Source organism: Lytechinus pictus, chromosome 12 (genome assembly GCF_037042905.1).
Source record: "Lytechinus pictus isolate F3 Inbred chromosome 12, Lp3.0, whole genome shotgun sequence".
Classification (NCBI taxonomy): domain Eukaryota; kingdom Metazoa; phylum Echinodermata; class Echinoidea; order Temnopleuroida; family Toxopneustidae; genus Lytechinus; species Lytechinus pictus.
The window spans coordinates 4,697,501-4,751,521 of NC_087256.1; the positions used below are offsets into that span (position 1 = coordinate 4,697,501).

General features: G+C 35.7%; 4 protein-coding genes across 7 annotated transcripts in view; 2 read left to right on the forward strand and 2 right to left on the reverse strand.

The window, feature by feature from the left end:
• The first annotated feature begins 1,634 nt into the window (after positions 1-1,634).
• On the forward strand, positions 1,635-9,053 carry LOC129273400 (uncharacterized). The gene is made up of 2 exons (XM_054910428.2): positions 1,635-1,811; positions 7,524-9,053. The coding sequence occupies exons 1-2, from the start codon at positions 1,719-1,721 to the stop codon at positions 7,890-7,892; spliced, it is 462 nt and encodes a 153-aa protein (XP_054766403.2). The 5' UTR covers positions 1,635-1,718; the 3' UTR covers positions 7,893-9,053.
• Positions 9,054-10,861: 1,808 nt separating this feature from the next.
• Positions 10,862-19,979, reverse strand: LOC129273401 (anaphase-promoting complex subunit 10-like). Of its 2 annotated transcripts, XR_010295271.1 has the most exons (4): positions 19,652-19,979; positions 16,198-16,353; positions 14,111-15,751; positions 10,862-13,653 (listed from the first exon to the last, which is right to left on the reverse strand). XR_010295271.1 is itself a non-coding variant. In XM_054910429.2 (3 exons), the coding sequence occupies exons 2-3, from the start codon at positions 16,334-16,336 to the stop codon at positions 15,342-15,344; spliced, it is 549 nt and encodes a 182-aa protein (XP_054766404.1). In that variant the 5' UTR covers positions 16,337-16,353; positions 19,652-19,739; the 3' UTR covers positions 10,862-15,341. The 2 variants fall into 2 exon arrangements, 1 of the variants encoding a protein (XP_054766404.1); XM_054910429.2 differs by having other exon boundaries at positions 10,862-15,751; positions 19,652-19,739.
• A 1,930-nt stretch (positions 19,980-21,909) lies between these two features.
• On the forward strand, positions 21,910-47,714 carry LOC129273402 (fidgetin-like protein 1). 3 transcript variants are annotated; one of them, XR_010295254.1, is made up of 19 exons: positions 21,910-22,095; positions 28,257-28,473; positions 29,177-29,262; positions 29,597-29,650; positions 30,224-30,306; positions 31,010-31,571; positions 31,974-32,095; positions 32,749-32,849; positions 34,218-34,283; positions 35,290-35,428; positions 35,938-36,038; positions 36,459-36,538; positions 36,923-36,993; positions 39,161-39,322; positions 40,277-40,496; positions 43,490-43,590; positions 44,311-44,880; positions 44,981-45,376; positions 47,049-47,714. XR_010295254.1 is itself a non-coding variant. In XM_064107485.1 (17 exons), exons 2-17 carry the CDS (start codon positions 28,307-28,309, stop codon positions 44,434-44,436), a joined length of 2,241 nt encoding a protein of 746 aa, XP_063963555.1. In that variant the 5' UTR covers positions 21,940-22,095; positions 28,257-28,306; the 3' UTR covers positions 44,437-46,379. The 3 variants fall into 3 exon arrangements, 1 of the variants encoding a protein (XP_063963555.1); XR_010295255.1 differs by having other exon boundaries at positions 21,931-22,095; positions 44,981-45,267; positions 46,695-47,714; XM_064107485.1 differs by lacking the exon at positions 47,049-47,714 and having other exon boundaries at positions 21,940-22,095; positions 44,311-46,379.
• Positions 47,715-53,350: 5,636 nt separating this feature from the next.
• The window catches only part of LOC129273219 (potassium channel subfamily K member 18-like), an 8,632-nt gene continuing 7,961 nt past the window's right edge, over positions 53,351-54,021 (reverse strand). The window contains exon 2 of the mRNA XM_064107842.1: positions 53,351-54,021. This exon is cut by the window's right edge and continues 348 nt beyond it. Coding sequence (XP_063963912.1) covers positions 53,438-54,021 — 584 coding nt within the window. The 3' untranslated portion in view covers positions 53,351-53,437.

The window sequence follows — 54,021 nt, forward strand, 5'->3', positions numbered from 1 at the left end:
TGAATCGCGTAATGCAGGCGAGACTGCCAGAGGCGCTCCATGCACTTGTTAATAAAACCAACATGAAATTTAAATCCTTCCAAATATTAAACCTACATAATAATGAAACAAACCAAATCAGCATATATAGGTCTATATTATAATATTGACTTAAAAGTATGATCATGTTTCAAATTTGTCGAATAATAGATTTTTTTCGAATTGGTTAAAAGGTTGTCGCCAATGATAAAAAAGTTAGGGAAGTAAAATCCCTTTTAAAGAGGAAAAAGGGTGATTGATTATAAAGAAAATGGCCATGTGTATATGATGTATACAAGAAGCAAAATGGACCAGCTGATGATAATTATTCTTTAACGTATAATTAAATGGGATGCCATACTCATATCGGCCTACTATGCAGATACGGCGATTTTGTGACGAGAGAGAGAAAAACATGAACCTCCCATTGGTCGCTAGCTGTTTGCTTAAAAAAAATAATTATGGGGGCTTGGGGGCACCAGGGTCCTACATGAGAACAGTAAAGAGGGGAAGACCGAAAGGAAGCTGACTTTTGTACAGGAAAAACTGACAAGAAGAAGAAAAAAAAGAGTTCACTCCTGAATGAATGTGATTTTTGTTTTTTTTATCGATTTCTTTTATTTATTTATTCATTTATTATTTATTTATTTATTTATTCATTATTATTATTTTATGGGGGGGGGTGGTCAAACTTCTCCCAAACGTGACTCATTTGCTAAACTAAGCCTAATATGGTATAATTTCTAAGGGTGGGGGGCACGTACGTCATGCATGGGACCTGCATTTAATGCCCATGATGATATCAGAAAAAGCAAACCTTTTATAAGCATGCTAGCTCAAATTATTCTCACTTTATGCTCCTTATAGGTAGACCTTTTTTTTTTAGCAGACTGATACAGCTTGTCACAAAAATGCCCCTCTCTCAAAAAAAAATTAACAGATCCATTATCTTAACTTATTTTATCTCACTTAATATCAGTGTTTTAGATACACATGCAGGCGATAGGGCCTATTTCGTGACTTGACTGACGCCGGGTCGGGATCGATCGAGGGTTATTTTGATTCAAGATTCTTTTTATTACTATATTATTAATATCTAAAAAATGCACATACAACAAACAAAATAAACATATTATTAAGATTATGTTCGGACGTGCTGCTGAAACTTTGAATTTGTATACCCATTATGGATTTACTTTAAAGAGAGAGAGAGAGGGGGACTATATAAGGATTTTCTTCCTGTCATTCAGGCATAGGCCTACATGACTTTACGAACAGAAAAAAAACAACATTTTTTTCTTCCAAAAAGTGAAAAATAGAGCGGCACATCCCTTGCGAGTATTATCCCCCCTATCCCCCGGTTGCACCCCCGACAGTGATTTAAACATGACCTATGACAACCCCGGATGACAGCCCATGGTCCATCCTATTGACCACCATGTCCGAAAATCACTTAATCTGCAGATGACCCCGGATTTGACAAAGCACTTCTTGATCCATTGTTAAAAGCATAAAAATGCGAGTTTTCTATTGTTTACTGCGCACGCACAGTTTGCGGCCGGATTATCCGATAACTAACGATCCGAAGATCTCGCGTGCTGCGTTTCAAAACAATAACAACCACATTTGCGCATGTGACTCAAAATTGCTTAATTTTCAGAAGATCAGACAAACAGACAATTCCATACTTTATCTCAATCATGTCACGGAGGGCAATTCAAGGATTTGAAGCTTTACGGAACGATAATGGAAGTGGATGGAAACAAGGAGCTAAAGGGAACGAGAAAATGACGGTAAGAAAGAATGAATAAAATAGGTCCGTTTAGAGATTCCTGACAGTGACACTGACCTTGTTTGTGAGCGACACGCTGACTGGTGGGGCCAGCCTGGGCATGGGTGGTAACAATGATGGGCCCGCCTGTCTGAGGATCGATGCCTAATCCGTGGGCAAGCCTAGCCCTAGGACTACATGTAGGTCGTGTGGAGGAGGATGGTTGGGGGTTGTTATTATTATTTTATGTATCCAAACATTGTGAGTCCAATCTGGTTATGGTCAGAGCTACACGTATACCCAGTTGTTGTGTGTCCGGACAGGTTGTGTGTCCGGACGATCAATTTTAGAAAGTCATTTGGAAAAATTTACAAGGAAAGTTTTATCAATTTTTAGTACAAAATGTCAGGAAATATGATAGAGAACAAAATAGAAGCATGATTACAACTATTGATTTCGTATTTGTAGTGTAATCCAATGACAAAAAAGAAGGCTTCAAAAATATAAAGTGTCCGGACACCTGATCCCCCATCCTATTGACTTAATGACTATTTCATAGTTCTATAGTCTAGATTGAGGGGAAGGGGTGTCCGGACACTTAATTAAAGTTATGAAACCTTTTTGTCTTTAGAATTGCACAAGAAAACATAGATCTAACGTTAGATCTAAATTCAATAGGGCCTAGATGTTATTTTTTCAGTTTTGTTCTCTGTAATATTGTCTAAGATTTTGCAAAAAAAAATTGATGGAACTTTGCTTGTTAGCGTTTCAAATGGCTGTTCAAAATTGATTGTCTAGACACACAACCTGTCCAGACACAACAACTGGGTATACAGTCTTTTCAGCCCCTGGTCTAAATCCTGAACCGTTCTCTCTCCCCCGCCCTAATCTCAACTGTATTAGATCTTCTTTCAGATCACTTTTTACTGAAGTTTTAGTGTTGACTCATTTCTTCATATCTTTTCTCTATTTCTATTTTTCTCCTGCTTTAACTTTCATCACCAAGTTTAGAATAATTCTATTTTTTAAAATTATGTCTGAATTCTCACAAGTTTGTTAAAAATTATAAATTTCGTAAATTTTCAGTCCTCTAAATATTCTTGGTGAAGAAATGTGCTTAAATACATAAAAATATTTGGTTTAAGACTTGCTTTATCCAGCCCAAATGTAATTTTTAAAAATGAAACTGAAAATCAAATTGTGCTTTAACAAGGTACAGTACCGATCAAGCTAAAGAGTGTTGTAATCCCCTTTTTAAATCAAAGTGGTTTTGTTATGCTAGATTTTATGATTTTTGCAAATTGACAATTTGTGGAGATTTGCCCACGAGTTAACTCCAACTATATAGATAGTCATTAGAATAATGGTCCAAATTCCTAAACATTGATGACTACATGATAATATGACTCAAAGAAAAAGTTGTATATACTGAACTGCCAAGAAGAACTGTATAAAAGATGAACTGTATGCTGATTCAATTTTTTTTTGGGGGGGAGCACAGGGTTCCTTGGCAAATTTGTTCTGTTCTTCAAAATGAACTTTTATTTCTTTCACATTTTGGTTTTATGGAAGGCAGAAATATCCTTGTCATTAAAAAGGATACTTCTAGAATATTGTTTTCTCTACGCTCAAGATCAATTGATGCAAAAACCTTGTATTTGTGATATGTGTTTATTTTCTATTCACTTTGTACTCACATTTTTTTCTTTTGTACTTCACAGTTTTTACAGATTTTTCACTGTTTTCTGTCTGGAAAAGAATGATTTCAAAGGCAAATAACAATTTCCCTTTTTTCAGGACTCAAAATGACTGATTCAATTTCTAATCCAATCATAATATTCCACTGCTTTGGACAAAAAAGGCAGAGGTTTATATAAACCCAAATCGCCAGGTTCTTGTACTCTTCAAAAAATCTTTGGATTTGTGATTAGGCCTATAAGGGCACCCCAATCTGGATATAATGAAACACTTCTTCAGCCAAAGGGTTGTTGATAAATGGAATAAACTCCCACAGTTGAGGCACAAACTCTCCTGCATTTTAAGATACATTTATCAAAACTTGGTTTTTAAATGGGCTCTAGGAGCCTCCTTAACCCTGCCACACTCATCTGTACACCCTCGTCATGAAGACAGTGAGATGTGACAATCAAAGTAACTTGAAGGAATTAAACTTCAATACCATTAGAAAGTCTGTTCTCTTGTTTCTCCCTGGCAAAGTGTGTGATTTTTATTTGTTGACCTTTTTTAGATAAACTTAATTAATGGCTTCGATTTCATTTCAATGGTTAAGGTAATGTTGATAAACCACTCATTCTTTCAGAAGCAATCTTTCTACTCATTAAAGTAAATCCATCCCTCAACAAATTTATTTTACTTTTGTTGGTCGTTTATATCTAAACACTATTTCGAAATGAAATCGAATCTTACAATGGATGATAAGTTGCTTGCAGCTAAGGCATTGTTACTTCTGGTCTTATCCCTTTCATTTGATTGAGATGGTTGATAAAATTATTAGGTTTATGTAAAACGTTTTTTAAAGGGTATTTGATACTCTAACACACGTCATTGATTCACCTAGTGAAAATCAATAACAGGATGTTGAATAGACTTGCCTCTTGGAACTTTGCATTGAACCCAGCTTAAACCTTGCATCTAAATCTAAGTAACAATAGATGGATTACCAGCATGGATAAAAGATGGTCCATTGTTGCTTTATGAAGTCTTGAGCAAAATCACCTGTTCTGGACAGTTGATGGTTGACTGATAAATGTGTAATGTGTAATAGGATGTGTGGAGACAGAACTATACAGCACGTATCAAAAAAATTTTACACTTAGAAAACATCCTGTAAAATTATAAATTTGTAATATCCTGAAGATTTTTCCATATTTAACACTGGTACAGATCCATTTAACCAAATAACGATATAACTGTCGAAAAATATTTCTGCTTGAGTGAGCATCACTTACTTTTGAAAAGTTAGTGAAAAATGATTTGCGCAGAACTTTGAAATAGTTATGCGAATAAAAGTAGACCTTAATCATGAAGAACACATGGAATTTAGCAAGTAAAATTGATTTGAAGATATCGTTTACCTTTTTAAACCTTTTCTTGCCAAAAACACTTTAAAGAGTGCCATTGCGCCCCGCCCCACCCCCACACACCGAGGCCATTGTGACGATATTTGCTTTACACTGAGCTGTGATTTACATGAAATGGCTTAGACTTGATAATCATTATCAAGCTTGGGGAAAATGTGGAGAAATAAGTATTGAATGAAAAATGAAATGTAAACCCACTTTAAATGATAAAAACTTAGTGAAAATATGCTGGAGATGTCTGATATAAACTTTTGTTTAGATTCAGTTATGTCCTCAGATCCAGCTGGCACAAAAAGGGGAAAGGTTGTGCTTACTAAGTTTTAAAATTTTAATTTGGGTGGCAAAATTGTTACAAAATGCTTGAATGTATCCGTTTTATTTCAATTGACTAAAAGTGCAGGGAAATGTATAAGAAATGTTTCGCAGGGTAAGTTTGATTTCGCCTTTCCCCTTGACACAGCATGAAAACAAGCATTTCTGCGAGCTTTACAAAAATGGACAGTGCTCACTCAAGCGTAACATTCTGTCAAAAGTTTTACTTTCATTGGATAGATGAGACCCAAACTCAAGAATAGATGTGAAAAAATTACCCACATGTTGTATATTCTTTAATTCCCATGGCTTTTTCAAAGTGTAAACTTTTTTTTGATACACACTGTAGAGTACACACAATAGGCCTACTTCTTTTGATTAACAACTAAAATCATTTGCATGTATGCATATCCTACCACTGCCTATATAGTGTGTTTGCATAAAACATGAATACATAATATTTACAACCCAACCGGATTCGCCTATAGAATCAAAGCCAAATGGAAAATAAAGAATAAGTTGATAAAATCACTGCTCAGAGTTTTCAATATATTACATATGTAATGACTGTACATACTTCCTGTACCCTCCTGTTCAGAACATATCTAGTTTTTCTTTTGTGAAGTGCAATGGCTTTTTGTAATCCTTCAACTAAACTAAAAGGCCCGTATTCTGAAGTCAGGTTTTACTTAGACCATGGTGTAACTCTGTGCTAAAATTATGGGAAGCCAAAAGTGTCAAAATTTTTAATACATTGTATTTTTCTTTTGTTTATTGTGCTCTTTCCTGATTCATCGATGGTGAAGACAATCATTTATTTATACTTCCTACACAATTATGAATGATTTGAGAGCCAAATGAGGTGAAATATTAAATCTCTACTTTTAGTGATGTATGTAACAATTGGCTTTCCATACTTAAACCACAACTTTAAACCGGAGTTTAAGTTAAACCTGACTTCAGAATACGGGCCAAAGTCTCTGTCCGTTGCCTTTATGAATATGGATTTGTACTCAGGCTATGCCGTATGAGTAAAAATGGTACTTATTTTTGTTGTTTATATTGAAGGTCAAAGTTCTTGTACTCTTGAAATCACTCATTCTTGCTATACTAAAGAAACATTTGATTAATCAACTTCAAAATACGCTAATGAATACTTAAAGGCCACCGCACACCTTACGACCCGTCTTGTCTGCGACTGGCTTGCGACTGAGTGAGGGGAGATGAATCGCAATGTAGTCCTAAGCCTCGACACCGCACACCTTGCGATCCGACTACCATGTTGTCTGCGACTCACGCATGCGTTTTTTGCTTTTTGCCATAACAACAGAGAAAATGCGCGTTGTTTATCATATACGCGTCTTGCAACTCTGCTGTCTGATAGTTGGATTGAGCTTGCGATCCAGTCATAAGGATTCGACATGGCAAATCCTTACGATTTTCCTTGCGACTTGTCTCTGACCGGTCTGCGACTATCAAGCTGACAAGAGCTGTGACGTCACATCTCCCCTCACTCAGTCGCAAGCCAGTCGCAGACCAGTCGGGTCGTTAGGTGTGTGGTGGCCTTAAAGGAGTGGCCCAGGCCACACCATTTATTTCTTGTTACCATGGTAACCCCTAAAATCGGTTTATTGATTGACTTTTAAGTTTAATGTGTTCATATGGGAGTGATATGATTTTTTTCTTCTAGATTTCTGGATCACATTGCCAGAGGCAAAATGTCAGATAGATTAATCATTTCATAACAAAAGCTCATTCTGATAGGCCATTGTACATGTATTTAGCGATTAGTCACTGATTTTTATGTTACGGGGCCCAGATAAGCAAGTTTTTTTTTAAGTATGAGTATAATATTTAAAATTTTGCATGGATGGAATGATAGATTTGGCCATGGGGAAATTCAACTTTTAGTTCAAAGTCTGTGTTCTACCTGTATTCTGAACACTTGTCTAATGAAACTATGATCTGAAGTTGTTTAATTGTGCCACAAATCTCTAATAACAGTACAGGTTTGTCATCACATTCATTGCTCAATTTTATCAAATCTTTCAGATATTAATAACTGAAATAATTTTCTTCATCATTAAGGCATCTGAGAAATTCACAGTAAATAAGAGAAATCAAATATTCAAGTACAGGTGTACGAGGTGTATCCGATACAGCCATCATAATTATTCCAGCACAGAATTATACTTGCTTTAGTTGAACTGGACTTAAGAATAAAGGCATTTATCTTTTGTAAAAGAATCTGACTGTTAAAGTGGCAGAAAAAACTTCCTTTATATGTCCTATATGACTGTAATCTCTTCCTCTGTTAATAGGTGACCAATAACAACATACCTGACTACCACAGAGCCAGGAAACCAACATCAAGAGGAACCCAGACAGGCCCGACAGAATCCTACACATGGTCATCATCACCACAACGGAAGACCACCTCAAATGCCCTTCAGACGCTGCGTTCTCGAAGCACGTCTCCCAAGGAGATGGCAATGGATACCACCCCATCCGTGCCAGGCTGTATCTGTAACCGGGAGCATACCAGCGTGGCTTGCTGTTCGTGTGGTCTGATGCTAGCAGGAAGGGTCAGGATTCAGTGCCCGTCTCATCCCAACACCATTCATCTCATGGACGTTGAGAGGTGTCCAGAATGTTGCAGCGCTACCCTCACCGAGCTGAGAACCACTTGAGAGAAGTTATGGAATACTCTGGACAGTATGAGGATGAGCCTTCACTGGACTATGGAGGGTTTAACAAAGATTTTACTTATCATCTGAGTTACAAGTAGTACCGTACTAGTATTTTTTTCTTATGTTGCTTGAATAGCATCGTTAAACACTCATAGACCCCACCATTTTGTTTTAGCATCTTGAGATTTTGAAAAGGCTACAGTATGCATCTAAAACCAAGGAGATGCATAATTTGTTTTTGAAAAAAAAAAGAATTTGCACAAGAAAAGTTTTTGTTCTTTTTTTTTTACTGGTGTATGAGCTCATCATATTATGAAGCTCACAAAGGATTATATTATGACATATAATTATAAATTTAGATGAAAAGTAAATTGAAAGTACAGGGTTCCCAGCCAATCAGGAATATCAGGGAATTTTGTTTTCTTGAAAAGCTGGGAACCCTGAAGTAATTAAAAAAAAGAAGTCAGTGTACATGGCACCATTCACCATAATCATACACCATATAAACATTTGGTGCCCTGCCCAGGCACAGATAAGTTCCGTGGTAGTATGAAATCAGCGGTAGATGTGAACATACTTAGTACATCAATAAAATACAACAGGATGGTCTCATTTCAAGGCTTGCTTAGATGTCTCCTCCCATCATAGATTATGCTGGAACTATCGGCCTAAGTTCATGAGATAGGTTTAAACTAGGAAGGGGTACAAAACGATGGACTATGCAGATTATGTATATGATTCCATGCATATATGCTTAGGAGGGTCCAATAATGTTTGCTTTTTGCAAAGCGCTTGCAAAGGGCGCTGAACAAGAGCTAAAATTTCCACAATAATAAACCTGCACAGTCCATGGTTTTGTATTTCCTCCTACATGTAGTTGAATCCTCTTATGCCAATTTGGGCCTTTACATGTATTTTTATGGGTCATCATCCATAGACATGTAGTTCTTGTTCTTGTGATAACCAAAGATGTACGAACTGCATGAAGTGAAAGGTCACAAAGGTTATTCCTGAAAACAAAATTATCGCGAAAACCAAAGAACTGTTTAACTGACCAGTGTCAAACGTGGCTCATAATTGCTTAACATGAAAACAATGATTCAATTAGATTTTTGGTCACATGGTCAAAGGTCACTAAAATCTCTACATACATGTAGATCACAGAAATAACTGTTTCAGGGATCCACTTTAAATTGGCTTGTTTATGGAAACAATGATTTTGGAGAAAAAAAAGGTAATGATCATAGTAAATTTGCCATTTTAGCAACTGGTAACTATGATAACCTTGATTGTGATTGGTTGCGAGGCCATGTTACCATGGTGGTTGCCATAGAGGCAAATATAAAATAGGACCCGCATTACTGTATGTAGATTTTGGAGTCACAAGGACAAACGTCACAGAAGTAATAATTTGAAAATGTTAGGGGTAGCGTAGTATAATTCTGATTTTTCATTGGCAGATCCATAGATAATAATTTTTATAGAATGGCAACCATGCATAAGTAATTACGGATGCATGGCCAGCTATGCATCTGGTAAATTTGTCATGCGTCGGTATTAAATTACATATAGGCACTGCAAATTTACTGGATGCATGGCTAGCCATGCATAGGTAATTACTTATGCATGGTTGTAAAAAAAAGAGAAGATTTTTCGCTGAAAAATTCCACCATTCCATAAAACAAATGATACACAGGTTTGCTCATACATTGGGAGGTTTTTTGAGCATGTGCTAACTGGAAACCAGTCAAAACATTTCCAGTTTCCTTATGCTCACAAAACCTACCGATGCACTCAGATATGTGCATTATTTGTGTATTGATATTTCTATTTTCTTGAGCCCCAGCCCCCACAAATTTTGCGACCATGCTGCTCGCTAACTTTTTACTTGAAAGTCTTGCGCATCTTTTGAAACCAAACTGCAATGCCGGGCTAACGCTTCCAAAATGATGCAACATTTGGTAGGTGCAAGTCGGACCCCAAATTGCTCAAAAATGTTATTTTGTGTACAAAGTCAATGCAAATTGTGTTTTCAATAACAACCATGTAAGATTATTTTTAATTTTGCTGGTTTAAATGGATTTATTTTTGACACATGTATGCTGTTTATGATATCAAAATAGTCCCAATAAAATTCATCAAGAAAAATAAAAGTCAAATGAAGAAATTCACAAAATATAAAAATACATACAAACTTAACTCTGTTTTTGCAATTTTTCTGACTATGCGCTTGCAAATTTTTGCGGCAGTCGCATAATCGGTGGCTGGGGCCTGAAGGGGGGGGGGGGGGTCAAATTGTAAAAAAAAAAGGTCTAAAATAGCAAAGTTGTTTTGACGTGGAAGGTCCAAAGCATCCCAACTGCCGGAGAGGATTTTCTTTACATGGAGTACATTAATGAGTCTTGCCCTACTTATAGTTTTCTTCAATTAGCTTATGAGTTTACAAGTTGTGTGTATTGTATATGGGAAGAAAAATATATTCAGAGAAAGTTTCTTTATAAGTTATAGTATTTTGTGAGGTACATTAATGAAGTCACCTTGATTATCAATTTTGCTTTGATAATAACAGTACATGCTGTATTACATGTATGTCTGTGTATAATGAAATACAGAAAGTGTATGAAAAAAGTAATGCTTTTCTTTTGAACAATTTCAACCATTTGACTAAACATGTGCTTACTGTCCATCTTCAGTTATAGACAGAAGTTGCATATATGTGTTAAAATGCACTTTGCAAAAAAAATTTGCATACTATTCTTTATATTAATAATAACTTAAGGAAAGGAAAATTAATGTAAAGCCAAATTCATTTTGAACAAAATGAATAAAGAAAAAAAGAAGAGAAAGGTACATTGTAGTAAAAAGTCTGTTTTCAGGCAAAAAGGGTTATGTGTAAATGTTATGCTGTCACATTCGCACACCCACACAAAAAGTCTGTGAAATGTAGTATGACAAAAAAGGGTCAAGTATAGTTTTATGCATTTGTTCTTGGAGTTTATTGATTTCCACAGAATTGTACAAATGTGTAAACTCTCCCAAGTATTTACATGCACATGTATCAGGGCAGCTACATTGCAAAGATTAGGCAAAGACAGATGTACTGTACATGCAAAGAAAAAAAAAAGCCAGAGGAAAAGATTGTGCCAAATGACATGAGTACCTCATTTTATGTATAATCAAGTTTTTGTAAAATAAAGGTATTATACACTATTTAAATATTTATTTTGTGTTGGTTTTTATTTCAAGGCGATGTATTGTATGTAGTGCATGTATTGTATGAAGAGAAGATTCACGGTAAAAAGTCAAGAAGATGAAAGGATCATTGAGAGAGAGCATTCAGGCATTATTTACAATGATTTGAAGGGTAACTCCATGCTAAAAATAATCTTAAAAGAGCATGATGGGGGGACCTAAAGCTACGCACTTTGTTGTGCCAATTTTAATATTTGAATAAATTATCTTTCACTAATTTGCAGCAAACATTCTAAAGATCACAAACCAAGAAGTAAATATCACAAAACTCACAAATACGAAAATCCCGCCATGTTTTTCGAACACCTCTTAATTTCGCCGCCCGATGTAGAAGGGTCCTAAAGCTACGCACTCGATTTGTCATGCAAAATTTTTTTATTTCCAGTGCCTCAAATACTTAAATAAGTTCATATTATTATAGGAAAAAATGAAATTAAAGTGAATGCAACTCCAAAATTCCAAAGAGTTGTGGGTTTTCTCTACATTTAGAGATAAACTGCAGCCTCTGTACACAAAAATTTGATTATGAATTGTTCGTCATTCTGCAGTCAGTTTCACATAGAGTGCGCATCTGCCATTGAAAACTGCATACGCGATGAGTGGTGCGTAGCATTAGGACCCCCTACCATAAAATTAAATGAGAACACTAAAAATTGTATCCAAATCTGATAGTAAATAAAAAAGTTTACTGAGTTAAAGTTTAGCAATATTTGCAAAAAAGTTTTAATTGTCATGAATATGCATTAGGTAAGATGATGTCATGTTCCCATTTTCCCTTTTCTTATGTTGTTACATGAAATTATAATTATTTCAAGTTTCATACGTCGGTATGATAATGTCAGTCTTTGTAACAATATAGGTTGCAGCAATGGTTTTCCTATACATTAAATCTGAAGTCAATACAATTTGTTTAATTCTTGGAGGACAAAATTTGATCGAAAAGAATAAGTGGAGAAATGACATCAGCTTGCTCTTGCATATTCATGAAGCCATGCGTAGGATTGTTTCTTTGAAATATGCAAATATTTCTAAAAAGTCAAAACTTTGCCATTCCTTGGCCAATTTCAATCAAATTTCAGTGTGACATTTGCTCTGATTTTTCTTAATCTGTTGAAATCAGATTATTTTCAGCTGGGAGTACCCCTTTAATTTGTCAATTTCTTTAAGGACAAGTCCATCCCAACAAAAAGTTGATTTGAATAAAAAGAGAAAAATCCAACAAGCATAACACTGAAAATTTCATCAAAATCGGATGTAAAATAAGAGTTATGACATTTAAAAGTTACGGCTTAATTTCACAAAACAGTTATAATATATGCACATCCTGGCTGGTATGCAAATGAGACTATGATGTCATCCACTCACTATTTTTGTATTTATTATATGAAATATTCTAATTTTCTCCTCATTGTCAAGTGATACAACGATTAATTCCTCCCTGAACATGTGGAATTAATTAGCATTGTTTAATACTATATGGTTCAGTCAAGTTGGTCCTTATTGTCAAATCTATAAAAAATGAAGTATTGTAGAATTCAAACAATAAAAAACAAAAGAAATAGTGAGTGATGGACATCATCGACTGAGTCACTGTTTTGTGAAAAATAAGCGAAACTTTAAAATGTCATAACTTTCTTATTTTACATCCGATTTTGATGAAATTTTCAGCACTATGCTAGTATTTTCCCGGGGTGGACTTGACCTTAAAAGAGAGAGAGAGAGAGGATGCATAGTGAAGACTGAAGAGTTTGGTGGTAATGGAAAAAAGGACAATGATTACATTCAATGGTTTATATTCACTTGGTTTACCGTCTATTTCTCAGAGGGTGGTATTCTGATAGCAATGGTTTAGTTAAACCTGGGTTAATTTAGACCAGACTTTTATGAAGTGCCAATGGTCAACATATTTACCAATTACAAAATTATCCTTATCCTGCTGAAAAAAGTTATTGAAAATGTCATTTATTAGCGAAATTAGAATATGAAAATACAGAAATATAATGACTTTTAATTAAAATTAATTATAATTGCCATGATTATTGGAAGAAATATTATAAAGCCAGCATTCCATAGGCCTGTGGTTTGAAAATCTAGTTTAAACAAGGGTAAAACCTAGGTTTATCAGAATACCAAAGAGAGTCTAACTTTGGTTCATAAACGGTTCATCGATATAATCACATACATGTAAATTAGATAAAGTGCTGTAGACCAGGTGGAAATTAGAAACAAATGAAGCGCCTCTGGCAGTCTCGCCTGCATTATGCGATTCAATATAGCAGCAGTTCTGACTTTGAAACAACTATTGAATAATTATTCACAAAAAACAATTCATACAATAAAATACTACGTTCATTGACCCTAAATGACATTTGACCTTGATCATGTGACCTAAGACTTGTGCAAGGTGATAAGTGATATTTGATTACCCCTATGTCCACATTTCATAAACTATATCCATAAACTTATGATGGCAATTCAATGATTGCCCCTAACATGGCCAAAATTAACCCTAAAAGGCCCAGGGGGTGGGGGGGAATCCGCCCCCCTCTACATTTTTCACGATAAATCCAACGCGCGAAATTTTTCAACCACGGCGCTTGCTGACTTTTTACTTTCATATCTCGCACAACTTTTGAGAAGTTTGCGATGACTGGGTACGCGGTTACGAAATTACGCAACATTATGTAAGTGCATGTCAGACCCAAAACTGCTCAAAAACGTGAATTCATGTACAAATCCAATGCAAATTGTGTATTTAGCCAAAATTCATAAATGTATCATTATATCTACTTTTACTGATTAAACTTAATTAATTTTGTCTTGTTTATGATCAAAATTATGTCTGCAACAATTTCCATTGAAAAAACAAAAAGTTGAACATGGAAATACATAAGAAATTTAAACAAGTGGAACGCTTCTGGCAGTCTTGCCTGCTTTACGCGATTTGATATACCAGCAGTGCTGACTTTGAAATAGACTATGATCATGTGACCTCAGACATGTGCAAAACAACTCGATTACCTTTATGTCTATGTTTCATGAACTACATGTGTAGATCCTTAAACTTATTAAGTTATGATACCAATTCAACAAATACCCCCAACACGGCCAAAGTTCATTGACCCTAAATGACCTCTGACTTTGGTCATGTGTCCTGAAACTCAAGCAGGGTGTTCAGTAATACTTGATTGCCTGTATGTCCCAGTTTCATGAACTAGATCCATATCTAAGTTATGATGAAATTTCAAAAACTTAACCTTAGGTTAAGATTTGAGGCCACGCCGCCGTCGTCTGAAAAGCGTCGCGTATTGTCTTGCTCTGCTATGCAGGCGAGACAAAAAATGGATACAGCCTAAATGATAAACAGCAACCAGACAAACTGGCTCTGATACTCAGCTTTTCTGGTCTAATTTGCAAAACGTTAACATTTCCTGATGTGAATATGGTGATTTTGGCCATTAATTGTTTACTTTTGGTCATTCTATGTCTAAGTTTGAATCAGATTAAAATCAGTACCAAAATCATAAATTTCACATCAGAATATCTCAATGTTCACAAGCAAAATTATCTATGTCTGACCGAAAAAAAGGTCAATATTATGATAAATTATGAACTGCACATATATTGTCAGACATACAAAAACAGATTTAATACTCCTACTTCACAATATACATAAATTACTTCAATGACCAAATAATTTTGTAATAAACACGAGCAAATAACTTTTTGCACATGAAACAATCTTTACATTACAATGATGCAAAGACTTATCTTGATAAGTAAACCGCTTAAAAGTGCATGTCACATTATTTGCTGCAATCTGATTTATAAGTGATGGGTGGCGGCGGTAGGGTATTTTGATAAGGAAGGAAGGGAAGGGGGGCAGGGCGACATAAACGTGACATAATTTTTCTTCTCAAATCTAAAAATGTGGATTTTATGCCTTGATCTTATTTTGTGCATGATAAACATGAATGAATATTAATTAAATCTTTACTCTGTATTCTCTACAACCTTTTGAGTCTATCTGTCATTCCCTGCTCAATCTTTAGATTGTTCTGAAAGTCCTCAGTGGATTCCACATCATGCCTGTCCATGGTCATTAGTACATGAAGCCTTTACAGAACTTTGATTCCGTAAAGGCTCTTTAACTTGAAGGTGCTATAGTCCTCAGAGGATTCCAATCCCTGGCATTTACTACCTTATGGTGCTATACATAGCACAATCCACTCCTGAGAAAGTTGGCAGTCTGTTGTTCATAGTTGTGTTCTGCATCGGTGCATACACCCTTATCTGTCTCATATGTGTGTCCCTGCCATTCTGATGGTTTGACAATGCAGCAATCTGTATCATGAACGTCCTGATGGGTTTTCCCTCCGAGTCTGCCAGGCGTATCGAGATCCAACCGCTCGGCTCACCGAGCTCAAGCAACTCTACTTCCTGAAGGTCGTGGAAGTTGTTCCCTGCGCGAACGGAGATCTTGTTCGGTGTGTAACTCTCGTCCGATTTGAAGTCTGCATAGAGAGCAACGCTGTGGACGGTCGTCTTACGACGGAACTGGATGTTGACAAGATGCGGCTGTATTCCATCTGATTGCCAGTAGGTATCTGAAAAAAGAAAAGAAACAATATGTTAGCTCTCAACATACATGTGTAATGAGGGATCTTTTTTCAAATGGCTAAATTTTGAAATGAAGAGACATGGAGTTCTAGGCCCATAAAAACATTTTCTAATATACGAGATCTGTGTATTAAACATTTTATAACTGACTGTTGACAGATAAAAGAACTCAACTGCATCTGCAACATTTCATTTCTTTCCTTCAGGAAAACAAAAAAAAATGTTGCTGAGCTCAGTTTCTAAGCTTTGTCACATTTTAGTAGACTTGTACTTCTAAACAAGCATTTATTAAAAAAAAAACACCTCTGGGGGTATTTCATATTTTTTCAGGATTCATGTTTGTGTTATACATGTATACATCAAATCAAGAAACATCAAATAGCATGCAGCCCCAATTGCCATTGGTATGAAGTCTATGTACATGTATCTTTACCTGTTGAGTTGTCTCTGAGTTGATCTACTCCAAACCCTGGTTTGCATGATGAGAGGGACCAAACAGCCTGAGATCCTATCTCTCTTAGTCCTGTTGTATTCAGATCAATATCATCGATCTTATTCCCAAGACTTGACATTATTACTCTTGGCTTTCCTGTGTGATTTGAATCAGAAAAAGTGAGATGTTAAAAATAAATATGTTCATTTAACATAGGCCTATTCCTTGGAATAGATGTATACCAAATTCACTGACTATTGGAATGAAAAATGGTCATTGCCATAATCTGAATATTTGGTAAATAGCTGGCAATTACGTATCTGAAATGAAATTCCCCAGCTTGCCAACTACCATGTAGTAGATCCAGAGCAGCGGCCAGGCTTTACTTTATTAGCATTAGCTGCGCATCTTAATTTATGTACACATAAGTCTGACCTATCAGATGGGGTTATCACAATGATGTGAATGTGATACAGTAATTGCAAAAAAGCTAAATCCCTAAATCACTAGTACATTCGCATAACTGGGCGAGTGTCAAAGCTATGTTCCTTGCCAAACTTCCTGGGGCCCAATTCTCAGCACTCTCTTTATTCCTTTCTTCTTTAAAAAAAAAAAATCCTTTTTGCTTCTCCTTTTTTTAAAATATATTGAATTAAGGTACTTGGATTCAAAGTCCAGTATGTGTGTCTCAAAAATTAAAAACCAGGGCTTTTACTGAAAATATACTTAGATATATCTAGGAGGGAGATGACAGAGAAAGAAATGAGGAAAATCACATCTCAAATCCTACGCCCGTACCGGAGTATGGGGATACGTAGGAGATGTAGCCTTAGTCACAAAAATTGCATAATTTTCATAAAGCAAAATTCATAAAGCAGGGCTCGATTTTAGCGGGAGCCCGGTGGCAAATGGCTCCCTAAAACCTCTGCGGGCTCCTTAGAAAGTAATTGAAAAAGCCCGGCGGGCTCCCTAACTTTTTTCGAATACCAGCCACAAAAACAGTTCCATTATTATTACCCCCGTGTGTAATTTCTAATGCACACATTTCCCCTAAGAATATCATGATTCTGTGAAAAAGGAGTTCGAATTGCACATGAGATAAATCCCAGATTTCTAATTATAACCTCGCATTGGTGAGTCCGTCGTTGTGTAGACTTCGGCTCTGAGCCCTCGCAAAACATAGCCTATTATTAACATCCAAAATAATTTACTTCGGTTGTGAATTATACTGAAAAATCATTTGTTTCATTGTGTTCTAAGGAAGGGGTAAATATCGGACAGTAAATCATCAAACAAGGCACCATCTGATTTTAGGAGGCCGCCGGATTTTACTCACGCATGCACTGACACTTGAGCAAGTCTGAGCTCTCTGTCTCTGCCAGAGCTCTGGGGGACGATTTGGTCAGTAAAGGCCTCAATGATGGTGATTTTCTGTTTCAGATAGTTTACATTTCAGGTCTATTTTTTCAAACAACCGATAAAGTTGGATGATTTCTTCATTGTGATGTATATTTAAGTTATTAATGAATACTTTTTCACCAAATTTAGACTCCCTCATAGAGAAATGCAATTTCCGTGGAGATCTGCATTTTTCAAAGAACTGCAGGAAAAGTTAGGGTACACGTACAAACATGTGCCCACACTTGTCCTGTGTGGTTTTGTACTGATACAAAAAGGATATTATAGAGTAGAAATTACATAATTAATAAATTTCCTTTACTTATACATGTATATCCAAGTCCACCTCACAGTCACACCCACACAAACACGCACTAACTTACACCCATGATTCTGAGCATGAAAAAATAAATTTTAACAAATAAGTTCTAGATCTTTCATAATTTATTATTTCTAGCTCAGACTCTCTCCCTATATTTATATATGTATGTATTCATCTTGTTTATTTATTTTATTTCAGTTTTGTTTATTTATCTTTTTTTTGGAGGGGGGGTGTCATTAAAAATGAAAAAAAAAAGGCCAGTGTGTTTGTGAAGTTGTATACCGGTGTGTCAGGCTGTTGGGGAGTCAAAATACGCTTAAAATCTGATTTACCCTGAATAAATACACCTGGTGCTAATGAATATTTATTAAAAAAAACGTATCGTGATAGTGCGTTTTCATTTTTGAAATAGTTAATGACTGGTATTATGCAAAAAAAAAAATGTGATAAACTTGGGCTCCTTAAAACCCTTGCGGGCTCCCTAAAAAAGTGCTTGAGGAGCCCGGCTGGCTCCCTAAGAAAAAAGTTAAGGTCAGGCCTTGTAAAGCAAAATTCAATTGCTGAGAGAATGAAATTATGAATAATTCATTTCACATGTGGATGTTGAGATGGGTACCCTGGGAAATCAAATTTTAATAGTTTACGGAAGTAAACCATAAAGGTTTCCTTTGTGAAATGATAAAATACGCTTTTTAATGATTCCAAACTTCATCAAAATATAGTGTTTAACATAAATTGTTTAAATCTTTAGATGTACCAAATCATATGATTTGACAATTATGCATAGAATTTGTCAAATCATGGTTTGGTATCTAGAACTTATCAAAATGTTGATAAGGTTCTAAACAAAAAGAGTACCAGTCCAGCTATAAATCTTCATTGATTCAATTATTTTACTAAATTTTAAAATAAATGGATTTGTGGCATTTAACCAAGTTTTTATAATGTCTGTGCATTACAATTATTATTGAATGATCTCTCCCACTTCTTTTGCAAGGTAATTTTAACTTCTATGATTTACGTAACTTTCAATTTTCAAGATACTTTTGCGCGTCATAGTCTACACATGTGAGTGATGCCTCTACGTCATGGCAAAGTGGGCTTCGTAAAACGGATAGCAGACAAGTAGTTTATTATCTCCGATTTAGTCAGGAATTTAGACTAATGTCAGTAATTAAGGTGTTGAGAAATGGTAGATTTCTACTTTCCTTATAATATAAAAGATCTAGCCCTAAATCATGTAAATGGGATACAACTTCATATCTGACATTGATTTCATTTTTAAACAAGATGGAATTCATTAAAAATGAGAAAAATATTATGAACAGATGGGGGAAACTTGCGCGAAGTTCACGCCTCACCGCCATCTTCAATCTATTCTTGTTTTGTTTCTTCTTCTTTCTTGTTCTTCGACTTCGCCGTTACAGACGCATATCGAGGATTTGCGTCTGTAACGTTGGCGAAGAACAATAAGAAACCTCTCTAGGAGCCTCCTGGCTAGTTATATCATAACCCTGTTCTTTTAATGAGTGCTTCTTCATTCTGGTGTGTGATCACAACACCAATTATAACTAGTGGGACCACACAATCGAATTTGTATTTACGCATCAAATTTTGCATTCTTTGTGGGAATTTTTAGGCACTAAAATTGACAATTTACAATAGCTAACAATCTCATAATATAATTCATATATGTTAATACAATATATTTTAATTGGAAACATGTTTATTTACCTTCGGCTTGCCCTTGTCTTTACTGAAATTCGTAAATTCGCAACGACGACGTCATCACAAATAGTCTTTACTCAATGCATCGATAACATTAGTTGGAATTACGAGGTAGAATACTCCAGTCTAAATAAAAAAGTATATCTATGTTTGAACATAACAGATAGAACAAAAAATCAGACAAACAGGACACTGAAAATTTCGTCAAAATCAGATGAGAACTAACAAAGTTATGACATTTGAATATTTGCATTATTTCGGTAAAACAGTTCTTTACTTGTCTTCATCACGGCTTCATGATCATGAAAAAGGGAGCATCGATCATAGTCCCCTCATATATTCGTTTGTATTTTATCCCCGGATTTTATCATCATGAAACATAGGGGAAACATAATCATTCAGAATTTGTATTCCAATATTATTTTTAAACACTGATAATCTTTGCTGAAACTATTTTTTTTTTACAAAGAGACATATGTTATACACCCTGAAACAAACAATAAAACAAACATAAATGTACCGGGAGAACTGAACGAAATAATAGTCCATTTAAGAAAAGGGAAGTGATCTAAGGCGCCTATACATGGAAAGTCCGAGGTTCTTACGATCCCCGGCTGTGGCACCTAGTGAGCAAAGTATTCAATCTACAATGCTCGATCTTTTATCCTGCTTTTAAAGGACAAGTCCACCCCAACAAAAAGTTGATTAAAAAAAAAGAGAAAAATCCAACAAGCAAAACACTGAAAATTTCATCAAAATCGGATGTAAAATAAGAAAGTTATGACATTTTAAAGTTTCGCTTAAATTTCACAAAACAGTTATATGCACATCCTGGTTGGTATGCAAATTGGCAGACTGATGACATCACCCACTCACTATTTCTTTTGTATTTTATTGTATGAAATATGAAATATTCTAATTTTCTCCTCCTTGTCGAGGGAAACAATTAAGTTTTATTTCTCCCTGAACATGTGGAATTACCATTATTTTAACAGTTTATGGTTAAGTTAATATGGTCCTTATTGTCAAATCTGTAAAAAATGAAATATTGTATTATTCAAACAATAAAAAACAAAAGAAATAGTGAGTGATGGATATAGTGAGTGATTTTGTGAAAAATAAGCGAAACTTAAAAATGTCATAACTTTCCTATTTTACATCCGATTTCGATGAAATTTGCAGCATTATGTTTGTTTGATTTTTCTCTATGGATTCAAATCAACAATTTTCTAGGGTGGACTTGCCCTTTAAATGAATGGAAATGCTATATGCATTATTGCTAACTAGATGTAAACTTGTTTAAAAAAGAAAAAAAAGGACATGCTCTAAGGCATAACTGCTTTCACAAAATGAAAAAGTCCTAACTCATCAGATTTCGAATTTTACATCTTTTTCTTTAGGTTCAATGTGAGAGAAAGCAATGCTCGGGGCAATGCCTTGCTCTAGTATGAATAGCCTGAGCATTAAGTGCCAAACAGGGAATCAAAGTAACTTCAATAGATATCCGAGACTCTCGATTAGGTAATTATACTTTTATGGGAAAGCTGCCGAAGTTCTTCCACTCACACTATTTCCCCGGCCACAGTATTAAAGCTATTCGGGGATTTTTCCTTTAAAAAGTTTTTTTGGTGGGGGGGGGGGGGGGGGGGGCGCTGCTACTATATGCGCCTGAAGTTTACAAAAACGACTGCCAAGGAGCCGGACCTATTGTAGACTCTCATTCTGAACTCAGGATTAATCTAAACTCCAGGTCTGAAGTTGAGGCCCAGAGCCAATTTTTACAGGTAGGCCGGCCCTTTCTCTACACTCTTAAAACAGATCAGTCAAATTGACTATAGACCAGTAGTCAGCTGGGAGCAACTGATATGGCAATCACTGATAATCACATTTCTGACATATATTCTAGTCAGAAATAACTCTATTCTAGTAAAATATGACTGGAAAATAGTCAAATATGACTAGAATAACAGTTGCTCCCAGCTGACCCTATTAACCAGTCATTTTTGACTGATTTGTTTTTAGAGTGTATATAGGCTCTAAAGTCTAACATTTCATTTTCAATTCGTTAGCTCATCTGACACTCTTTCATAACTGTTCTCTAAATCATTCAAACATGAGGAAAGAGAAAGATAAGAAACATCTAATGTGAATGCAATCGGGATGAATTGCTGTAATTGAATATTTGATGACAAAAATGAGAATATTTTTTCCGGACTATTTTGCCAAAGAAGACAAGGAAACTTTAAATACTTCAGACTGAAACTAAATCTAAGGGGATTTCCCCTAGATTCTCAATCGCGCGTAATGTGAATACGGTGTGTGTGAGAGACGATCGGTTTTAAAAGTCAAGATTTGTGTCATCCATCAGATCTTAAGCCAAGGTGTATCTAATCCTGTGTTTTCCCTGACGTATAACATCGACTTCAAGTTTGACTTCATAAAAGAAAGAGGTAAGAAGAAAACAAGGGTGTTCATTCTCGATCTCCTTCATTCTGCTGAACACGAGCTTGATCCGTGTGATAAAGAGTCGAACTTTGTTCCGGCCGCCACGGCAGCGGCACGCGGAGTAGGGGTGCGGGCCCTCGTTCCGGGCCGCGGCTCGGGTATACTTGGGACTGCAGCTGTGACGTTTAGAATAAGCAGTGAACACGGGAATAGGTACGGGTTTCAAATCATCGATTTTGAGTCTGATAGTGTCGACCTAGGACTACAAGTGATATTCTTTTTTTACATTTATTTTTCAATTAGGGCTTTTAGGCCCCTAGTGACTAGTAATACCGCCTTTTTTTTTACCGGGTAATAATAATATTATTATTAATAATAATATGTCCATTAATATAGCGCAGTTAGTGAGTTACTATGTGCATAGGGGTCCGGACAGCCCGACCACCGGACAGCCCGACCCTGGACAGCCCGACCCGCTGCCCTGGACAAGTCATCCCGGTCGAGTTGTCCAGGGTTGGCTCTGAATCGGACAACTCGACCACTTGAATTCTTCTTCAGAATTTCATGAAATAAAAGTTCAAACTTTACTTCAAAAGTATTTTCCCACATAATCCATGTTTCTACAATACATTCTCGACAGAAAATTTGACATTTCAGTGTATTTTGAGCTATTTTGAAAGAAAATAAAGCGGGTTCCCTTGCAACGAGAATAACTTGACAATCCGATACCGCCGCCGGCGAGCTGTGTTCATGGTCTGCAAATTTGAGTTGATTTTTCCGTCACTTGACATATTTTAATGGTGAGGGTGTGCTATTTTGTATTTTCATATTCCATTTTCACATTCCCTGTACTTATTTAAAGTTATTGCATTTCACAAAGCTGATACTTAATCATTAATGCAAACTTTTGGAGATAGTTCACCTGGAAAGGGCACCGATGCGGTGCTTCGCCTCGCCGGCCAGCTGGGCGGCCGGCTGTGATGTGATTGTGACTGAGTGTGGCAATCGGCTCAACTAGCTGTACGAGGTTGAACTTACTTATTTTAGTTAATTTTTCCATCTCTTGACATATTCCAATGGCGAGAGTGTGCTATTTTTGTATTTTCACACTTCTTCCACTTATCAAAAAGTTTTTTTTATGTCACTAGTCTAAGCTGATAATAGGACATTGAGTCAGGCGCGTAGCCAGGGGGGGGGGGCGGTGGGGGCGGTCGCCCCCCCAAAAAAAGTCCCCCAAAAAGAAGAGAAAAAAGAGAGGAGAAAAGGAAAAGCGAAGGGAAGAAAGGTAGCTTTGTGGGTTTTTCTTTTGATTCTTTATTTTTTTCTCAAAAGAGAAACTCCTTCACTCTTGCTCTAAATTTATATATATGAATTTTGCTTCTGCACTGCGCGCGGTTAAATGACAATATTGCAGTTCTCCATTGTTTCCCAATGAAGCTAATGGTGTTGATGATTATGACGATAGTAATGATTAAGTAGATGGTGGTGATAATGAACAGTGGCATACAGTGGTGGGGGATCAAGGTCTTGGGGGCAAGAGGCCCCCCCCCCCAAAAAAAAAAAAGAGAGAGATAAAATACAAAAAAAATATAAGAGAAAAGAAAGAGAGAAGAGTTCTAGTATGATGTCAGAATCTATCAAAAACTAGAATTTGTGTAATAAAAATGTCAAAATTTTTGCTCGTTCATAATTAAAAAAAAATAACTTTGGCATGATGCTGTGCCATATCTTACCCCTCAAAATTTTTCGCTCATTACGCCAATGATAATGATGAAGTTTGTAGTGATGATGTCATGATAATGACGATGATGGTAATGATATTGATGATGATGAAGTTGGTGGAGGAATGATGTTTGTGATGATGATCACCCCCCCCTCCCCTTTCATCTATATTAGCCCATTTTCTCCACGCCTCCTGCCATCACCCCCATTATTTCCATTCCTGTCATCTCCAACCATTTTCGCATCTCCATCCCTGTTTCATCTCAATCCCTCCTCTCATCTCCACCCCTACTTATGTCAACCCTTCCACATCATCTCCATTCACCTCATTATCTCTATCCTCATCTCTCAACCTTATCATCTCCACCCCCCCCCACATCATCTCCATCCCTCCCCGCATCATCTCCATCCATCCTTGCATCATCCCCATCCCTCCACTCATCATCTCCATCCACTCATCATCCACACCCCTCTCAACTCCATCACTCCTCATCATTGCCATCCCACCTTTCCTCATCTCCACCCCCCATCTTCATCTCTCCAATTATCTCCATCTGCTTACCATGTGACACAACATTTGCTCCTGCGACAATTGCCCCGGGCTTAATTTTGTCTAAAGCCCCTTTCACAATTGGTGGTGCGACTGCTTACGACCGTTCACCGTTGCGATTCTGTGCAACATATATTGTGACCAAGTGATTGCAAACGATCCCACGAGCAATTGTGAAAGTGTTTTAGGTTAGGTTTAGGCCTTAGTGGTTGAAGCTGTTCATAAGATTACGGTGTGGAATTTACAGCGGAGCAATTGTTGCCAGAGCAAATGTCATGGAACCCGTCACCACAGCTCTCATTAAAAGGTAAATATTCAGCGAGAAAAAGGATACACAATAGTGAAAGAACAAATATTAAAAATACTTCTTTGGAGTTAAGCGGTTTTTATTAAGTAACATTAAGGTAAACTTGATCAGATGTAAAATTACATAGTAACACATATTGAACTTCAGTGTATATAAAAGATATTATATCCCACATAAATTAAATACTGGTTCAAAATTTCAAATAGCATGACATTACCAAATATATTATTATGATAAATATGACTATAGCATAGTCATATTTATCATCACAATTCCAGTTGGGAACAATATCCTCTGCTTTTGGTGTCTACGTAAAGCTAACAATAAGGACAATCTTAAAATTACATTAGTGCCAATATAAATTAATGTTCATCCAACAATTGCACTTGAATATACAACCTGTTATACATTATTATATTTGGTTTCCATGGCAATTACATGATCCCTAACTTAGCTGGAGGGATTTTCAACTCTCCCTCATCTATTTTTGTCATACAAAAACTGGCCATATTATTGACGATGTTATAGTAATTTCAAATATTTTTAAATTATTTTTTCTGCTGTTTTTACTATAAACTTTTTGTCAGGGTGAACTTCCCCTTCAAACCCACTTGAACGATACGTGGTATCATCTAGAAGATGTATATAACATAAATGTTACACATGATGACCTCTACATACCTAAAATTAATTTAGAATGTTACAACTTCTACTTTACCTAAAATTGTAGTGGTTACTCACATTTTTAAGAAGAAACAATTTTGAATTTTTTTTTTATACAATGTATATAAGAACAAATAAGTTTAATTTTTGTTCAATTCAAACAATGTATAAAAGAAAAAAGAAAAAAATTTATTGTTCAATTCAATTGTCCTTTCTTTCTTTTAAAGAAGTTGGAACTACCAAAAAATAAAAATTGAACTTTGATATGCCTGCATGAAGTTCACAAAAATTTATTTTTGTATCTAAGAAGCTGTATTTACCTCATCGATCAAGGGACTGCCGCTCTGATGCCCAAGTCATTGGAACTCGGTATTATTTCTGCTCGTGAAAGAAATGGAAAGGCCATCGCTTGTCGAGTAGGCCTATGAAACCTCTTCTCCTCATCCCGGGTTTAGGTTGGTACCAGCCCAAGTGCTGGTATCCTCCAGAAGACCTGTTGATTCCACTGGAAGTTGCATTAAAAAAAGCTGTGACAGTAAAACCGACAGGTAAAAAATGAGAGACATATTTTTCGATAACGAAAAGCAAGTTTTAGATTTTGATAAAAAAAGTTAAGTTTTTCAATTTCGGTAGAATGCATTTCTTTTTCAATAAACTATTCCATATTGTAAACTTCATAACTTACATACTGAGACATTTTCAAATCTATTTCCTCAATTGGTTTAGATGTTGGTTGGAAGCGCCCCCCTGGCCTGAAGGCCTCCAAAAAGGGACGCCAAGGATGGTTTTGGGAAGCGCATTCCAACCACGCAGTCACTGTCCTATAATCAGCTTAGTGACATTTAAAAAAACTTTTTAATAAGTGGAAGAAGTGTGAAAATACAAAAATAGCACACTCTCGCCATTGGAATATGTCAAGAGACGGAAATTAACTAAAATAAGTAAGTTCGACCTCTCATAGCTAGTTGAGCCGAGTGCCACACTCAGTCACAATCACATCACAGCCGGCCGCCCAGCTGGCCGGCGAGGCGGTACCGCATCGGTGCCCTTTCCAGGTGAACTATCTCCAAAAGTTTGCATTAAGTATCAACTTTGTGAAATGCAATAACTTTAAATAAGTACAGAGAATGTGAAAATGGAATATGAAAATACAAAATAGCACACCCTCACCATTAAAATATGTCAAGTGACGGAAAAATCAACTCAAATTTGCAGACCATGAACACAGCTCGCCGGCGGCGGTATCGGATTGTCAAGATATTCTCGTTGCAAGGGAACCCGCTTTATTTTCTTTCAAAATAGCTCAAAATACACTGAAATGTCAAATTTTCTGTCGAGAATGTATTGTAGAAACATGGATTATGTGGGAAAATACTTTTGAAGTAAAGTTTGAAATTTTATATCATGAAATTCTGAAGAAGACTTCAAGTGGTCGAGTTGTCCGATTCAGAGCCAACCCTGGACAACTCGACCGGGACGAGTTGTCCAGGGCAGCGGGTCGGGCTGTCCAGGGTCGGGCTGTCCGGTGGTCGGGCTGTCCCGGAACCTGTGCATATACTCAACTGCGCTTTGTCTTTGATACTTGGTATCATATTATTACCCCGGCTGTAGCTAAGCCGCCATATTAATAGGCACTAAAGCGTTCAAGGAATGAATCCTACCGGTTACCCATTCAGATTCACCTCACCTGGGTAGAGTGCAGCACAATGTGGATGAATTTCTTGCCGAAGGAAATTACGCCATGGCTGGGATTCGAACCCACGACCCTCTGTTTCAAAGTCCGAAGACTAATCCACTGGGCCACAACGCTCCACACTCCACAAAAAAAATAGTTTCAGCAAAGATTATCAGTGGTCAATCCTATTTTTAGATAATATCAGAGTGTGGGCTAGTCCTAGAAATAATTTGAAAAAGAAGTTTGCCCTGGCTAGCTGGCCTAGGCCCTGGCAGTGGCAGGTTTATTTCAAATTGCCATTCATTAAATTGTGATTTAAAAAAGTTCTTTATAAAAGAAAGCAAAAATTTGCATCGAGCTCCATGCCAGTGCCTAGAGAGGAATAACCGTCGTTTCTGGGGATTTATTCAACAATTTCTGACATTTTACTATAATCCCCATTCACCGACGGTAGTGTCTTAGTGCGAGCCTGCATGTGTAATCTGGTCGGCAATTCGGAGGACGGGTTTTGTCCAGATTTTAATTTCTTTTAGATTCTAAATGACTTGATATTATCTTGAACGCGAAGGCCCACTATTTTTGTTAGACTCTAATCTTTCTTTAGATACTATGTAAGTTCTATAAAATATACGTTACCGATGAGTTATTCCTTATTTTTATAATTTTCTGCCGGAGAGGAAAAAATGGCAGTCGTCAACGAGTTGTGCTTTTATCAAGGCTTTCCGATTAAATTTTCGATATCCTGGCCAATCAGTGCGAGCGACAAGTTCCGAACGCACGCACATCTACAAGCGCAAAGCAGCGGCACAAATCGCGATATATAGCGACTGGTAAATACGTCTGTAAGGATGATGACGTCATCAAAGATGGCAACTTACGTTGACCAACGAAAGGATAGAAGATGACGATGTTTCAATCATCATTTAAAAGGAATTAGCGGTAACTGCGGTCTAAGGTACGATATTTCTGAATTTTAAACATTTTTTCGTAAATATGGATGTGATTTCTTTTTCATAATGTGACATTTTATGTACAAAAAAAACGATCGGAAAATCGGGTTTCCGCCGAATGTTAGATCTAACGTTACTGCTAATACGTTGTCTGTACGTACAGGCCTCCAAGCTCTTCAGTCTATGTATTGGTGAGTCATATGATACACCTATCACTGTAAGTCCTGAGACTGAGTCAGGGTAAATTGTTTTCCTCACATAATACATTATTTCTTTCTTTTCTTTTTATGTCTTCATAGATTTCCTCAGACAAATTGCACATTCAAGCTGGATCAAACTCAAAGGTCAAATGATGGACATCGACATGAACCAAAACGAGGAAGGAGAAGAATTTGCTCTGAACAAGTTGCAGAGATGTACCTTTCGTCTGAATTCTACAGAATCAAAGGCATCAGACAAGGCTGAAGCACTCAGGGGGATACTCAATCAACTCAACTTTGCCTCTGTTACCAAATGGTAATATCCTCTTGTATCACATTTCTAACAATGTTAATCTCGGTTAGTCTTTGCATAGGAGCAGCAGCTCTTGTGAGTGAAAGAGGAAAGAGGCAAATGAACATGAGAATATTTTGTATGACAATAATATGTGCAACTGGCTAGTTGAAATCAGTAGGGTCTAAGGTTTTTTTATAGAGATCTTTACTACTCAGATAGCTGTGAATGTCTTCTTAATTTGGTCACCCAGATTCTGTGTTTATTTTTTGTTCAAAGCAAGTATTCAATCATTGGCCAATGATGACGTAACCAATGAAAGAAAATGACTTGAATTCACAAATAGTTTGATTTAGGAGGAAGTACAAAACAATGGACTGCACATTTTTTAACTCAGATAGCAATTAGAAATGTCCAATGATAAATGCATGCTCTTTGGTGAAAGGGTACAAGATGCTTGCTAAAATATATAATATGTGAAAGAAATATGAAGCATGAAATCTGCATTACTATGTGCCTACTGACAAACATTTGTTTTCTTTTAGGATATTTGCATTCAAATGTTTATATATCAAGGTTGAGATGGTCAAACTTAAAAACTACATAATATTGCTTAAGATTTCAAGAAATGTTAAATGCATTAAGAACAGTGTGTTATCCTTGACCGTAAAATAACACCATGTTGGCCCTCCGCAGATAATCAAAGTGTCTTTCCTATTTATCTTAGTATATCTGATGATGTTGCAGCCAGATTGAAAACACATTACACCAGCATGTACTCTGCCATCATTGATTGTAGCAATCCAGAGACAGGTATGTACACATTTTTCCCTTGTTTTTAAGATATCCAATTACATTTGGAGTTTATAGAGACGTTTATATTGCGCAATTCATGTGAAAGCATATACTGAAGTTATAGTAAGAATTTGATGTTTCATTTTATTCTAGACCAATACTATGACAAACCAATTTTTTAAAACTGAGTCGAATGATATGGGAATTTGGAACTCAAGAATGAGTTTGTAAAACTGTTTCTTGATACAGATGTGTTTGATGGAGACAAGATGCTAACTATAACAGGACGTACCTGATAAAGTACTTTCCATTACCTTTGGGATTGTTTTCATTTTCTTGTTTTTAAATACAGGGCTCAATAATTTTGCTGAGGGAGCTCTGGCCTTGTCATCAAACTATCCAAATGGTAAGTCTGATTTAGAAGCATTTTATAAGGCATTATGTCAGTGATATTTCAGTGACAGATGTACTATTCATCCAATTAGATGCAAGAAAGCTAGTGTCAGTGTAAGCTTTCACAAATTGCTTTGTGCAAAATATTTCCAGATTATATGATTAGACTTCAGCCTGCTCTAATCTTTTAAGATCCATGAAATGCTTGCAATTACAGTATGTAGTAGTAACTTGTAAACTTTCAAAACATTCCATGTTTGAAGAAGTTCCATTTACCATTTTAATAACTCGCATATATGAGTCCAAATGATGCTATGATGAAGTTTTTGTTCTATTATTATTTGTTGTGGGTAATTACAGTTGAGTCATGCTTAACATACTTGTAGTCAATTTGGTTTAGTGCAAAGGCTTGACAAAGCATACTTTTGTAATGAATTTCATGATCTTTATATTATGTAATTTGCTTGATTTTGTAATGTGTGGACTTGTTATCAATTATAATGCAGTTGACATTCAGCTTTGAAAGAATTTACCAAATCAGATTTTTTTCATTTTTGTATCATTTATTTTTTCTTTCAATTTATAGAAAGCAGTGAATGGAGATCATCATTAACCCAAGATAGCATTAGGAATATGGATTGTGTTAAAAATCTTCTTACTGCATCAAAGGTATACATGTTGTTGTTATATCTTTATCATTTTTTTCATTTTACTTTCTCTAGATCAATAGTTTCCCCTGAATATTGCCTTTGTATTCATTGTTCAAATTGAATTTGAAATAAAAAAAAAAGATAGAGAAGAAACTAGAAGAGAGACATCTATCTCAATAACGGATTTGGTGACTGGAGATAAATTAAATCTAATCGTAATTAAGCCATCTCTCATCATTTAAAATAAAAATGATTTATATGAAAATATCAATATTTGTTTGATGTTCCGATCATATTACATTTCTTCTTGAAAGACTGAATTTCATTAAGTGAAGGACCTACTCTAGACTCAACAATTTAGATCATTTTGTTAACATACAGATGATTATTTTTTTCTTTACTACATTTGTCACAATATTTATGAAAGGGCAGTAAATGTGGAATCCAATAAGAATACTTTGACATAAGGAAAATACATTTTCTTTTAAAATTATGCAATTTTATTTTTTATCTCGAATAGTTCAATAGTTAATATCAGTTTGAAATATTTTTATAAATGATAGAGTAAACATTCTTGTATGTACATTATTTCTAGAATTATGTGATTGACTCTACATACTTGTTTATTTTTATAAATATATTATTTCTATATTTGATTGATATTAGTTTGATATGCATGAATTTAAGTGATTGGTGAAATATATTTTATTTTATCTACCTAGAAATATAACGAGATGGCAAGGGACGGTTTGAGGGCAGATGCTGAGAGTCTTATTAGGGCAACACACCAACCCGCTCCACCAACTACCTCAAAATGGCAACAGAAAGCACCGTCTTCCAGCCATCCTGCATCATCTACCAGCAACATAAGGGGCATTCAGACATCAGGGACTGCATCACTTCCTCCGAGTCACTCTCAAACGTCGTGTGGACTTTCATCCAATCCCCTTGTCAACTCGGCGCCCTCATCAAGGAATCCTACACCCCTTTTTGCTCCATCAAGAGACGCCCTTCAGGGTAACCCTCGTTCTCCGATACAGCAGATGTCCAGCTTCCCACGTCCATCTGTGTTGGTTGGAAACCGCCCCCCTTCTCATCACAGCCTTGCCCCTTCGGCACCCCCTCCTCAGGCTCAGAGGGGTTACACCCCTATGGGGTCAAACAGGGCGGGGTCAATGGGGTATGACCCAACCTCACACATGGTAAACCTTGGTGTTCTTGGTATGGGGGATGGTCCATCAAGCGATGGGCAGCCGTCACTGAAGAGGAAACTTGGAGCTTCAGGTATGTAACTTATGATACGAGATTGTGGAGAAAAGAAAGAATTGTTATTTTATCATCCTATTATTTTGAAAATTAAGTGTCAAAGATACTGAAAAATAGTATCTAAACCACATGCAACTTGAAATGTTCATGGACAAAAAATATGATTGATATATCATTTGAAACTACCTGTGCAGGGAAGGGGGGATGATGAATGATTAATCTGGCCTCCCAAGCAAAGCAGTCTATGAGTAATTTCAATATCTTTATAAGGTGAACTATGGAAATAAATACTATATGTATTGGAAATTCTAATCTCTAACAGAATTTTGAATATACAAGTATATTTAGTTTCTATGTCTCTGAAAATGCCAGCCTTTCTATACAAACTTATATATGTTCAATATATTATGTCTTTGGTAGAGAGTCGTCAAGGATGCTTTAACTCATACAACAGAGGCCCAAAGCAATCAGATGATGAGGAGAATGAAGGACGAGGAGGGCAGCTTGGAGGAGGAGCTTTCAAGAGTGCCAGAGACCAACTGGTAATTTGAAATATTTCCTCTTTTCTTCATTATACAGTTCAGATTTCAAGGGCTATCCATCCCAAAATGAAGAAGTTGTGTTAAAAGAAAACTATGAGAAGCAGAAATTTTTAAGAAAATCTTTCAAACAATAAAAAAGTACTATGGATTTGTAAAAGTTACTATTGGGGATTTCAATTTCATATTTGCCACATTGTTCACAAAATGACTAAAATGTGATCTTTTTCAAAAAGATTTATATGACAAAAGTCACAATATTATTTTTGACAACATGTAACAATATGCTATCTATGTTATATATTGATTGCTGCCCTGAGACAGATTTAATGCAGAAAACATAAATATTAGGTTATACATATAGATGATAAATCAGCAGTTATATCATGGTGAATGCAACATGCATAGAGTAAAACATGTAGAGGTCAGGATGCACACAAACATAAACTGCGGAACATCCTCAAGGAGTACTTCCACAACTGAACAACAGCTATAGTCCTCAAGGGGTACTTCTGCAACAACAGCTGTAGCCCTCAAGGGGTACTTCTGCAATGACAAAAAAGCAACAACAAAAAAAACAACAACTATATTTTAATTTTTAGGGGAAACCACTGTAAGTCTGTGTTATTTTCCATTTACACCACTTTTTTTTATAGAATATTAACAATCAGAAGAAGTTTGGTAACCGTGGAAACCCCAGTTCCGGCCCATCTTCGTCTGGGTATGGCACAAATAGGAAGGTCTTAGGAGTAACAAGGTTGGTTTAAATTTGTATACCATTCTACAATACAGTTTGCATTATTAGGCAATGAAGTAGTTATATTAGATGGCTCAGAATGGAATACTAGAAATATTCAATCGTAGATGAGTGGAATATTGGCCCTAACGAGTGGAATATTTCTGTTTTCCATGAAATAAAGCCATCCAATATCTATGTCACCCCCAAAAAATACAATAAGGGAGAAACTTGATTAAACAAGTCGTGTCACCACATTTGGCATCATCACTTTATAAGATCAAATTGGGTGGTTGACAAGCACCTTACATGTATTTCATTATGACATCATTGAGTACGTTTGTGCTCTATGCTGTGCATCGCATTGCTTTCATTGTTATATGCATTGTATATTTCATGCATTCATGCACGGGCACTAGACGGTTGAATACGGTCTCATATTGAGAGAAAGTTTTGTACAGGAGCCTATGGGATATTCATTTGATTTTAGTCCTTTTATGGATACATTCTGGTATTGAATGGGCAATTGATGCAGACCAAAATATGCGCTTTTAATGTATAGCAAAAACTCTAGATAATAATGATTTATATCACATTGCCAAGTGTGTTCCGAGCTATTTGTTTGTAGTGAATCCAATGGCTTCTATATGATAATGCACTTGCATCAAAAGATGTTTCCTAGCATGAGGAAAGGACCCAGTATCTTCTTACTTCCACAGAGAGTGCTACGTAGTAGGGGAAAAATCTGAGATTTTTCAAATATACTACAGTTTTCATAAATTCAAAGTTATCAAGTGTTTGTTGGTGTGGTCATAGTATTCTTGACACGTTTACCTATTCAGAACTGTCAGGAGTGAGATCGTCCGGACTGTCCTCTATGACTATTTAAAGATATACCCCACATGAATACTGTGGTACCAATAAGGCACTTAACATTTTAATTTCTTCAGTGTACAGTATGATAGAATTTAATGCATTGCTTGTGTGTTGTGGTAGGGATTGAATTCTGTGTAGTTATGTAGGCTCATATAAAACCAATCAGCAATGACACCTTTATGGGTAAAGGCATGGTGAAAGTGGGAATTTAGTCTTAACTATATCCTTTATTGTAAATATGAGGTTTTTTTTTTTATAAAGGTCTTAGTTTTGTCATAGATTAAAAAAAAAGTTTATCAGCAATCAATTTTAATTGGTGTCGAATGATATTTTACAAATTAATTATTTATTTATAACGTTTTGATATTTATTTGGATTCCCATATGCAGGACCTATGTGCAATTATATGTCACTGTTTGTGCTTCACATGAATAGGTGTGGTGCTCTCATATTTGATATTGTGACCTTATGCTTTTTAAAGCAAGTTGTAAAGTGTTATATCTTTTTCTCCAGGAGAGGACCAAACAGCAAGTTTGTGCCTCCCGTACTCAATAAAGAAGAAGCTGATAATAATGTTGGGTAAGTTTAATTCATTTCAAATCATTCTAAATGTATTCTTAAACACCAAATGGAATATCAGATGAACCGAGGAACATTTGACTTTTAATCATTAATTGATCATGAAGAGTAGGATTACAAAAAGTTTATGTTCAATTCAGCAATTTTCTACGATCAATTATAGTGATTTCATCCTAAAAATAGGAAAAGCCAATGTGAGTTGAGAATTGACCTGCTCAGATGTTTTTGTACAGATAATGATTAGATTATATTGCCTAAATGGTAAATGACAATATTTATCTTATATTGGATTGTTTCAGAATGGACTACCAAATATATTCCAAGAGTTAGGGCCAATATACCACGAATCGCAGATGAGTAGAATATTGGCCCTAATGAATGGAATATTTCTGATATTCCATGAAATTAAAGCCATCCAATATGATTATTATTTTATATCCCACCCCCTCCCCCTCTCAAAAAAGGAAAATTTGATTGAGCAAGTCATTTCACTTACCATAATCAGTTAATATAAATCCTCACTACATAAGATCAATTTGGTAGTTACGACTTACATGTAGCTCATTATGACATCATTGCGCTTTGTGCTGCGGATAGCATTGCATTGATTATTGTATACCTTATATTTTTCGCGCATGTGCATTAGACTGCTGAATATGGTCTCATATTGAACATCAAGTTCTGTACAGTAGCCCATGTGATACTCGTCGGATTTCAGGACATTGTTCAGTACGCTCATTTTGATGCATCACTATAACACTCTATATAGAAAATAATTGCATGTATTCCACAAATGTGGTCATCTAATATTATAATTTCCTACATGTAGATATTCTTGGACTAAAGTATCTCATTTACACAATTTATCCCATCTATCAAAGCCAGCTCAGATTTGATGTGGAGTTATAAACGAACATCCTGAAGCTTTTCAATATGGTCATCAGAGAAATATTGCATGAATGGACAGAATGCTAGACGATATAATAATCTGTTTGTTTTATTTAAGTGGGTATAAAGCTCCATCTAGAAGCGTGAGTGGTGGTCATCAGCCCAGTAACCTGAGTAATAACAACAACCTTCAAGAACCAGCAGATGAGAGACTCAAGAATATTGACCCAAAGATGGTGGAATTAGTCATGAGTGAGGTGAGATATTTCAATAGGAAACTTTCAAAACTACGACATTTAGAAAGGTTAAGAGTTAGCCAAATGTGGCGGGTCGTGTCATTGTCCTGATTTTATACCCTAACAAGGCATTACTGTAATCTGATGGCATCATATGGATGAATCTGTGACTCCGGTTTTAATTTGCAACACTGTTGTCTTCCTCTTAATGCACAATATTTTTTAACGTACAGTAAGGCAATAAATCATGGCTTTTTCTCGTGTGCATCTTTATAGTGACATGAATGACCGACTTCTCTTCCGGTATTAGCCTGCTTTTCTCCATAACATCTCAAATGAGTGGCTGTTTAAATAATTGTACTTTTGTCACTACTCACCACTTTAGATCAAGGTATTTAGATGGTAAAAAGGTAATATATATGAAATATTTCTGTAGAGTGCTTAGAGACGTCGTTCCGATGTGTTAAGCGCTATATTAAAGCGGATTAATATTAATATTTGAGTGTGAATGTCAATACCTTTTTTTTCAGATTATGGATCATGGACCACCGATCCATTGGGATGACATCGCTGGTTTAGAGTTTGCGAAGAGTACCATCAAAGAGATTGTTGTTTGGCCCATGCTTAGACCGTAAGTTTAAGAATTATGAATATGTGCTAGTTCTCTTTATGTCACATGTTTAAGAGTTTAAAACTTTTGGATGTGTACATGTTTTTTTTTTTGTTCTTTTTAGTATTTGCTGCTTATTTCCATTACTTCTCTTTTCTCAGGAGGTTATTAACTCTGGCTCTAAGTCAAATGCCTGTGAATGGAAATTCAATTTAAATTTGATGTTGGTGATTTACAGCATTTTTGTGTTGGAAGTTATATATTGATGTTTAGATAATAGTAATCCCTGTCATACAATTCTTATTTTTTTGCAAGTTATGATATCGAGATCTAGAGTCATTGCATATTATCCAGTTTTATGTCATTCATGTGTTGCACATACATTACACAAAAGCTGAACTTATATATGTGCTGTATATTTCTTTTGTTTCTTTACTTCAGGGATATCTTCACCGGTCTTCGAGGTCCTCCAAAAGGCCTCCTTCTCTTTGGCCCTCCTGGTACTGGAAAAACCCTTATTGGTGAGAATCACTATTTTATTTTTCACTTCCTCTTTATTCATAAAGATTAAGAGAGAGATCTTTAGAGTTTTGATAACTTTGTTTTACTGGGGAGTACTGCTCAAGCTCAATGTTTCATTGAGCGCCAAATAGTTTTAGCCTCGAAAATATAGTGAATAATTATATTTTGTCGCATGAGCATCAACTGACCAGTCATTTATTTAGAAAACTCATGAATTGGCATAAAAGGGATATACCATCTACCTGGTATATAGTAAAATGAAGTGGTACATTGCCTTCCATATCATATTTATTTTCTACCATCCTATAGTTTACTATTCAATATTTAATGAAGAGACTTCAAATAGAAATTGAAATGGTTTACATGAATTTTATATTTGTTAGGAAAGTGTATTGCATGCCAGTCAGGAGCAACATTCTTCAGTATCAGTGCATCATCTCTTACATCAAAGTGGGTGAGTACAATAAAAGTATGATGTGAGAATGAAATCCTGGATTAAGGAGAGTGGGAACCTTGTCATATTCAATCAAACCCGTCCTTGTGGCCACCTGTCTACAAAGACCACCTATATGCAGTGACAATTTTTTTCTGTTTCCCATTAGTGGCCTTAGTAGATGAGCTGAAGAGTGTTTTAATGGCCCTCTATTGATCACACCTTGATCCATATGTGAACAGACTTTCTCACAGCACCTACAAATGCAATTTTTCGCTACTACTATTGCAAACTACTTGTTTTCAATTCATAGACTAGCTTGAATTTCATCGTGGGGGTGTTTCACAAAGATTGAAGTATGACTTAAGTCGCACTTAAATGCCGATGCATACATGGTATGCAATGCGCGATCTTATTGATAGATACGCAGTAGTGCGAATGCGCATATCACGATCTGACCAATGTGGTCAAGCCATTCATACCGTACGCAACTCAGTATTTAAGTGCGACTCTAAGTCATACTGAAATCTCTGGGAAACACCCTTCCTGATTGCATTAGAAAAGGGATTACATATCAATGCTGCTGGTTAGTGATACCAAAGCAGTTTGGAAGTTCTCACAACAGAAATTTAGACTTTTTTTACAAAATTGAATATAATTGATTTATGGAATATCATCAAAGAAACTGTGTGAAAATAGTGAATAAAGTGAGGGATATTGTAATCCAAAGAAGGTAGATAACTATATCATTGTTTTACATGTGTGCAACAAACAGTCTACAAAACCCTTCTGTAGCTCTTTATCCATGTGTGAAATTTACACCTTTTTCATTTTTTTGGATGGGGGCATGCTTTTGTAAATTTGACCCTTAACCCTAAATAGACTGGGCTATTTTGATGCCTAAGAAGACTGGGGGGGGGGGGCTGATTCAGCCCCCCCCCTATGATCTCGGCCGTCGACCGCGCGATCACGATGAAAATTGGCACGTGCATTACCCATGGCATAATCTCCAAGACTGTAGGATCAAATTTTCCGAAAAATCTCATAATTCATTAATTATGCTAATTTATGCGTAAAATCAAAGATTTGCTCTAATTAACTAAATAAGGCCTCTAAACTGCCAATTTTTGATTCACAGACTCTTTGAAGGATTCTGATCAAATGTTCTTTAAAAAAAATTCAATATCACAATTCTTTTCTTATGTATTTTATTGTTTTTAAAATTTCTTATGTATTTCTTTGTTTTTCGACTTTTTGTTTTTTATTGTTTTTTCAATGGAAATCGTCCGCTACTTTATTTTGACCATAAACAAGATGAAATTAATTGAGTTTGATTAGTAAAATTGAAAATAATGATACATTTATGAATTTTAGCTAAAAACACAATTTGCATTGGATTTGTACACAAATTCACGTTTTTGAGCAATTTCGGGTCGACATGCACTTACAAAATGTTGCGTAATTTCGGAACCACGTACCCGGGTGTCGCAAATTTGGTCTCAAAAGTTGCGCAAGACTTGAAAGAAAAAAGTAATGGAACTGTGCGGCGCCAGCTTTTCGCGTTACAGATTTATCGCGAAAAATGTCAAGGGGGGGGGCTGAATCAGCCCCCCCAGTCTTTTTAGGGTTAAATGTCTATTTCTTATAAATTTGCAAAATAGACCAATTAGAAAAAATGAGAGAAGAGATTCCAGAAACATTCACATATATTTTGTTGCATGTTTATATATTTTAATTGTAAATGCATAGTAATATCATGGTATGCCCTTGAAACTGACCATTACATATTTTAAAGGTCTTCAACTATAAAGGCTTCGATTACTATGTCTTTGTTTGTTGACCCGTAACCTACCCCCCCCCCCTGTGTGTTGCATTATTTAGCAGCTCAGAGTGAACCCTTCTATGTGGTCATAACTTTTTATCTGAACATTTTGAAAGGAGGAAACTTGTGGAATTTTTGGGCTTTCTTGTTATGAATAAATTGATTAGATTACTGATGAAATAAAGCGTAGTAAATTAGTTTTTATGAAATTTTTCTCCTTACCATTCCAAAAAAATTTAGCCCTTTTTATTTTGGTTCTTTTGTCAGTGGCATGAGTTGTTTGTATTCATTTGTGGGTGTGCATAGATGCGAACGAAGAGTAAATTGGTACATGAGTAAGCTTACTTTGTTATTATGTGTTTTTAGGTCGGTGAAGGTGAAAAGATGGTTAGGGCTCTGTTTGCTGTTGCTAGGTGTTACCAGCCTGCCGTCATCTTCATTGATGAGATCGATTCCTTACTCTCACAACGATCCAACGATGAACATGAGTCTTCCAGACGAATCAAGACTGAATTCCTAGTTCAACTGGTAAGAGTACAATCTTTGCTCAATTGTGTGATCACTTTGACCCACTTTGATATGGCATGATGTTACACTCAAAGCCTTATGTACAACCTCTTGTATGTCAAAAATGGTATGATAGTATTAGACAGTGGAGTGTTGTGGCCCAGTGATGGCATAGTTTACTTCAGCAAGAAATTTATCCACATTGCGCTGCACTCAACCCAGGTGAGGTGCTTGGGTACCTGGCAGGAATTTATTCCTTGAAATGCACTGAGCGCTGGAAGGCTGCTTGAGCTACAGCCGGGGTAATAATATCTAAGTCCTTTGGAAGCGCCTAGAGGTGTTATTTATAATGTGATACGCGCTATACTATATTATAAGAGAAAATCACTAATGCTCCTTCAGTGGCCCTGGAACTTTCTGCTCTGAAAGGGGGGGGGGGGGGGGATGAACGAGCCTTTGTTAACACATAATGACTTGCCTCTCCTAACCTTTGATCACAATGTTCCAGAGTCACTGCAAGTGGTATCCTTCATTAAAGTAGGCTTTTTATGCTCCAATTATATGGGTTAATAAATATAATTATTAATTCCCTGTACCCTGTTTTGGTAATCAAATCTTGATGTTTCATTTAATATTGGATACTGCATGTATTAAGTTAACTGTGACAGATTTGTCATAAAGCTTGCTACAAGTACACATGCCACTCCCGTGTCATTTTATTTCTTAGTCTTCACCCCTCATAAACATTATATGCATGTATGGAAATAAAGGAGATACAATTCAGTTTTATTCTTTGACTTGGAAATTGTGGGACAATAAGATTCCTACCTTCTTTTAGTTGAAGCAAATTTGAAGAGGTTGCATTTATTGTTGTTGGTAATCATAAAACCATGACAAAAAGGATATAAGTGTATGTCTGATGATACATGTATCTTTTCATAAAAGCTCTAAAGAGTTTTGTAATCTGTTTGTCAGGATGGAGCAACAACCAGCTCAGATGAACGGCTCCTGATCGTTGGTGCTACAAACCGCCCTCAGGAGATTGATGAAGCGGCCCGTAGACGTCTTGTAAAACGTCTCTACATCCCCTTACCAGATTCCAGTGCGAGGAAGCAGATTGTCTGTAGTCTCCTTTCCCAGCAGAGCAATTCACTAAATGACGATGACTTGGAAAGGATTTGTCAGAATACAGAAGGTAATTACATGTACAGGAGAGTGGGACTTTTATATCCTCATTGTTCTGGAAATTAGTTTTTTTAGTTGGTGTCAGTTATGATGATGATAAGGATGATGGTGGGGATTATGATGATGATGAGGGCAATGACAACAAGGACAGTGATTATGGCAGTGATGATGATGTTGATGGTAATTTATTTCATTTTCCTTTGTGGTTTTAAAATGCATTTCATCTGAAAATAATTTCTATCTGCACAAACACATAATCCATAAGATCCTGTCAAGGGAATAGCTCAAAATCTCTTTACTTTTCTGTAAATGTGTAAAATTTTATGCCATCAAGATTTTCACGATGAGGGGAGGAAGGGGGGGGGAGGGGAGGGGAGGGGGGAGCTTTCTAAATATCTTGTCTATCTTTGTACTGAGTCCAAACATTAAAGGGATGGTCCAGGCTGGAAATATTTGTATCTCAATAAATAGAGTAAGGCTGAAAATTTGATCAAAATTGGATGACAAATAACAAAGTTATTGAATTTCAAAGATTTGCATTATTCTGGTGCAACAGTTCTAGGCATGTCTTCATGAATATTCATTTGGTGGGATGATGATGTCATATCCCCACTTGTTCGTTTGTATTATATGATATGAAATTAGGTTTATTCAAAGCTTTTCTACCAAGAACTAAAACAATTGGATTGACAACTAATTAAGTGCATTAGATAAATAATAATGACTTTGGCTTCTAGGAAAGGTGCCAAGTTTCTTGCGTATCCAAATTGGGAAGGCTTAGCTCAGATGGAGCAGCAATAGATTTCAATGTCAAGAAGTGAAATATTTTGAGAAAATCAGACTTAAAACATTACAACGAATGTCAAGTTTGATTGCAGACAAGCAGAATGAAATGCTTGAAATTATCACCTTTTAAGCAAGCATAGAACAAGAGTGGTTAATTTGAAAGCAGTACTTGTGTTACCACATAGTTTAAGATGGACTTGGTTTGAGAAGGGTTGCTATATGTTTGTGAGCTCAGACAGGCAGATATTAAACATAAATCATTTCTGAGATGGAAATTACATTGTATTTCGAAATGAAAGTAGAGTTAGTTTTTTAAGCTTAATAAAAACATTATTAGAGAGAGAGAGAAGTATGGGGGGGGGGGGGGTAGAAAGAGATAAAGAAAGAAGGGGCAGTGTGCAGGGGAGGGAGACTTAGGAACCTTTTCTTATTATGTACCTTTTCTTCCTTTACTGTAATCAACCCCTACCACTTTCTAATTGCATCACCCACTCACCCAACACACCTGCACCTTGCAAATCAATGTCAACCCTCATTATTGGCATTATATCCTTAGGTTAGTTTCACGAGAACCATTATCTACCAGTCGATATTCATATAATACTCCGGAACAATGAAATAATTTGTACGACGTTTATGTCAATTTTAGCCAAGAGTAAAGAAATGTTTTGAGATATATTGCAATTATTTTCTGATGAGCTTTAATCAACATTACCATTCATCAGACAAAATTTTATAACCACTCTGGACAGAAAATATAAATCCATTACACAAAAATCACCATTAGGCCTATCCCTTATTTCAAACTGTCTATTCATGGAGTTATCTGTAGCCTCCAGTCTGCTTTTTCAAAACTCTATTTTGGTCATTAACATTAATTTTAAAATCAACGTCATTCAAAATAATATTCAACATGTTAAGAACCTTCGATTAAAATACAATAAACAAGTCCATTAAGATTAATCTGAATGTATCAGATATAATGAAATGTGAGTATATATTCATGTGGGTATAAAAACGAATGCCATATCTGATAATTTATGCCAGAATTGATTGATGGTATCAGACCTATAAGGATGTGATGACATTAACATGATGAAAACTTTCTTTTAAATAACAATGGTTGAATGGCCAGACCAGGATCTAATGGAGTATCCCTGTATATTAGCTCTTATATTTTATCATGATTGTCAGTCACTTCATTATGTAAAGTGCATCTAAATATGTTCAATTGATATCTCCCTCAGTGGTTTTAATAGTAATTTTCTGAAACATTATTATGTACGGTACATTTAACATTTAACATTTAGGGGAGGGGGAGCTTTCTGAATATCTTGTCTCTCTTTGTACTGAGTCCAAACAATAAACATTAAAGGGATGGTCCAGGCTGGGAATATTTATATCTCAATAAATAGAGTAAGGCTGAAAATTTGATCAAATTGGATGACATAACAAAGTTATTGAATTTCAAAGATTTGCATTATTCTGGTGCAACAGATCTAGGCATGTCTTCATGAATATTCATTTGGTGGGATGATGATGACATATCCCCACTTGTTATTTTGTATTATATTATATGAAATTAGGTTTATTCAAAGCTTTTCTACCAAGAACTAAAACAATGGCAAAAAGAAGCTGCTGAAAACTGCTTATCTAATAAAAGAGAGCCAATGGAGTAAATTAGAAAGTCAAAAAGGGGCCTAAGCTTTCGATCCTAGCAGAATCTTCGTCGGAGGCATTTTTAGGCCCCTTTTTGACTTTCTAAAGAACTAAAACAATTAGATTGACAACTGATTAAGTGCATTAGTTATTTTATTGCTGCACTTTATTTCATCATAATGGAGACACATCATTTACACAAGTATGAAAAAATGAAACAATCATGATTTCATGTAATAACACAAGAAAAAGGAAAGTGGGATGTGACATCATCAGCCCACCTAATGAATATTCATGACAATGTGTATATAACTGCTATACTGTATATTGATAACCTAAAATTCAATAACTTTGTTACCAGTATTTCTTATCCGATTTTGATGACATTTTAAGCAATTTGCTCTGTGAACTTTACTCTATTTAGATATAAATATTTTCAGCCCGGAGTATCCCTTTAATTCTATATGATGAGCAATGCAACCTAGGAATACATTGTGACATATTCACAGTTGACTAGTCATTCTGTTCTGTTGTACTGTGATTTATCTGTATGTTAAGGTTATTCTGGTGCAGACATGGCCAACCTCTGCAGAGAAGCAGCATTAGGGCCTATACGATCTATACAGGGAATGGATATACAACACATTAGTGCAGACCAGGTAGGTCTACACTGCAAAAACTCCGGTGTTGATTTAACACCAGCCCGGAATATATATCTGTCCACACCAGAGAAGTATTGAAATAACACCAGTTTGGAATCAAACCGATGCTGTATAAAAACTAATTGGTGTTGTATAAACACATATCTGGTGTTAGACCAAAACCAAACTGGTGTTGTTTAACACTTCTCTGGTGTGGACATATATAGATTCCGGGCTGGTGTTAAATCAACACCGGAGTTTTTGCAGTGTATACTGTGGAATTCTATTCAGGATCCTGTAACACAAATATTCACTATTGATATTACAATTGATATTTATGATTGATCGTGATCAATGTAATCTAAATTTAATGAAAATTGTTTCAAGTCAACAAACATTTTATCCTCAGGGAATTAATTATAATAACATTCTGATTTTATATGGCACTTCATATAATTGAAAAAAAAATGTGTTGAAGCAAATTACTACCCCAGACACATCGTTTCCTCTTCTTAGGTACCTTATTTCATAAAATCAGATGACGATATGATACGTATATAAAAATTAGTCAAGAGGTGTAGAAAAAAGGTGAATATAGATATTTGTTGAGTTAATCATGAACGAAATCTAGAGTTTTTGGAAAGAATCCTCATGAAATCTAGTATTCTTCTGATTGCTTGTCCATAGTGGCGATCCAACCGTTGACTCCTGCATTATGTTTGTTTGTGTTTTGATCAGGTGAGACCAATCCTGCATGGGGATTTTCAGGATGCTATTCAAAATGTGAGACCTAGTGTAGCTCAGTCAGACCTGGACAGCTATCTAGAATGGAATGCTAAGTTTGGTTGCGGAAGTGCAAAATGAGCTGCACCTAATGTGAAAAGATGGATTGCTATTCATAATGTGGAACGAGTGAAGATCAGTCATCAGGTTTGGATAGCTATCTATAATGGAATGCTAGGTTTGTTTGCAGGAGAGCAAAATGAGCTTCCCGACTTTACACCTAGTTTGGTAAGATGGGATATAACTAAGAATATTGCCCAATCAGATTGGAACAGCTATCTAGAATGGAACTCAAAGTTTGGTTGCATGAGTGCAAAATGAGCTTCCTGACTTTGCTCCTAGTTGGGATACGACTCAGAATGTAGCTCAGTCACACTTGGACATCTATCTTCACTGGAATGTTTAGTATTGTTGCAGAAGTTCAAAGTGAGCACCTTGACCTTACACCTAGTGTTGAAAGATGGGTTTAGAAGTCTGAATTGTCATTGGAAAGTCAGACCTTGAAACCTGATAAGAAGTCCAAGTGTGGTTGCAGGAGTGCAAGTTTAACATTCCTATTTTCACAACTATCATACAAGTAATGATGAAATTGTTTTGCAAGTCCTAAACAGTCTGTGAGCGGAAGGAGAGATCTGTGAGTCGTGATTCAGTTTCCGCTTCCAAGGCACAGGTGATGCCTAACAAATAATAATGACTCTGGCTTCTAGGAAATGTGCAGAGTTTCTTGCATATATCCAAATTTAAAATGCTGGGTTCAGATCGAGCAGCAATGGATTTCAATGTCCAATTTCAATGTCCAAAAGTGAAATATTTTGAGAAAATCAGACTTTACAACAAATGTCAAGTTTGATTGCAGGCAAGCAAAATGAAACATTTGAAATTCACACCTTTTAAGCAAGCATAGAACAAGAGGTATTTAAGTCCAAGAGTGGTTAATTTGGAAAGCAGTACTTGTGGTACTACTTAGTTTAAGATGGACTCAGTTTGAGAAGGGTTGCTATATGTTTGTGAGCTCAGACAGGCAGATATTGAACATAAATCATTTCTGAGATGGAAAATACATTGTATTTCTAAATGAAAGTAGAATTATTCGTTTTAAGCTTAATAAAAGCATTATTAGAGAGAGAAGTATGGGGGGGGGGTAGGAAGAGATAAAGAAAGAAGGGGCAGTGCAGAGGGGAGAGAGACTTAGGAACCTTTTATAATTATGTACCTTTTCTTCCTTTACTGTAATCAACCCCTACCACTGTCTAATCGCATCACCCACTCACCTGACACTCCTGCACCTTGCACATCGATGTCACCGTCATTATTGGCATTATATCCTTGGGTTAGTTTCAGGAGAATCATTATCTACCAGTCGATATTTATATTATACTCAGGAACAATGGAATAATTTCAACAACATTTATGTCAATTTTAGCCGAGAGTAAAGAAATGTTCTGAGATATATTGCAATTATTTTCTGATGAGCTTTAATCAACATTACCATTCATCAGACAAAATTTTGTAACCACTCTGGACAGAAAATATAAATTCATTACACAAAAATTACCATTAGGTCTATCCCTTGTTTCAAACTGTCTATTCAGTGAGTAGCCTCCACACTGCTTTTTCAAAATTCTATTTTGGTCATTAACATTAATTTTAAAATCAAGGTCATTCAAAATGATATTCAACATGTTAAGAACCATCAATTAAAATACAATAAACAAGTCCATTAAGATTTATCTGAATGTATCAGACATAATGAAATGTGAGTATATTTTCATGTGGGTATCAAAATGGATGCCATATCTGATAATTTATGCCAGAATTGATTGATGGTATCAGACCTATAAGGATGTGATGACATTAACATGATGAAAACTTTCGTTTAAATAACAATGGTTGAATGGCCAGACCAGGATCTAATGGAGTATCCCTGTATATTAGCTCTTATATTTTATCATGATTGTCAGTCACTTCATTATGTAAAGTGCATCTAAATATGTTCAATTGATATCTCCCTCAGTGGTTTAATAGTAATTTTCTGACACATTGTTATGGTTGGTACACTTAACTTTATTGATAAAGTTACTAGCCAACCTCATCTACTACATGTAATTGTGTTTATTATGTTGTCTATTTGCATTTGTATTCCCAGACTCTCTATCAGTTTCTGGCATATATCCAAATTGAAGAGGCTGGGCTCATATTTATCCACCCAAGAATGTCCGAAAGTGAAATATTTTGAGAAAATCAGACTTAAAACATTACAATGAATGTCAAGATTGATTGCAGGCAAGCAGAATGAAACATTTGAAATTCACACCTTTTAAGCAAGCATAGAGCAAGAGGTATTTAAGTCCAAGAGTGGTTAATTTGGAAAGCAGTACTTGTGGTACTACATAGTTAGATAGATAGATAAATGGATTTTATTAAAAACATCATGTTTCGCAGTACAAACTGAAATGAACATGAATTACAAATAAAAAGAATTACAAGACAATAAACAATATACAGTATTAACATAGGAAATTACATTAAATTAAAGGGTTGCTCTCGCAGTGCACTTTATTTCAGTAAGGAGAAATACAAATAGAAAACTAGGTAATGTATCCAGGCACCCCAAAAGGGGTACCTGTAGAAAAGTTTAGTTTAAGATGGACTCAGTTTGAGAAGGGTTGCTATGTGTTTGTGAGCTCAGACAGGCAGATATTAAACAAAAATCATTTCTGAGATGGAAAGTAGATTGTAATTCTAAATTGAATAATTTATTTTTGTCGCTTATCACCCTTATCTTATGCAGTGTACCCTATTATTTTTATTATTGAAATTACCTAAACCAGGCCCAGTAACATAAACAGTATTAATCCTGCAATTAAGCATAGTTGTATGTCTATGGTAAATTATGTCGAAAAAGAAACAATCAATTGCATGTTGATAATGTCTCTATATTTTACATTACCCTTCACCCTTGTCTGGTTTGGGCCATAGTTTGCATTAACTCAGTTAGGCTTGTAAACTTATAAAACTTATTTAAAAAAAAAGAGAAGTAAACTTATCAAAAAAAGAGAATAACATGAACTTCTAAATAAAGTGAAGAAATAAAGTGACAGAGTTTGAAAAAAAATACTGTCTTGTTGCTCCTGAAATGATTTTTAAGAAGATAATTGCGATATTCATTTTGCCTTTTCCACTACCTAGTGGAAAAGGCAAAATGAATATTAAAGTCACATTTGATTCCTCTGAGTGAAGGATAGAATATTTATCTCTGTCAAGGAAATGAAATAAAAATTATCTAATGAAAGAGATGATGATGAGAGTTTTGCTATTGCTGCAATTTTGCTGAATTTATTTAATAAAGTGAATACTAGAAAAACTTTGTGTTTGAGATTTCATGTTTCTGACTGGATTTGAAATTAAATGCTACTAGATGGTGATACTATATGTATATGTCAGTTAAAGTTTGAAAATTAGCCTGAAGTTTAACCAAAAAAATAGTTCAATATATATATTTTTTGGTAAATTATAGAGGATGTTAAAAAGACGTACATATTGATATGATTTGCACAATAGTGATTTTAGCTAAATTTCAGTAATTTCTTTCTTAAACTGTTGGAAAGTAGAATGAAATTTTCTGTAAATCTTAACAAAAGCATTATTAGAGAGAGAGAGAGAGAACGGGGGGGGGGGGGGGGCTAGAAAGAGATAAAGAAAGAATGGGCAGTGGGGGAGAGGGACTTAGGAACCTTTATAATTTTGTACCTTTTCTTCCTTTACTGTAATCAACCCCAACCCCTACCACTTCTTAATTGCATCACCCACTCACCTAACACACCCGCACCTCAATGTCACGCTCATCCCTGTCAATCTCGTTTTTCGCCCTACACACATACGCACCAACCCTCACCTCACACACTACTGATACCCTTACCCCCTGTCAATCTCATCATTTACCCTGCATACACACCCACCACCCCACATCAATGCCATATTGAGCCCATATCAAAAGGCATCACCTACTCACCCTACACACCCATCCCCACCTTACACATCAATGTCACCATTTCCCCCTGTCAATCTCATCACCCCCTCAACCTCTACACATACACACACACCCCACCCCGCACATTAATGCCATGCTTGCCCCTGATAATCTCAAATCCCACTGACTGTACACACACACACACCTCACACATCAATATCACCCTCACCCCTGTCAATGTCATCATTCGCCCTACACACATACACATGCACTCACCCCCACTTCACACACTTCAATGCCACCCTTACTCCATGTCTAATCTCATTACCCACCTACCCTCTATACCCCCCACACACGCGAGCCCCCCTAGTCCCTCCCCCCCACACACACACACATTGAGCCCAATCATCGAACACCCTAACAATCTAATCAACCACTCACCATAGCTACTCATGCTATACAAAAAGCAATATTGAGTCTGACAATGGATTTTTAGCAAATGCAAAGCAACGTAAGAAATTTTCTTCTTCAGGGAATGAAATAATTTTATTCTGTTTATGTAGTCACTACAATTCTGAACAGAAAAAGAAGAGTGATCTTGACCAGAGCAATCCTCTATGAACATGTTTAAAAAAGATCGTTCCTCTGAAGTCGACTCTTAAAGCCTTCTGAAAACTGTCAAATTCATTAAATTGCACCAGACCTTTCATTTTCAATAAAAAAAACCCATCATCGTTAAAGTTTGTGAGCTTATACTTTCACTTAAACCTATACCCACAACCTTCCATATATTTCAATAGAGATTTTACATTTTATCCAGATTATCATTGTATGGAATAGTGAAACAATACAGTCTTATGTACAAAGATGAATAAAAAATCATGGTTTTATCATAATCTGTATAAAAAAATGTCACGATCATTTAGCGAAAACAGCAATATATCTACAAGCATAATTCAATATTCCAATATAATTGCATCAAAAGGCACTAGCAACTTCGTCTACATCAAAAAAAGATATAATACCAAGAGATTAAAGATATACCCAGTACATTCAATCCTCACGTTACACTCGTTAAAAATAGAGATTGATCAAATAATACAATGACAGTCAATGTGATTCTGACCAGTAATGGTCATGATCAATAAAATAAATATTCTGGTACAATTTTAGTGTCTGACACATTCTCAGGAATAAGGTTCAGTGTAGTATATTTTCTGTCTTGGTGTCGAGATAGTGGCTGAAAAGGTATACAATATTCTTTCTGCCACAATAGCTTCATTTTCTCTAGTGGGTATGTGATTTTTTTTAAGGTGATATTTCCACTTTAGCGTACATTATTTTAGTAGCACTTAAAGGGGAATCCAGCCTTGGCCATAAATGTTGTGATGGGAAGGAGAAACATAAATTAAACAGAATGGTGAAAGTTTGAAAGAAATCGGACAAGCAATAAGAAAGTTATAGTTGTTTTAAAATTGAGATCACTAATGGTATGTAGATTTAAAATTGGCAACTGGGTAAGTAAATTATGACAAGGGGCAAGGACAACTTTCCCATAGGCCATGTACTTTATTATCAGGGATTTGTGGTTTTCTCTTAAGTACCCATTCCCCTGGGGCAGTAATCTAAATATAACCCAGGTAGTATATTGTTTTATGTCCTCATGAAAGAAAAATATAATTTGAAATAAAACTTTTGGGAAAAATGACATTTTAGCCATAATATGTATTAGAGTATATCATGTATATGGAAGAGTAGTCCTTGCCTTACATCACTATGACATCCCAGATGCGGCCAATTTGAAGTCTCCATGGGTATAGTGATTACCAATATTTACAACTTTTAAAAAATCATAACTTTCTTTTTGTTTGTCCGATATTGTTCAAACTTTCACCTATCAACTTGTCTGATTTTTCCTTTTCTTATAAAAACAAGGTTTTATTTGGGTTGGATTCCCCTTTAATGAATCGCAGCGACGGTATTGGCATTGTATCCTTAGGTTCATTTCAGGAGAACCATTATCTACCAGTCGATATTTATTTTATACCCCGGAATAATTATTTAATTTGTACAAAGTTTTATGTCAGTTTTAGCTGAGAGTAAAGAGCTGTTTTGAGATATATTGCAATTATTTTCTGATGAGCTTTAATCAACATTACCATTGATCAGACAAAATTTTATAACCACTCTGGACAGAAAATATACATTAATTACACAACAAGTGGAACGCCTCTGGCAGTCTCGCCTGCATTACGCAATTCGATATAGCAGCATTGCTTCCTTTGAAAAACAGCTAATGAATAATTATTCACAGAAGAAACATTAATAAGATATTAAAATATTATGTCCATTGACCCAAAATGACCTTTGACCATGATCATGTGACCTAAGGATTGTGCAAAACTATTATTCATACTTGATTACCCTTATGTCGATGTTTCTTGAGCAAGTACCATAAACTTCCTAAGTTATGATGCCAATTCCACACATACTCCCAACACAGACAGAGTACATTGACCTGTAAATGACCTTTGACCTTGGCCATGTTCCTGAAACACACACAGGGTATTCAAAGATACACTGCTGCTCTTATGTCCAAGTTTCATGAAATAAATCCATAGACTTTTAAAGTTATGATGACAATTCCACAAATACCCCCAACATAACCAAAGTTTGTTGACCGTAAATGACCTTTGACCTTGGTCATGTGACCTGAAATTAGCACAGGATGTTCAAGGATACTTGATTGCTCTTATGTCCAAGCTTCATGAACTAGATCCATAAAATATCAAAGTTATGATGACAATTCCTCAAATACCCCCATATGGCCAAAGTTCGTTGACCCTTAGTGACCTTTGACCTTGGTCATGTGACCTGAAACTCGCACATTATATTCAGGGATACATGGTTGCTCTTATGTCCAAGTTTCATGAACTAGATCCACAAATTTTAAAGTTATGATGACAATTCCTCAAATAACCCCAACATGGCCAAAGTTTGTTGACCCTAAGTGACCTTTTACCTTAATCATGTGATGCAAAACTCACGCAGGATATTCAGTGATACACTATTACCCTTATGTCTGAGTTTCATGAACTAGGTCCATATACTTTTGAAGTTATGACAACATTTCAAAAACTTAACCTTGGTTAAGATTTCGATATTGATTCCCCCAACATGGTCTAAGTTCATTGACCCTAAATGACCTTTGACCTTGGTCATGTGTCCTGAAACTCAGGCAGGATGTTTAACAATACTTCATGACCCTTATGTCCAAATTTCATGAACTAGGTCAATATACTTTCTAAGTTATGATGACATTTCATAAACTTAACCTTGGTTAAGATTTCAATGTTGACGACTCCGCCGCCGTCGGAAAGCGGCGCCTATAGTCTCGCTTTGCTATGCAGGCGAGACAAAAATCATCATTAGGCCTCTCCCTTATTTCAAACTGTGTATTCAGTGAATTATCTGTAGCCTCCAGACTGCTTTTCGAAATTCATTAACATTAATTTTAAATCAAGGTCATTGAAATTAATATTTGACATGTTAAGAACCTTCGATTAAAACACAATAGACAAGTCCATGAAGATTAATCCGAATGTATCAGACATAATGAAATGTGAGAATATATTCATGTGGGTATCAAAACGAATGCTGTATCTGATTAGTTATGCCAGAATTGATTGATGGTATCAGACCTATAAGGATGTGATGACATTAACATGATGAAAACTTTCGTTTAAATAACAATGGTTGAATGGCCAGACCTGGATCTAATGGAGTATCCCTGTATATTAGCTCTTATATTTTATCATAATTGTCAGTCACTTCATCAAGTAAAGTGCATCTAAATATGTTCAATTGATAATTCCCTCAGTGGTTTCAATAGTAATTTTCCACCACATTGTTATGTACGGTCCATTAAATTTGTCAATCAAGTTACTAGCCAACCTCATTTACCATAATGGTTAAATATCAATATTGCTTCATTATATTACCCAAAATCAAAATTATGTATGGACCTAAACATTATTGTGTTTCTTATGTTGTCTCTTTGCATTTGTATCCCCAGACGCTTTATTATACAGTTCATTTTGTAAAATTTAAACCTATTAGTGTATTTCAGTTGCACAGGTGGAATATTCTTCAGAATTTCAAATACCAACAAAGAGCATTGGAAAGTGTTTTATTTGAGCATATGTAATCGGTATGAATGGTATATAAGGGTGCTTATTCATGTTAATTGCAATCTAAAATACAAATTCTAACAGATAATATCGATTGGAAAAGAAATTACAGATTTTAATTAAGGGCGAATGCTAATCACTCCTTAAGTGAATATGATCATATCTCTCCTAGACATGAAGTAGTAATGTTCTATTCCTTGTCGTATCACAAATAACTTAGTAAACAGTATGTTCATTAAAGGAAAAAAAAGAACATCAAACAATCAATCTGGCTTTGTAACTAAAAAAATTCAATCGTATTGCTTTCATTCACTAAGAAAAAAAAATTGTGCCGCACTTTAAATTATCTTGTGCGACAGTGTTTTATCAAATCTTTAAAGACATTTTTAAAGACAATGCTTTTTACAAAATTAATTTGAATATGATTTACACTGCTAAACTGTATAAAGCTCTAAAACAAGCAAAGGAAGTCAATTTCATATCGAAGAGAAGTTGATTACATAATATGATCGATTGTCTATTTTGATGTTAAATGTTTATATAACTGCAGGGTGCCTTTGTAAACAGATTTCTTTTTCAAAACTGAACAGGCCCACCCAGCAGTATACTGTAAAATAAATATAACATAATAAATAGGTATATATATATATACATAGATATGATTATTATATGAACTTAGTCACTTTATAGAACGACACAAATTCATTCTGAACTCCTCTGAAAGTATTGAGTCTTCATTTTATTTTGTATATGCGCCATGATATCATAGGCAAAGTTTATTCTTGTTTTCAGTAGTGGCAGTACAAGTTGTAGCATTGATAGCAGCCGTAGTAATGGAAGTAGTTGTAGATATGACAATGAAATAAATGTATGTACATTATGTTTATGGTCTATACTTTGGAAATTGGCTAGAGTGCATTGTTTATGTGCGATCTCTCCTGCATAACACATTTGAAATAGACTGCCACATTGTATGTAACAGGCACGTGACAAAATTAAGAGATTGGTTCAACCGGTCAGAGGACGTAATGATGTTTATAACCATAGACAGGAAAGACATCCCAAGCACAATAGTAACTATATCAACGCAAACAGATAGTCCATGAAGAGCCTTTTTCGGTGGATTGATATAGAGATCGCCAAAACCGATCGTAGAATATGTGATAAATTTGAAATACATAAGATCAATAAGGGTCCAATTGTCTTCCAAGACGTCAGAGTTCCATATTATTATATCAAATATGGTGGCACAAACCGAAACAAAAAGGATTATGAACCAAACTGGTGCTAGAGGTCTTCCACTTTTCTCTTCATCCATATCCTTATCTTCAACAGATTCAGATCTGCTAGTCTTATCGGCATCCTGACAGGACTTTGCTTCCCCAGATAGGCCTATTTGACCCGACACATGAACTTCGGGGAGACTGGGTCCCGTGAAACTAGTCTCTGGCTGCTTCTTCGACCAATCAGAATACATCACATGAAACACTGATGACCTGGTGACTC

Excerpts from the sequence above, each read along its gene's own strand:
- LOC129273400 (XM_054910428.2), top strand. The coding sequence starts at position 1,719 with ATGTCACGGAGGGCAATTCAAGGATTTGAAGCTTTACGGAACGATAAT. Across the intron at positions 1,812-7,523 it reads AAGGGAACGAGAAAATGACG|GTGACCAATAACAACATACC; the intron begins GTAAGAAAGAAT and ends CTCTGTTAATAG.
- LOC129273401 (XM_054910429.2), bottom strand. The coding sequence starts at position 16,336 with ATGTCAAGTCTTGGGAATAAGATCGATGATATTGATCTGAATACAACA. Across the intron at positions 15,752-16,197 it reads ACTCAGAGACAACTCAACAG|ATACCTACTGGCAATCAGAT; the intron begins GTAAAGATACAT and ends TTCTTTTTTCAG.
- LOC129273402 (XM_064107485.1), top strand. The coding sequence starts at position 28,307 with ATGATGGACATCGACATGAACCAAAACGAGGAAGGAGAAGAATTTGCT. Across the intron at positions 28,474-29,176 it reads TTTGCCTCTGTTACCAAATG|TATATCTGATGATGTTGCAG; the intron begins GTAATATCCTCT and ends TATTTATCTTAG. Across the intron at positions 43,591-44,310 it reads AACACATTAGTGCAGACCAG|GTGAGACCAATCCTGCATGG; the intron begins GTAGGTCTACAC and ends TGTTTTGATCAG.